This window comes from Nicotiana sylvestris, chromosome 7, assembly GCF_000393655.2.
Source record: "Nicotiana sylvestris chromosome 7, ASM39365v2, whole genome shotgun sequence".
Taxonomy (NCBI): domain Eukaryota; kingdom Viridiplantae; phylum Streptophyta; class Magnoliopsida; order Solanales; family Solanaceae; genus Nicotiana; species Nicotiana sylvestris.
In genome coordinates this window covers 90,984,813-91,056,901 of record NC_091063.1, presented here as the reverse complement: position 1 = coordinate 91,056,901, position 72,089 = coordinate 90,984,813, and the positions used below count along the sequence as shown (strand labels likewise).

The window sequence follows — 72,089 nt, the reverse complement described above, 5'->3', positions numbered from 1 at the left end:
AAGGGTTGTCTTTCGTATCTAGCATTCATGAGGGAGGTCGGTGTTGAGACTCCCAGTATTGATTCTGTTCTAGTTATGAGGGATTTTCCCAATATGTTTCCTATATACCTGTCGGGCATGCCACCGGACACAGATATTGATTTTGGTATTGACTTGGTGCCAGGCAGTCAGCCCATTTCTATTCCGCCGTATCGTATGGCACCAGCGGAGTTGAAGGAACTAAAAAAGAAGCTTCAGGAGCTTCTCGATAAGGGGTTCATTCGGCCTAGTGTGTCATCTTGGGGTGCGCCAGTTCTATTTGTGAAGAAGAAGAAGGATGGCACTATAAGGATGTACATTGATTATAGGCAATTGAACAAAGTAACAATTAAGAACAAGTATCATTTGCCTCGCATTGATGATTTATTCAACCAGCTTTAGGGAGCGAGAGTGTTCTCCAAGATTGATCTCCGTTCAGGTTATCACCAGTTGAAGATCAGGGACTCTGATATTCTTAAGACAGCTTTCAGGACCCGATATGGTCATTATGAGTTCTTAGTGATGTTTGTTGGGCTTACCAATGCCCCAGCAGCGTTCATGCATTTGATGAACAGTGTATTCCGGCCTTATCTTGACTCGTTTTTCATAGTCTTCATTGATGATATTCTAGTATATTCGCATAGTCAGGAGGAGCACGCGGAGCATTTGAGATTTGTGTTGCAGAGATTGGGAAAGGAGAAACTTTATGCAAAATTCTCCAAGTGTGAGTTTTGGCTCAGTTTAGTGGCTTTCTTGGGGCACATGGTGTCCAGTGAGGGTATTCAGGTTGATCCGAAGAAGATAAAGGCGGTTCAGAGTTGGCCTAGACCGTCCTCAGCCACAGAGATTTGCAACTTTCTTGCTTTGGCAGGTTATTATCGTTGTTTTGTTTAGGGATTCTCATCTATTGCATCGCCCTTGACCAAGTTGACTCACAAGGGTGCCTCATTTTTATGGTCGAACGAGTATGAGGAGAGCTTTCGGAAACTCAAGACAGCTTTGGCCACAGCTCCAGTGTTAGTTTTGCCATCAGCTTCAGGTTCATATACCATTTATTGTGATGCTTCGAGAGTTGTCATTGGTTGTGTTTTGATGCGAAAGGGTAGAGTTATTACTTATACTTCTCATCAGTTGAAGCCCCATGAGAAGAACTACCCCGTTCATGATTTGGAGTTGGTTGCCATAGTTCACTGTTGAAGATTTGGAGGCATTACTTGTATGGTGTGTTTTGTGAGGTGTTTACTGATCATCGTAGCCTCCAGCACTTGTTCAAAGAGAAGGATCTCAATTTGAGGCAGCGAAGGTGGTTGGAGTTACTTAAGGATTATGATATTACTATATTGTACCATCCGGGAAAGGCCAATGTAGTGGCCGATGCCTTGAGCCAAAAGGTGGTGAGTATGGGGAGTTTGGCATATATTGCAATTAGGGATAGACCTCTTGCAGTTGATATTCAGGCCTTGGCCAATCAATTTGTGAGGTTAGATATTTCGAAGCCCAATCGGGTATCGGCTTATGTGGTTTCTCAGTCTTTCTTATATGATCGCATCAGAGAGCGCCAGTATCATGATCCGCATTTGCTTGTCCTTAAGGATAGAGTTCAGTATGATGATGCTAGAGATGTTATCATTGGTGATGATGGGGTGTTGAGGATGCAGAGCCGAATTTGTGTGCCCAATGTGGATGGGCTTCGGGAGTTGATTCTGGAGGAGGCCCATAGCTCGCGGTATTCCATTCATCCGGGTGTCGCGAAGATGTATCAGGATTTGAGGCAGCATTATTGGTGGAGAAGAATGAAGAAAGATATTGTGGGATTTGTAGCTCGGTGTCTCAATTGTCAGCAGGTGAAATATGAGCATCAGAAACCGAGCGGCTTGCTTCAGTAGATGGATATTCCCGAGTGGAAGTGGGAGAGGATCACTATGGGTGATTGTGGATCGGCTGACCAAGTCCGCGCATTTCATTCCTGTGTGTACTACCTATTTTTTAGAGCAGTTGGCAGAGATCTATATCTGGGAGATTATTCGTTTGCATGGTGTCACCGTTTCTATCATTTCAGATAGGGACACTCAGTTTACATTGCAGTTTTGGAGGTCTGTGCAGCGAGAGTTGGGTACTCAGGTTGAGTTGAGCACAACTTTTCACCCTCAGAAAGATGGCAGTCCGATCGCACTATTTAGATATTGGAGGACATGTTGCGTGCTTGTGTCATTGATTTCGGGGGGTCATGGGATCAGTTTCTACCGCTTATAGAGTTTGCTTATAACAACAGCTACCAGTCGAGTATTCAGATGGCTCCATATGAGGCTTTGTATGGGAGGCGGTGTAGATCTCCAGTTGGTTGGTTCGAGCCCGGCGAGGCTAGGCTATTGGGGACATACTTGGTGCAGGATGCTTTAGAAAAGGTGAAGGTGATTCAGGAAAGGCTTCGTATAGCGCAATCGAGGCAAAAGAGTTATTCTGACAGGAAGGTTCGAGATGTGTCCTACATGGTTGGAAAGAAGGTTTTGTTAAAGGTTTCGCCCATGAAGGGTTATGAGATTCGGGAAGAAAGGGAAGTTGAGTCCTCGATTCATTGGGCCTTTTGAGGTGCTTTGGAGGATTGGGGAGGTGGCTTATGAGCTTGCTTTGCCACCCAGCTTATCGAGTGTGCATCCGGTATTTCATGTTTCTATACTCCGGAAGTATATTGAGGATCCGTCTCATGTTCTGAATTTTATCACGGTTCAGTTGGATGATGATTTGACCTATGATGTGGAGCCAGTAGCTATTTTGTGTCATCAGGTTCGAAAGTTAAGGTCAAAGGATATAGCTTCAATGAAAGTGCAGTGGAGAGGTCGGCCTGTGGAGGAGGCTACCTGGGAGACCAAGCGGGAGATGCGGAGCAGATATGCTCACATGTTTGAGGCTTCAAGTATGTTTCTTAATTCGTTCGCGGATGAATGTTTGTTTATGTTGGGGAGGATGTGACGACCTGGCCAGTTGTCTCATGAGTTACCGCTCTGTTTCCCCCATTCTGCTTCTTTATACTTTGTTATCAGTGTTTTGTGGTATCGGGTTGGTCGGATCGAATCCAGAATGATTTTGGTAAGGTTTGAGACACTTAGTCTCTTTGAAGAAAGCTTAAGTTGGAAAAGTCAATCGGATGTTGACTTATGTGTTAGAGGGCTCAGATGTGAGTTCCGATGGTTCGGTTAGCTTCGTGAGGTGATTTATGACTTAGGAGCGTGATCGGAATGAGTTTTTGGAGGTTCGGAGTAGATTTAGGTTTGAATTGGTGAAGTTGATATTTTTGGCGATTTCCGGTTGGTAGGCGAGATTTTGATATAGGAGTCGGAATGGAATTCTGAGAGTTGTAGTAGTTCCGTTGTGTCATTTGGGATGTGTGTGCAAATTTCATGTCATTCGAAAGTGGTTTGGTCGGGTTTTTCATCAAAAGCGGAATTCCGAATATTTTAGAAAGTTTGGCTTGAATCCGATGTGTTTTGGTTGATTTGTTGTTGTTTGAGGTGCTTTAAGATTGGTACAAGTTTGAATAAGGTATTAGGATATGTTTGTGCTTTTGGTTGAGGTCCCGGGGGCCTCGGGGTGATTTCGGATGGTTGACGGAAAGGTTTGAGATTTTGTTGCAGCTGCTGAACCTTACTGCTTCTGGTATTTCTGCACCTGCGGATTGGGGACCGCAGGTGCGACGCCGCACGTGCGAGAGATCAGCCGCAGAAGCGAAAAAGGGCTTGAGGAGCAGGAACCGCAGAAGCGGCTAAGAGGACCGCATCTGCGAAGTTGCAGATGCGGGTATGGGATCGCAGGTGCAGTAATAGGGCGTTAAGTGATTTCCGCATAAGCAGAGGAAGAACCGCATATGCGGTACCGCAGAAGCGAGTATGGGACCCCAGATACAAAAAGGTCCGGGCAAAAGGTATAAATTGTGGCCTTCGCGAATTTTAGCTATTTCACCATTCTTGACTTCGACTTTGGAGCTTTTTGGACGATTTGAAAGAGGGATTTCAAGGGAACTTCATTGAGGTAAAGAATTTGGACCTAAAACTCGTTCCTATGCTATTATTTCACGGATTAGAGCTAGAAATTATGGAAATTAAGGGTGAAAATTGGGGAAACTAGGGCTTGGAAACTTAGACTTTTGCTTGAGGATTTGAAGGGTCATTTGAGGTCGGATTTCAGAATTTTTGATATGTACGAACTTGTGGAGAGATAAGGAATCTATTGATGTAAAAATTGTTGAATTCCGAGACGTGGGCTCGGGGGTCGAGTTATGGTAATTTCGGGATTTGTGCCGTATTTTGATTATTTTCGCTTGGGCTTCGTTCCCTTAGCATATTTTTACGTCCTCGTTCTGACTGTTGGATAGATTTGATGCGAGTGTAGGCCGATTCGAGGAGCAAGGGCGTCGCGAGCTAGAGATTTGACCTGTTCGAGGTGAGTAATGATTGTAAATGATGTTCTGAGGGTATGAATCCCCAGACTTGCACATCGTTGCGCTATATTGAGGTGACGCACATACTTGATGACGAGCATGGGGTCGTGCACTATTAGGGATTATGACTTGGTCAGTCCCGAATGACTATTTTACCGCGTATCTTACCGAAATCTATTTGTCATCATCATGATTTGGGTTGAATGCTATATTTGGGCCTTGTGCCAACTATTTGAACCTTTCGGGGATATTTACTGGTATTTCCTCACTGTTTTGACTTTATACTTGAACTCAGTCATGTTATAATTCACTGTTTTTCGTACTCAGCCATTTTTACTCTATTTTAACACTTACATAATCTTTTAAATGATATTTTGGGCTGAGAAACATGTTTTACTACTACCCGAGTGGCTTGTTAGGATTTTTGACTGAGTAAGGCCGAGGGCCTATATTGTGAGGAAACATTTGATACTGATTATGAGGCCGAGGGCCTGAGATATGTACGCTATGAGGTGGCTTGATTGATATGATGTCGAGGGTCTAGTGATGATGCCACGAGGTGGCTTGATATTGCGCTTGGGCCGTAAGGGGGCCCTCCAGGAGTCTGTACACCCCCAGTGAGCGCGGGTAACCATTGTGATACGAGATTGAGCCCGAGGGACTGGTATTGTTCAGAGATGTTGCCCGAGGGGCAGGTACTATTCTGAGATGTTGCCCGAGGGGCGGATTTGTTGATATTGTGCCCGAGGAGCGAACTTTTATGTGTTTATTTTTCATGATTGACTGTCAATTACCTGCTTAATTGTTGAAGAAGGCTTTTCAGGAAGTTAAAATTGAGTTAAAGGATTTTTACCTATCTTTCACTTGTTTATTGTTTTAATGGCTTTACTGCTTCATTATAGCATGCTTTTGTGCCTTACGTGATTTCCTGCTTTCAGTCTTTATTTACATTTGTTACTCACTAAGTTGAAGTACTCACTTTACTCCCTGCACCCTATGTGCAGATTCAAGCGTTGCGGATCCTGCCAGTACGAGTTGAGAGCTCCCGGCAGATATCGGAGTCCACGAGGTAGCTGCTTGATGTCCGCAGTCTCGTGTTTCTCCTTATTTATCATTTCCATCTCTTATCAGACATTTGTAATAGTTTATCGACTTATCGGACTTGTAGTAGGATTTATAGATGCTCGTGACTAGTGATACCCCGGTATCGGGCTGTGTTCGGGCTGTATTCCGCATATTATACTATCGCATGCTTAAACTTTGGTTCATTCATTCATGTTTAGACTGTCTCTTAATGCTTAATTGTTTATAATTAAAAAAGGGGAAGTGTCGGTTGACCTTGTCTTCACGAGAGACGTCATCATGACCGGGTTCGAGTTTAGAATCGTGACAATAATACTTTTAATGCAAATTGTAATGCTGGAATATTCCACGCGGAATGTCACTGGTACTTGCATAGTAAAAATAATGTAGCTTGTAAGGCATCTATTCTCAAACGTTGGAGCAAAATATGCTTATACAAATATTACCAACTAAATATTAACAAAAAGTTCATGAAAATCTAGCCTAGAAGTCGTTGTAGATAAAAGTTGATATATAGGCCACCATATTTAATGATTGTATTAGTTGGGCAGAAACTTTTGACCAAAAAATTTGTCAGTACAAGTACTAGAAATTCAAGATTTGGAGGAGGGACTCATCATCCAAACATTAATTGCAGGGCAGTAAAAACAAAAAGGAACAAGATTTAAATATTAGAATTACATTTAATCACAACGAACTAACACTATTTCATAAAACAAATAAAACTAATGACTATTACTCATATAAAGAACTATGATTACATGATGTTTATTCACTAACTACTACGAATAGGCAAAAATAAAATTTAAACTACTCAATCATCTTTAATCACGGATCCATCGCCGATCAAGTGGTCTATTTTTCCATCATGGTGCTCAAAGAAGTCTGCCATATCCAAGTAGGTGATGTCAAAATCATTGTCACAGACAAATTAGCTTCAAGGCCTTTATTCTTTAGAGATGCTTGATAAAGCTCAACCAAATATCTTGGTACATGACAAATATTTGCCCAATGTCCTTTTCCACCGCAACGATAACATTCAGTTTCTGAACCATTTGCCTTTGGCTTCTCATCTTTCCCTTTCCACTTTTGGTGGTTATTTTTCTTTGGGAGGTGATAACACTAGGAAAATTTCTTCCTTGTCCACGACCACGACATGTCTACGACCACAAATAGGGACACGGCCTTTTCCATACTTGGCATAATGAAAATACACCTCATCCACTTTAGGCAATGGTGTAGACCCAGTGGGTAAATTTTCGTAATTTCTCATGAGCAAGTCATTGTTTCGTTCATCCACAAGGAGAAGAGAAATCAACTCGGAGTACTTCTTGAAACCTTTCTCTCTGTACTGCTGTTGCAGGACCATATTGGAGGCATGAAACGTTGTAAACGTTTTTTCAAGCATATCATAGTCAGTGATAGTATCTCCACAGAGTTTCAATTTAGAAGTAATTCTGAACATCGCAGAATTATATTTAGAAACAGACTTAAAGTCTTGGAGCTTCAGATGAGCCCAATCATATTGTGCTTGTGGAAGAGTAACCAACTTTAAGTTGTCATATCTTTCCTTTAAGCCATTCCACAAAACAAGTGAATTTTTGACTGTGAGATATTTTATTTTCAACCCTTCATCAAGGTGATAGCGCAAGAAAATCAAGGCCTTAGCACAGTCTTGGGTGGATGTTTTAGTTTTGTTTTTAATGGCGTCTCCAAGACTCATTGCAACTAAATGGATTTTAGCATCCAACACCCATGTCATATAGTTCTTGCCCGCAAATTTCAAGGGCAACGAACTTTCTTTTCATAATGTCAGTCATAATTAAAAAGAGGAAAAATTATACCTTAATCTTCTCAAAGAGCATTTTGAGATGGTAGTCTCGTGCTGATAATGTGCAATAAAATAATAAAAGTAGAAGAACAATATTGCAGAGAAAGAGAGCGTAATTCTTATTGAATTTTGGGATGATCTATAATGGGGTAAGACCCCTCTATTTATAGGGAAAAAATGACTTAGCCACAAAGTAAAACTCTCTACAAGATAGACATTCACTCTAATTACAATTCTATTCATAACACTATTGATTATTGAACAAAGTTTTAAGCAAAACTAGCATGGTATAAAGGTGGCAAACGGGCCAGGCCCGGTCCTAAACGGGCATCGTGGGTCGGTCCTATATAGGCCCGAGCTTCATGGGTGGGCTTAAACGGTCCCAAGCTTCGTAGGCTTTTGGAGGTAACCGGCACAGGACCGGAACCACGAACTAATGGTCTCGGGCTAAGCGGGTTGGCCTCGGGCCTATGTGGGCCTGGCCTATTTTAAAAAAAAAAATTGTCTAAGGCAATTTCTTGTAAATTATATAGTTTATATATATTATATATATTATATTTATATCTATAATATACATATACATACATATATATATATACATATATATGTGGGGGGGGGGGTAAGTGTGTCTGGCTTATTTTTTAAATTTTTTTTTATCTAAGGCAATTTCTTATAAATTATATAGCTTATATATTATATATACTATATATGTGGGGGGGCCTGTCACGACCCTAAACGGACCCGGTCGTGATGGCACCTATCATGAAACTAGGACAGCCTATGCAAACCCCAAACCGACCAAAACAAGTGTAATAAGCTATTTAAAAGTCATTAATAAGCTAAAAATTCCAAAATATAGAGTAGAATAGAACCGTGCAGAAACAAATACAGCCCGACATCGGGGTGTCACCAGTCATGAGCATCTACAACTCGTCTAGGAATATGAAAAGACAATATAGTCTGATACAAAGCTAGTACAAAGTGAAATAAAGATAGGAAGGAGAAGTACTGGGATGCGAACGCCGAGCAGCTACCTAGTCAACTTCGAACAAGCCTGCTAGAAGGCAAATCAACACTCGCTAGCGTAACCCGAGACTCCTGGATCTGCACACAAGGTGCAAGGAGTAATATGAGTATGTTAACTCAGTAAGTAATAAAAGTAAAGGTAGCTGAGCAGTAAGAAAAACACGCAAAACACAGCATAATGCTACAACAAAACAGTATAAATCCAGAACAATGCAGTAAAATAGTAGAACTCGTGAAAACATCTCAGTTCAGTTTAAACCTTTTTAAAACATGTTTCAGTAGTTCAAACGAGTGAAGAAAAACAGTGAGGAAAAAGGGTAGTAACATAAATCAGCCCCTCGGGCAAAACAAGTACCATAATCGCCCATCGGGCAAAATACTAACAGAACCAGCCCCTCGGGCTACCTCACAATCACTCGTATTAGCCCCTCGGGCAATAACATGAAACAACAACAGTCCCTCGGGTAATATCATATCTCACACTGGGTACCTACGCTCACTGGGGGTGTGCAGACTCCGGAGGGGCTCCTACAGCCCAAGCGCTATATCAAGCCATCTCGTGGCATAATCAAACTAGCCCAAGACCTCATAACAAGCCACCTCGTGGCGTAACAAATCAGGCCATCAGCCTTATAATCATGAATCAGTAATAACTTGCTACGGCGCGCAGCCCGATCCCATAATATCCTCACAACACAGGCCCTTGATCTCACTCAGTCAGAAATCTCTCAAGCCACTCGGGCAACAGTAAAACATGATGCTCCGCCCAAAATGTTATTTAAAATATCAAAACGGAGTAAATACAGCTGAGTTATAAAAATAACATGACTGAGTACAAATATGAAGTCAAAACAGTAAGGAATAGTAGTAAAAATCCCCTAACGGTCCAAAACAGTTGGCACGATGCCCAAATATGGCATTCAGCCCAAAACATGATAATACTTTCCAAAACACAATGATAGCAAACAGTTTTCAATCAAATATGCGGTTTAACAGTCATACGGGATGGACTAAGTCACAATCCCCAATTGTGCACGACCTCACGCTCATTATCTAGCGTGTGTGTCACCTCAAAGTAGCACAACGATGTATAATTCGGGGTTTCATACCCTCAGGACAACTTTTACAATCATTACTTACCTCTATCCGGTCCAAACTCTAGCCCGCGATACCTTTGCCTCTCGAATCAGCCTCCGAATGCTCCAAATCTAACCAAAAACACATTTATACCATCAAAATATGCTAAGGAAATAAAGCTCACTCGAAAATAACCAATTTACATCAAAATCCCGAAATTGGCCAAACCTGTAATGACCCGGCCGGTCATTTCATGAGTTACCATTCCGTTTTCCCATTTCTACTTCTTATTACCTTGTTCAGTTATATCTTATGTTATCGGGTTAATTGGCTCGGGTTCGGAGAGGCTTTGGTAAGGTTTGAGACACTTAGTCTCTTTTGAGTAAGCTTAAGTTAGAAAAGTTAACCGGATGTTGACTTATGTGTCAAAGAGCTAGGATGTGAGTTTAGATGGTTCAAATAGCTTCGGGAGGTGATTTGGGACTTAGGAGCGTGATCGGAATGTGTTTTGGAGGTCCGAAGTAGATTTAGGCTTGAATTGGCGAAATTGGAACTTCGGCGTTTTCCGGTTGATAGGTGAAATATTTATATAGCGGTCAGAATGGAATTCTGGAAGTTGTAGTAGGTCTGTTATGTCATTTAGGATGTGTGTGCCAAATTTCAGGTCATTCGTACGTGGTTTGATATACTTTTTGATCGAAAGCGGAAGTTGGAAGATTTTGGAATTCTTAGGCTTGAATCCGATGCAAATTTGATGTTTTGATGTTGTTTTGAGTGTTTTGAAGGTTGGAACAAGTTTTAATAATGTTATGGGATATGTTGGCATGTTTGGTTGAGGTCCTGAGGGCCTCGGGTGAGTTTTGGGTGGTTAAACGAGTGAAAATGCATAGTTGAGGAGTTGCAGATTTTTTGGCTTCAACTATTGCATGTTTTCCTTCTTCGAGATCGCGTAGGGAGTCTCGCAATTGCGTAGGGCTTTGATGGGGGCAGTTCAGGTTGTGTTTCGCAATCGTGTAGCTTGAGTTGCGATCGCGTGAGTTGGGCAAGTTATGAATCGCGAATGCGTGGCTCAATTCGTGTTCGCCTAGGTGTAAGGTCCTGTGCATCGCTTTCGTGTGGGTCTATCCGCGTTCGCATAGAGTAAATTTGGAGGCTGGTAAGCTTGTGCTTCATGATCTCAATGAGGGTCCCGCGATCGCGATTAACGAAATTTAAAAAAGATGGGTAGTGTTTTAATAGCCCAATCCGCGACCCTTCTCCATTTTTCCTCCATTCTTGAGTGGAATTGAAGCTTTTGAGAGAGATTTTTGAGGAAACCAAAGAAGAATCATTTGGAGGTAATATTCTTTACTTCATAACTCGTTGATATGTAATTAAAGGTCTGATTAGTGGTGAGAATTTGGAGAAATCGGTGCAATAATGGGTAATTAGGGCTTGAGATTAAGAGACCTTAAAATGGGAATTTGAGGGGTCATTTGGACTTCGATTTCAGTGTTCTTGGTATGTATGAACTCGTGGGAGGATAAGGATTCCTTTGATGTGACTTTTATTGAATTTTGAGACGTGGGCCCGGGGGTTGGGTTGGACCAATTTCGGGATTTTTGGTATAATTTAATTATTTTCGCTTGGGCTTCGATCCCTTAGTATATTCTAATGTTATAATTCTGATTTTGGGTAGATTCGGCACGAGTTGAGGCCTAGGCGAGAGGCAAAGGCGTTGTGGAGTAGTAATTCATCGGGTTTGAGGTAAGTAACCATTGTAAATCTGGAACTAAGGGTACAAAACCCCGGTATTTCGAATTGTATTGATAAATGAGGAGACGCACATGCTAGGTGACGAGTGTGTGGGCGTGCACCGGTAAGGATTGTGACTTGGTCCATCCCGTAGCGACTATTAAGCCGCGTACTTGATTTGAAATCTTATGATATCCTGTATTTTAGAAATTTATACTGCATTATGGGTTGTATGCCATGTTTGGGGCCTTGTGCTGACCTGTTGAGACTCTTAGGGGCATTTTTACTATTTTCCTCACTCTATTTGTTTGAAAGCATATCCTCAGTCATGTTTTACTTGTTTATTGTTTAAAACTGGTTTTATCACTCTACTTCTTAAAAGGTGAGAACTGTTTTGGACTGAGTTCCCTAATTTCCACTGTTATGCCCGAGTGGCTGTGAGGTTAATGACTGAGAAAGGTTGAGGACCTAGTGGTGAGGATTATAAATATTATGGATCGGGTTGCACGCCACAGCAATATTATACATATATATTATGGATCGGATTGCACCACGCAGTGATATTTATATGGATCAGGATGCGTGTCGCAGCTATATATATATTCGATCGGGCGGCGCGCCACAGTGATATGACGTTTGGGCTGTAGGAGCCCTTCAGGAGTCTGTACACCCTCAGTGAGCGTAGTCGACTATAAACTGTGGATCGGGCTATACGTCGCAACTGTTGTTATGATTATTACTATTCTGAGGTATTATTGAGCCTGAGTGCTGAGTGTGAGTACTGAGTGACGAGAGCTGAGTCACGAGTAACTGAGAGGCTTGCCCGAGAGGCTATATTGATGAGTGATACCTTGCCCAAGGGGCCCATTTATGATATTTTTGCTGATTTCACTCTCCTTTTATAATGAGCCTCTGTTGAAAACTGCTAAGTAAATAATTTCAAAATATTTCAATTGAAACTGAAGCTTTATGAAGAAACTGGTTTTGAAATTGTTGAGTTTGACTTGATATTCTATTGTTTACTCTCTTATACAATTTTTAACTGTTCGTCACTGCTTTCAGGCCTTATTTACTTTAGTTACTTACTGAGTTGGCATACTCACGTAACTCCCCACACCTTGTGTGTAGATCCAGGTGCCTGAGAGGTAGAGTGAGGGTCCTCAGCATTGTTAGAGTTTGCCGGAGACTACAAGGTAGCTGTATGGCATTCGCAGCCCTGCTTTCTTCCTTCCTATCCTTGTTTTTCCCGCATTTTAGACTTGTTATGTATTAGACAGTCGGATTTGTATATTTAGAGGCTCTAGAATCGTGACACCAGATGTTTGGGTTGTGTTGTTTTAATGTTTTACTGATTTCCACACATTTTAGCTATTTTATACATTTCTTATGAGAATTTGAGATTTAATCAGTGTTAGAAAATTGTTTTATAAAAGAAATTTATTGTGGTTGATGGTTTGGGTTGGCTTGCCTAGTATTGTGATAGGCGCCATCACGACCAGACATTTGGGGTCGTGACAAGTTGGTATCAGAGCCTAGGTTACATAGGTCTCGCGAGTAATGAGCCAGTTTAGTAGAGTCTCGCGTATCGGTACGGAGACGTCTGTACTTATCCTCGGGAGGCTACAGAACCTTTAGGAAAAACCTTATATTCTTGAAATTCTTGTCGTGCAAATCTGTTGATCAGAGTACTAAACTTCTGTTATTCCATTCTCTCACAGATGGTGAGGACACGTGCTATCGGTTAGGATGGACGATCACCAGTACCACTAGTTAGAGCCACTAGAGGTCGTGGCAGGAGTAGGGGTGTAGCCCGCACAGCAGCTAGGGCAGCACCTGCAGATCCACCAGTTGCCCCAGTTCAGGATCAGGTCCCAGTTGTGGATGCTCCACCAGCACCATCTCAAGCACCAGCTGTGCCTATTGTGATTTCAGGCCTTTAGGAGGCTTTAGCTCAGATTCTATCAGTGTGTACCGGTTTGGCTCAGGCGGTCTCAGTTACTACGACCGCAGCTACTTCTCAGGCCGGGGGAGGCGCTAAGACTCCCGTTGCTCACACACCTGAGCAGGTTGTGCAGGGACTTCAAACACCGGGGGTACCTTCAGTCCAGCCGGTTGCACCAGCTCAGGAGTATGTGGTACCAGTTATGCCTGACGACGAGCAGCATCGATTGGAGAGGTTTGGTAGACTTTAGCCTCCGACTTTCAGTAGTACTGAGGGCGAGGATGCCCAGGGTTTCTTGGACAAGTGTCAGAGGATTCTTCGTACGATGGGTATTCCAGAGACCAGTGGTGTAGCATTTACTACCTTTCAGTTTTCTGTAGATGCCTTTACTTGGTGGGAGGCTTATGAGAGGCGTAGGCCTGTTGGTGCAGCGCCCCTTACCTGGCAGCAGTTCTCTGGTCTCTTTCTGGAGAAGTATGTGCCACAGTCTCATTGAGAGGAGCTGCGCAGACAGTTCGAGCAGTTGCGTCAAGGTGATATGACTGTGACACAGTATAAGATGAGGTTTTCTGAGTTAGCTCGCCATGCGGTCTGGTTGGTTCCCACAGATTGAGAGAGGATCAGGAGGTTCGTTGATGGCCTCACATATTAGCTTCGGATTCTCCTGACTAGGGAAAGGGTGCCAGGTGCTACGTTTGAGGAGGTTGTTGACATCGCCCGCAAGATTGAGTCAGTTCGTCGCTAGGAGCGAGAGGAGAGGGAGGCCAAGAGGCCTCGGAGATCTGGTAGTTTTGGTAGCGCTTCTTCGAGGGGTCAGTTTCAGCACGGTCGTCCATATAGGCAGGCTTAGTCAGCTTTCCCAGGTTATCGTGGGGCATCATCGGGTCATGGTTCTCACAGTTCTCATCAGGGCCATTCATCACTCAGTGCCCTTCCAACCCAGAGTTCGTCCCGTGCTTCATCAGTTCAAGGTTCTTCCATGCCAGGTCCTTCTACTGGTCATTTTGGTGTCAGGGGTTCCCTTCAGTCCTCATCTCCAGCACCGAGGAGTTGTTATGAGTGTGGAGAGTTTGGGCATATGAGAAGGTAGTGTCCTCGTCTTCTTGAGGGTTCGTCTCAGCAGAGGCGTCAGCCCTCGACTTCAGCTCCAGTCACTTCACCACCCGTTCAGGCAGCTAGGGGTGGGGGTCAGTCAGCTAGGGGTCGCCCTAGAGGGGAAGGTCGATCAGGTGTCGGTCAGGCCCATTTCTATGCACTTCCAGCTAGACCCGATGCTATTGCTTCCGATGTTGTCATTACAGGTATTGTCTCAATCTGCCACAGAGATGCCTCTGTGTTATTTGATCCCGGTTCCACCTTTTCTTATGTGTCATCATACTTTACTCGTTATTTAGATACGCCACGTGAGTCTCTTATTTCACCTGTTCGTGTATCTACTTTGGTGGGCGATACTATTATTGTAGACAGTGTGTACCGGCCCTGTGTGGTGACTATTGGGGGTCTAGAAACCTAAGTGGATCTATTGTTATTATGTATGATAGACTTTGATGTTATATTGGGCATGGATTGGCTATCTCTGTGTCGTGCTATTTTGGATTGTCATGCTAAAACAGTGACGTTGGCTATGCAGGGTGTGTCACGAATTGAGTGGCAAGGTTCTACTGATTTTGTCCCCAGTAGGGTGATTTCATTTCTGAAGGCCCAATGTATGGTTGGGAAGGGTTGTCTCTCGTATTTAGCCTTTGTGAGGCATGTCAGTGCAGAGACTCCCAGTATTGATTCTGTTCCAGTTATGAGGGATTTTCCCCATGTGTTTCCTGCAGACCTTGGTATGCCACCGGATAGGGATATTATTTTGGTACTGATCTGGTGCCGGTCACTCAGCCCATTTCTATTCCACTGTATCGTATGGCACCAATGGAGTTGAACTAGTTAAAGGAGCAGCTTTAGGAACTCCATGATAAGGGGTTCATTCAGCCTAGTATCTCACCTTGGGGTGCACCGGTTCTATTTGTGAAGAAGAAGAAAGATAGCACTATAAGGATGTGCATTGATTACAGGCAGTTGAACATGGTTATAATTAAGAACAAGTATCCCCTGCCTCGCATTGATGATTTGTTTGACCAGCTTCAGGGAGCGAGAGTGTTCTCCAAGATTGATCTCCGTTCAAGTTATCACCAACTGAAGATCGGGGACTCGGATATTCTTAAGATGGCTTTCAGGACCCGATATGGTCATTATGAGTTCTTAGTAATGTCTTTTGGGCTGACCAATGCCCTAGAAGCATTCATGCATTTGATGAACAGCGTGTTCCGGCCTTATCTCGACTCGTTTGTCATAGTTTTCATTGATCATATTATGGTGTATTCGCGTAGTTAGGAGGAGCACATGGAGCATTTGAGAGTTGTGTTGCAGAGATCGAGGGAGGAGAAGCTTTATGCAAAGTTCTCCAAGTGTGAGTTTTGGCTCATTTTAGTGTCTTTCTTGGGGCACGTGGTGTCCAACAAGGGTATTCAGGTTGATCCGAAGAAGATAGAGGCGGCTCAGAGTTGGCTGAGACCGTCCTCAGCCACATAGATTCACAGCTTTCTTGGTTTGGCGGGCTATTATCGCTGTTTTGTTCAGGGATTCTCATCTATCCCATCGCCCTTGACCAAGTTGACTCAGAAGGGTGCCTCATTTGTATGGTCAGACTAGTGTGAGGAGAGCTTTCAGAAGCTCTAGACAGCTTTGACCACAACTCCACTGTTAGTTTTGCCATCAGCTTCAGGTTCATATACCGTGTATTGTAATACTTCGAGAGTTGGCATTGGTTGTGTTTTGATGCAGGAAGGTAGAGTTATTACTTATGCTTCTCGTTAGTTGAAGCCCCATGAAAAGAACTACACTGTTCATGATTTGGAGATGGTTGCCATTGTTCACGCGTTAAAGATTTGGAGGCATTATTTGTATGGTGTGTCTTATGAGATGTTTACTGATCATCGTAGCCTCCAACACTTGTTCAAATAGAAGGATCTCAATTTGAGGCAGTGGAGATGGTTGGAGTTGCTAAAGGATTATGATATTACTATTTTGTACCATCCAGGAAAGGCCAATGTAGTGGCCGGTGCTTTGAGCGGGAAGGCGGTGAGCATGGGGAGTTTGGCATATATTCCAGTTGGGGAGAGACCTCTTGCAGTTGATGCTCACGCTTTGGCCAATCGATTTGTAAGGTTAGATATTTCAGAGCCCAATCGGGTATTGGCTTGTGTGATTTCTCGGTCTTCCTTATATGATCGCATCAGAGAGCGCCAGTATGATGATCCTCATTTGCTTGTCCTTAAGGACAGAGTTCAGCACAATGATGCCAGATATGTGACTATTGGTGACAATGGGGTGTTGAGGATGCAGGGCTGGATATGTGTGCCTAATGTGGATGGGCTTCGGGAGTCGATTCTAGAGGAGACCCATAGCTCGCGGTATTTCATTCATCCTGGTGTCGCGAAGATGTACCAAGATCTGAGGCAGCATTATTGGTGGAGGAGAATGAAGAAAGACATTGTGGGATTTGAGGCTCGGTGTCTCAATTGTCAGCAGGTGAAATATGAGCATCAAAGACCGGGTGGCTTACTTCAGCGGATGGATATTCTAGAGTGAAAGTTGGAGCGGATCACTATGGACTTTGTAGTTGGGCTCCCATGGACTTTGAAGAAGTTAGATGTTATTTGGGTGATTGTGGATCGGCTGACCAAGTCCGCACACTTCATTCCTGTGTGTACTACCTATTCTATAGAGCGGTTGGCAGAGATCTATATCCGGGAGATTGTTCGTTTGCATGGTGTCCCATTTTCCATCATTTCAGATAGGGGCACTCAATTTACTTCATAGTTTTGGAGGTCTGTGTAGCGAGAGTTGGGTACTCAGGTTGAGTTGAGCATAGTTTTCACCCTCAGACGGACGGGCAGTTCGAGTGCACTATTCAGATATTAGAGGACATGTTGTGCGCTTGTGTCATTGATTTCGGAGGGCCATGGGATCAGTTTCTACCGCTCGCAGAGTTTGCTTATAATAACAGCTACCAGACGAGTGTTCAGATGGATCCATATGAGGCTTTGTATGTGAGGCGGTGTAGATCTCCAGTTGGTTGGTTTGAGCCAGGTGAGGCTAGGCTATTGGATACAGACTTGGTGCAGGATACTTTAGACAAGGTAAAGGTGATTCAGGAGAGGTTTCGTACAGCGCAGTCGAGACAAAAGAGTTATGCTGACAGGAAGGTTTGGGATGTGTCCTTCATGGTTGGTGAGAAGGTTCTGTTGAAGGTTTCACCCATGAAGGGTTTTATGAGATTTGGGAAGGAAGGTAAATTGAGTCCTCGATTCATTGGGCCTTTTGAGGTGCTTCGGAGGATTGAGGAGGTGGCTTATGAGCTTGCTTTGCCGCCCAGTTTATCGAGTGTGCATTCGGTATTTCATGTTTCTATGCTCCGGAAGTATATTGGTGATCCGTCTCATGTTTTGGATTTCAGCACGGTTCAGTTGGATGATGATTTGACCTATGATGTGGAGCCAGTAGCCATTTTGGAGCATCAGGTTCGAAAGTTGAGGTCAAAGGATATAGCTTCAGTGAAAGTGCAATGGAGAGGTCGGCCCGTGGAGGAGGCCACCTGGGAGACCGAGAGGGAGATGCGGAGCAGATATCCTCACCTATTTGAGGCTTCAGGTATGTTTCTTGACTCGTTCGAGGATGAACGTTTGTTTAAGAGGGGGAGGATGTAACGACCCGGCCGGTCTTTTCATGAGTTACCGCTCTGTTTTCCCCATTTTTGCTTCTTATTCCTTGTTCAATTGTATCTTATGTTATCGGTTTGGTTGGCTCGGGTTTGGAGAGGTTTCGGTAAGGTTTGAGACACTTAGTCTCTTTTGAGTAAGCTTAAGTTGGAAAAGTCAACCGGGTGTTGACTTATGTGTTAAAGGGATCGGATGTGAGTTCTGATGGTTCGGATAGCTTCGGTAGGTGATTTTGGAATTAGAAGCGTGATTGGAATGTGTTTTGGAGGTCCGGAGTAGATTTAGGCTTGAATTAGCAAAATTAGAACTTTGGCGTTTTCCGGTTGATAGGTGAGATTTTGATATAGGGTATGGAATGAAATTCCGGAAGTTGCAGTAGGTCTGTTGTGTCATTTGGGATGTGTGTGGAAAATTTCAGGTCATTCGGACGTGGTTTGATAGAGTTTTTGATTGAAAGCGGAAGTTGGAAGATTTTGGAATTCTTCGGCTTGAATCCGATGCACATTTGATGTTTTGATGTTGTTTTGAGCATTCCGAAGGTTGGAACAAGTTTGAATGATGTTATGGGATATGTTGGCATGTTTGTTTGAGGTCCCAAAGGCCTCGGGTGAGTTTTGGGTGGTTAAACGGGTGAAAATGCATAGTTAAGGAGTTGCAGATTTTTTGGCTTCAACTGTTGCAGGTTTTCCTTCTTCGCGATTGCGTAGGGCTTTGATGGGGGCAGTTCAGGTTGTGCTTCACGATCGCGTAACTTGAGTCGTGATCGCGTGAGTTGGGAAAGTTATGAATCGCGAACGCGTGGCTCTATTCGCGTTCGCGTAGGTGTAAGGTCATGTGCATCGCATTCGCGTGGGTCTATCCGCGTTCGCGTGGGTCTATCCGCGTTCGCGTAGAGTAAATTTGGAGGCTAGTAAGCTTGTGCTCCACGATCGCGATGAGGGTCCCGCGATCGCGATTAAGGAAATTTAAAAAAGATGGGCAGGTTTTTAATAGCTCAATCTGCGATCCTTCTCCATTTTTCCACCATTCTTGAGCGGGATTGAAGCTTTTGAGAGAGATTTTTGAGGAAACTAAAGGGGAATCATTTGGAGGTAATATTCTTGACTTTATATGACTTTAACTCATTTATATGTGATTAAAGGTCTAATTAGTGGTGAGAATTTGGAGAAATCAGTGCAATAATGGGTAATTAAGGTTTGATATTAAGAGACCTTAAAATGGGAATTTGAGAGGTCATTTGGACTCCGATTTCAGTGTTCTTGGTATGTATGAACTCGTGGGAGGATAAGGATTCCGTTGATGTAAATTTTAACAAATTTTGAGATGTGGGCCCAGGGGTCGGGTTGGACCAATTTCGGGATTTTTTATATAATTTGATTATTTTCGCTTGGGCTTCGATCCCCTAGCATATTCTAATGTTATGATTCTGATTTTTGGTATATTCGGCACGAGTTGAGGCCGAGGAGAGAGGAAAAGGCATTGCGGAGTAGTAATTCATCCGGTTTGAGGTAAGTAACCATTGTAAATCTGGAACTGAGGGTACAAAACCCCGATATTTCGAATTGTATTGATAAATGAGGCGACGCACATGATAGGTGATGAGTGTGTGGGCGTGCACCGGTAGGTATTGTGACTTGGTCCGTCCCGTAGCGACTATTAAGCCGCGTACTTGATTTAAAATCTTATGATATCCCGTATTTTAGAAATTTATACTGCATTATGGGTTGTATGTCATGTTTGGGGCCTTGTGCCGACCTGTTGAGACCCTTAGGGGCATTTTTACTGTTTTCCTCACTCTATTTGTTTGAAAGCATATCCTCAGTCATGTTTTACCTGTTTATTATTTAAAGCAGGTTTTATCACTCTACTTCTTAAAATGTAAGAACTGTTTTGTACTGGGTTCCCTAATTTTCACTGTTATGCCCGAGTGGCTGTGAGGTTAATGATTGAGAGAGGTTGAGGACCTAGTGGTGAGGATTATAAATATTATAGATCGAGCTGCACGCCGCAGCAATATTATATATATATATTATGGATCGGGCTGCACGCCGCAATGATATGACGGTTGGGCTGTAGGAGCCCCTCTATAGTCTGTACATCCCCAGTGAGCGTAATCGACTATAAACTATGGATCGGGTTGCACGCCGCAGTAGTTATTATGATTATTACTATTATGAGGTGTTATTGAGCCTGAGTGATGAGTGTGAGTACTGAGGGACGAGAGCTGAGTCACGAGTGACTGAGAGGCTTGCATGATAGGCTATATTTATGAGTGATACCTTGCCCGAGGGGCCCATTTATGATATTTTTGTTGATTTTACTCTCCTTTTATAATGAGCCTTTGTTGAAAACTACTAAGTAAATGATTTCAAAGTATTTCAACTGAAACTGAAGCTTTATGAAGAAACTGGTTTTGAAACTGTTGAGTTTGACTTGATATTCTGTTGTTTACTTTCTTATACGATTTTTAACTGCTCATCACTGCTTTCAGGCCTTATTTACTTTAGTTACTTACTGAGTTGGCATACTCACGTTACTCTCTGCACCTTGTGTGCAGATCCAGGTGCCCGAGAAGTAGAGTGAGGGCCCTCAGCATTGTCAAAGTTTGTCGGAGACTGCAAGGTAGCTAGCATGGCATCCGTAGCCCTGCTTTCTTCCTTCCTATCCTTATTTTTCCCAAATTTTAGACTTGTTATGTATTAGACAGTCGGATTTGTATATTTAGAGGCTCTAGACTCGTGACACCAGATGTTTGGGTTGTGTTGGTTTAATGTTTTACTGATTTCCGCACATTTTAGTTGTTTTATGTATTTCTTATTAGAATTTGATATTTAATCAGTGTTAGAAAATGGTTTTATAAAAGAAATTTATTGTGGTTGATGGTTTGGATTGGCTTGCCTAGTATTGTGATAGGCGTCATCACGATCGAGCATTTGGGATCGTGACAAAACCCAACCCCCGGGCCCACATCTCGGATTCCGACAAAAATCACAAAACTAGAATCCTTACACTCTCACGAGTTCATACATATTAAATACATCAAAATCCGACTACAAATGACTCCTCAAATCCTCAAATCAAAGTCTCAAATTCCAAGCCCAAACTCTCTAATTTTAGGCTTTAGATTCCACAAATTTTCATGTTTAATTAGGTAGAAATTACAATAGGATCGAGTATTAAGTCCATAAATCTTACCTCCAAGTGTTTCCCTTTGATTTCCTCTTCAATTCTTCTCAAAAAGCTCCAAAATCGCTCAAAAATGGTGAAAGTTGGACCCAAAATCGCGGACAATGGCTATTTAAACATTCTGCCCAGGTGTCCCCTTCCTTCTTCGCGAACGCAGTCAACGTTTTGCGTTCGCGAAGCACAAAATCCGTTGACCACTTAAATCCTTCATCGCGAACGCAACATCCTGAACGCGAACGCGAAGCTTCAGCTCCTCAACCCATCACGAACGCGACCCCTAGCTCGCGAACATGAAGCAGAATGAACCTGGACCCATCTGCTCCCATTTACTCTACGCGAACGAGGGAAACTCATCGCGTTCGTGATGACCACTGCACCTAACCCTTCGCGAATGCGAGACATCTATCGCGAACATGAAGTCCAAATTTCCTGCCTCACACCCTAACCCTTCGCGAACGCGAGAGCCCACTCGCGAACGCGAAGTAGTGCTGTATTCTGGGCCGGGCCCGGGCCTTCGTGGGCCAAACGGGCCGGGCTTTGTGGGCCTGGGCTCTGGCGGTCCCAGGACTGGCGGTCCCGGGCTTCGTGGGCTCAACGGGTGGAACCGGCCCGTGACGGGCCTAAGCCCACATGGTCCTGGGCTTAACGGGCCGGGCTCGTGGGCTTCGCGGGCCTAGCGGGTTTTTTTTTAAGGCAATTTCCTGTAGTATCATGGGTATATTAAAAATATATATGTAGTATATATGTAGATCTAATTATTAAAGTGTTTGACGAAAAAGAAAAATAACAAAACAATAGTAAAACACTAAATTGTCATGCATAATATATTGTCTTGTAGTATATATATTGTATCTTATGTATATATATTATAACTTATTACTTATATATTTTCTTGTAGTATATATTGTATGTTATGTATATATATTCTCTTATATATTTTTTTGTAGTATATATTGTATCTTATGTATATATATTCTCTTATATATTTTCTTGTAGTATATATATTGTATCTTATGTATATATATTCTCTTATATATTTTCTTGTAGTATATATATTGTATCTTATGTATATATATTCTCTTATATATTTTCTTGTAGTATATATTGTATCTTATGTATATATATTCTCTTATATATTTTCTTGTAGTATATATATTGTATCTTATGTATATATATTCTCTTATATATTGTCTTGTAGTATATATATTGTATCTTATGTATATATATTATAACTTATTACTTATATATTTTCTTGTAGTATATATTGTATGTTATGTATATATATTCTCTTATATATTTTTTTGTAGTATATATTGTATCTTATGTATATATATTCTCTTATATATTTTCTTGTAGTATATATATTGTATCTTATGTATATATATTCTCTTATATATTTTCTTGTAGTATATATATTGTATCTTATGTATATATATTCTCTTATATATTTTCTTGTAGTATATATATTGTATCTTATGTATATATATTCTCTTGTAGTATATATTGTATCTTATGTATATATATTCTCTTATATATTTTCTTGTAGTATATATTGTATGTTATGTATATATTGTAGCTTATAAATAATTCTAAGTAAAGACAAAGAAATATTGCGAAAAGATATTCAAGGGTAGAAGCAATAAATTTTATTACCAAAAATGGCATATCTTTCTTAGTCATCCTTCCCCCAATGGAATGAGCACAACAAGGTACTAATACCACCATTAGAAGGAAAAAAAACTAAGGAAGATGTGCCAAAATACAAGTTACATATTAGTCTATGTATTATCTCTAACAAATCTCATAAATCCTTCAAGGTTCGGAGGAGGTTGCGTTGGTGGTGGTGGAAAAGAAGCTTGTTCATCACCACTTCCGGGCGAAGCCGAATCCTCCGCAAGTTCCGCTATCATTTCTTCATAAGCTTCATCTATCGCCGGTTGTGCTTCTGCAATTCCAAAGTTTCTTCTTTCCGAGCGGATCCAATCTCTAAACAGTACTGATTTTTCCAAGCTATCCCTCATAGACGCTCTATGATCACCTATTTGCAGTCTTGCTTGACTGAAAGCGCTCTCTGATGCAACAGTTGAAGCTTGAATTGATAAAATATCCCGAGCCATCCTTGCAAGAACAGGAAAATGTTTTTCCCTTGCCTTCCACCATTCCAAAAGATCAAAAGAGCCGTCTGGATTCTCCTTTTCAAGTCCCTGAGACAAATAAACTTGAAGCTCATTTAGATGTGAAGTTTCATCATAATTATCACCTTGAGAACCCCTGAACTCCGTCCAAGATTTAAGAGCTTTTAAGCCCGCAGCTCTTTTAGACGATTGTGAGCTAGACGAAGTAGGGGTTGGAATAGTTGGCCTAGCATGCTCTAAGGCAAGTTGATAAGCATTATAAACTGTTTGAGCATTAATTTTAATTGAGGCTTTTGCATCTGCAAGTGTAGCAACTTCCTCATTTGAAAGATCTAAAGCCTTATAAATATTTGAATACCAAAAATGAGGACCTCCCAATTTCATTGTAGGATTTAACATTGCAGCAACACCATAAATAGGAGGGATAGGAAAAAAATATTTTTTAAACTTTTGTTTCATTTCATTTATAGCAAGTTCATAAATGTCCCCACCCTCACCAAATTCAACAAACAAATCAGATAGTGCTGCAATATAAACTAAACAGTTTGAAATAGTAGGATAATATTGCCCAGAAAATGCATTTGTAGCAATTTGAAAATGTTCTAAAAAATCTAAAAGAATTTTAACATTCGTCCAATCTTGAGTAGTAAGCATTTCATCATCATCCTCACCACCTACCCGAGAATTAAACGTTGCATTAATTGGGTTTCTATATTCATATGCAACTACTAAACTTTCGTACATACAATTCCATCTAGTCGGGCAAGGTTTAGGAACCTTTCTTTCTCTAAGGCCATATTCATCACATTTTTTAAAATACTCTCTAAGTCTACTTCTACGGTTTGAATAAAAAAGCCAATTAAGAGCCATTCTAACCTTTTCAATTTCTATGTTTAAAATTCGCATACCATCACCGACAATTAAATGATAAATATGACAAATACATCTAACATGGAAAATATTAGTAAATGCAGGATTTAGTGTTGTTGTAAGCATGCCTATAGCACTAGTGTTACTAGAAGCATTATCCATAGAAATTGCCATTATTTTATCGCTAAAGCAAAAATATCTACAAATATCTGCAACAGTGTTAGCTATAAACTTACCTGTGTGACGCGAATTAATTATTCTATATGCAATTATGCGTTTTTGCATTATCCATTCCTCATCTATCCAATGACTTGTAACAGTTAGATAATCACAATCATTACCACTTCTACCAATATCAGTAGTAATAGAAATCCGATTAGGTATATGAGTAAATAAATACCGCAAATATTGTTCATATTCATGTTTGAATTTATAAATATCACTCTTAACTGTTGCGCGAGGCCAACCTTTATAAGTAGGATTAAAAACTCTTCTAATATAATGAACCCAATTAGGATTAGAAGCAAAAGTATAAGGTAAGCACATAACAGTAATCATCTTTGCTAATTCTTCACGATCTCTATTTGGATCGTAATATAAAATACCTCCGGTGACAGTGTTAATTCCTGGTTGAACTAGATTTGAACCTGTACTAGGGTTAACCGCAGAATCTACACTTGTCCCCTCTAGCTGCGCTTTCATTTGAAAAAATCTAGCCTTATCTCTAGGGTGTGTTTTTATGTGCCTAGTCAAACTACCTGTGCCGCTACGGTCTCCAGTATATTTATGCACCATTAATTTCCCACAAGTTTTACACTTAGCCTTATTTTGTTCTCTTACTTGAGTAAAAAAATTCCAAACTAATGATGTTTCTAGGCGTTTAGCAGGTTCTCTATTAAAAGTAGGAGTTTCTACAGGTGGGTCGACCGGTGCATCAGTTGGGTTATTAAGAGGACTAGTAGGTGTATCATCTAAATCCGGTGCTTGGGTTTCATCATCATCCTCATTTTCCTCATTATTTTCTAAGATAGTTTCATTAGGATAAAGAGCATTCATAATTTCATCATCTAATCTTTCACCTGGTGCAACATTATGGTAAAATTCACTATCGGTAAATTGAAAACAAGGGTGATCACTATCAAGAATTAAAGAAGGAGGAGGACGTCTAGGTTGACGACTAGTTTCAACTTGTTTATCTTTTCTAGGTCGGGGAGTTGGGGGAAGGGTAGTTGGTTGGCCACTACTTTCACCGGTTTTATCTTTTCTTTTACCAAACATTTTTTTCAGAGAAAATGCCATATTAATTATAATTATGCAATCTAAACCACACAAAAATATATTCTTAAAACGTAAGAGTTGAAACGAGTTTACCGGATTGCCGAACAACTTCTTGAAAATTGAAAATCGTTGAACACTTGAAAACTTCAATTCAACAACTTCACAATTTTTCACGAAATTTCAACAATAGATTAAGTAATTGTAGTAGAGAGATTGAGAGATATTGATGAATTGGTGAATAAAAATGAAAGAATGAGGGGGTATTTATAGTTGAGAAATGGGAAAAAGTGTAATTATATAAAGTTTGGGGTTAAAATAAAGTTTGGGGGCCAAATGGCCATTTTCTAAACTACCAAACGGTCAAAAAAAGCCCCAAACGGCTACTTTTTAAATATGGCCGTTGGGCTTTTTTTTTTAATAAAAAAAAAATAAAATTATAGTCGTTAGGCCCGCTAGGCCCGCTGGGCCCGGACCAGGCCCGCCAGCCGGTCCCGGGCTAAACGGTCCCGGGCTCGTGGGCTTACCAAAGAAGACCGGCCCGCCTTGGGCTTTAAGAGACCACCAGGACCGGCCCACCAGGCCCGTTAAGACAGCGGGCCCGGTCCGGTCCGGTTCGGGACCGGCCCACAGTGCAGCATTAACGCGAAGGCCAAATGTCTGCAACACCAACATCAGATTTTCTGCAACTTTTCCAACATGAATTTGATCCGTTCAACTACCCGAAACTCATCCGAGGCCCTCAGGACCTCAACCAAACATGCCAACATATCCCATAACCTCATTCAAACTTGTTCCAACCTTCGAAACGCTCAAAACAATATCAAAACACCAAATTGACATCGGATTCAAGCCTAAGAATTCCAAAAACTTTCAAATTCCGCTTTCGATCAAAAACTCTATCAAACCTCGTCCGAATGAACTGAAATTTTGCACACACATCACAAATAACACAACGGATCTACTCCAACTTTCAGAATTCCATTCCGACTCCTATATCAAAATCTCACCTATTAACCGGAAAACGCCAAAATTTCATTTTGCCAATTCAAGCCTAAATCTACTCCGGACCTCCAAAACCCATTTCGATCATGCTCCTAAGTACCAAATAACCTCCTGAAGCTATCTGAACCATCGAAATTCACATCCGAGCCCTTTTTCACATAAGTCAACATCCTATTGACTTTTCCAACCTAAGTTTACTCAAAAGAGACTAAGTGTCTCATTCCTTTCCAAAACTCCTCCAAACCCGAACCAACCAATCTGATATCACATAATACAGATGAACAAGACAATACAACAACAACAACAACCCAGTATAATCCCACAAGTGGGGTCTGGGGAGGGTAATATGTATGCAGACCTTACCCCTACCCCGAAGGGTAGAGAGGCTGTTTCCAGGAGACCCTCGGCTCAAAAAGCAACAGAAGCCGATATATTAGAACCATAAAAATGCATAATAAAATAACAGTAATACAATACAATAGATATGAAGTACCGAATATGAAATACGAAAAAGATGGCTGGTATAGTAAAAACTAGCAGGTAAAGCCCCGCATCACTAGACGACCAATGGCATTCTTATTCTAACTCCTAACTGGCTAGTCTCACTCTATTGTGCTGTAGAAATATTCACAACTCTCCCCTAACCTACAACCTTAATACAGATGAACAAGACAATAAGAAGTAGAAATGGGAAAACGGAGCGATAACTCATGAAACGACCGGTCGGGTCGTTACAGGGCCTAAGTGTGCCTGGCTTTTTTTTTTTAAAAATATTTATCTAAGGTAATTTCTTGTAAATTATATAGCTTATATATATATATATATGTGTGTATGTATGTATGTATATGTATATATATATATACATATAAGCAATTTATATAGTATATATGTATATTATAAATATAGATATAGTCTATAGAAAATATATATTATAGATATAGATATAGTCTATATACATATATACTATATATATATATATATATATATATATATATATATATATATATATATATATATATATATATATATATGTAGGCCTGGCTTTTTTTTAATTTTTTTTTATTTAAGGCAATTTATTGTAAATTATATAGCTTAATCTAATACTTCAACATAATACTTCAAATTAATTTAACAAACTAAAACATTAAGCATAATACGTCTAATAATTTTAAAATAACACAAATTGTCTCAAATCAACTTAAAATCTTAAATACGAATATCTGGAGAACGCGCAAGACAACTCTTTATATGCCTCCATAAACAGTCGGTGCCCTCCAACTTTGGACGATGAGTGTAGACTCGACCAGAGTTCTTGCACTTTATTATGTAAACTTCTTCATTTTCTTCTACCACATTAAAGTGTTCCAAAATAAATGGGCGCAATCTAGAATCACCGGGCATGATTTAACTTGAATTAAGAATTTGAGTTTGAGAAATGAGAGATGAGCGAAGACTTGAATACTTCAATTTGATTTTGAGAAATGAGAGAGATTGATGATTTTGTGAGAAAAATAAAAGAATGAGGGGGTATTTATAGTTGAAAATAGGAAAAAAAGTGTAATTATAAAATGTTTGGGGTTAAAACAAAGTTGGGGTGTTAAATGGCTATTTTAAAAAGCCCAAACAGCTATTTTTCCAGGCCAACGACCATTTTTTAGATGTTGCAACGGCTAAAAAAAATTGGATTTTTTTTTAAAAAAAGTAGTTGTTGGGCCTGTTTGAGCCCGTTTAGGACCGGTTGAACCGGCCCACTTAGGACCCGGTTCCGGGTCCAAATGGTCCCGGTCCTAACAGGCTTCTTCAATGAACCAACCCACTTGGGCCTGCATCTCCCCTGATCCCGGGCTTAAACGGTTAGGCCCGTTTAGGCCCACTGCCCATATGGACTCGCGGGCCCGGGCTGGGCTTCTTCAATGAACCGACCCACTTAGGCCTGCACCTCCCCTGGTCCTGGGCTTAAACGATTAGGCCCACTACCCATATGGACTCGCAGACCCGGGCCTTACCGGCCCACATGCGAGCCTTAGCTAATTAGCTTGGTACAAAAACAGCTTTTATTATAGTTTGAGGACAATTTTTGCAAATTTATTCGTACATTCTGTGACTTCTGAAGGGGCAAAACGATAATTGGCAGCTACTACAGCCTGCTAGAGTACTAGTGTCAACTCTAAACTCGAAGATCGAGCTCGGGTCTGTAGTTCGGATCTTTTTCAGATCCTGCCGGCCGGTAGCGATGAGTTTGTCTCTCATACAAGGCTACTCCTCGGCGGAGGAGGAAGAAGAACAAGAAGAACCTCAGTACCAGAAATCATCCTCCGACGAGGAAAACGACGACGTTATTCCACAAAAAAATCGTTACAAACCCATTTTTGACCCTAACCCTGCTTCATCTTCTTCGCTTCCTTCAGCTCTTGCTGCCTTTTCCGAAGTAAAATTTCCTTAAATTCCTTTTATTAGTATTATCTTTTTTATGTTATTTTGTTGTAATGTGAAGTGCGGTGTGAAACATTTATGTTTGGAAATTATTGGAGATTTCAGGGCCGCCGCAGTTTTTGAACAACAGTGTTGAAGAAGCTGGAAAGGAAGTGGAGGGGCAGCGACACGGTCGCCGTAAGTACAGCAGAAACAAGAATGATTTACCAGCTGGTACTTTTCTAGCTCCTGACACTTCTTTTTATTGTATATATGATGGTATTTACGGTGTTGTAATTATACAATGTCCCTTGAACAATTTATCATTTAACATCAGCTATTAGTATGGCCTGGTAACCAAGGGTGTAGCCTAGTGATCAATGAGGTGGGTGAAAACCTGGAAAATCGGGGTTCACATTCCAGCAGAGATAAGAAACCCTAGGTGATTTCTTTCCATCTAGCTAAGCCTTGTCGGGGAGAGTTATCCGGTAGTCATAACATAGGTAACCCAAAGTGAATGCAACTTAAATAGCTTATAGAAATAGAGTCTGCAGTCCAATGTTTCTACTTTTTCATGAACACGGTGTTTAATAATCTAAGATAGAGAACCCATCTCTAAAGGGGTTCAACTCAATATGTTTATCCTTTGGCCACCAATATAGCCTTCAAGTCGTCAAATGCTCCATCAACTTTTTGTTGACTTTATAGACCCACTTGTAGCCCATTATTGATTTCCCTCGAGGCAAGAAAAGCTCTATTTCTCTGACAGTGATATGCTGACAATCTTTTCTTTAAAATGGGGCATGTCAATTTTTTGCTCTAGGAAGTATCTTTAATTGAATAATTTTGTCGACTACCATCACGCTTTTTGTTCCTATTCTTTTGTTTAGTCATCTTTGTGACAATAAAGGAGAATCGCTAATGGTCACAGACGGTTTGTACATTTTCCTTTTCTATCTTTCACCCTTATAGGTGCTGTAGTGGAGTCAAAGGCTCAGTTAGTAGGGATACATGAGAGGGTCAGAAGTGATGTCGATGGGAGCATCCCAAGGACAGCCACTGGTCAAGCAAGTGTTTCTGTTGGCACTTTACAAGGAGGCAAACCTGTGCCAAGTGCGAGCTATCCTGGTGCAGAAGATGCAGCAGAGCTTCTGAGGTATGGATTATCATTTCAATTGAGGGGTCCATTATCTGAATCTCAACTTTGTGATTTGGATTAATATCAGTATAATTGTAAACGGAATGCTAGAATTAGTTATATATGTTTGGTTTTTTAAATTTTCCATAACTTGTGCGGTTCACTTTAGTGAAGTATGGACTTCACCTCTCGTTTTACACTTCAAACTCCATGGACCTTGTCATTTTTGTGTTTTTCACTTCTAAAAACACTGGATGAGACAATTTATTTTTCAGAATGTCGTTAATATTCGAAATACTTGTACGACTAGATACTTTTGATAGTTGACACACTACTAGAGGTTTTAATATTTCATACACCTTTCACTATCTCGAGATTTCAGATGCATTTAACGCTTAAGTTTGAGCTACAATGTGATGTGTTAGTCCTTTCCTAACCATATAATCAAGCTCCAGTACTTAATTTAACATTTTTATACTATTATTAACACAATGTATAAGTCAAACTAAGTTATTAAGCTGTGCGATGGTGAAAATTGAAGACATAAAAAGCGGATGGAGGGGGTTTACTAAATAAGATAAACAATCCTACCATAGACACCAGATTTATAGCTGCTGTATCCATTTGAATCATAAGTAAACAGAAGATGCTTTTTACAAAGGTGCAGCTGTTGGATCCAGTGAAGAGCGTAATTTGTTTTTGGTTGGTTTATTGCTGTGAGCTTTTTGAGGTAGATGCAGTATATATTGAACATAACAGTTTGGTGAAGATTTAGAGACTTCACCTTTTATTACCTTGACTGTTTGAGAAGGTTGAACATAAAAATCAGTGGACTGAAAAAAAAATAGCATCCTTGTAAGACTTCCTGCGTGCACTTTCATGTGTAGTATGTGGTTGCAGAAGTGTTTAGTATTTTGTTATCCTTTGAATCTCAGTTTTGTTAATCAAGCTATTAAAAACTCTTACCTATGTTTTTCCTGTGGGTGACCCTGCCTGCCTAGAAGGAAGGGCAGGGAGGCGACTGAGATTGATTGCATTCAAGCTCTAAGTCCAGACAATTTTTTGCTGTCTGGAATAATCACTTTGCACTAAGTTAATCATTTGCTTTGTTAATTGTACTGAATTTACAATTTGCTTTAACGCTTAGACACTGTGACGAGACTAATTTATGGTGCAGTTTCTGTTATCAATTAAAGAGAAAATCACTGCTATTTATAATATTTTTCTTGATTCAGCTTTTAATGTATCTCTCCTTTTATTAAGTGGTGATGACTTGTGAGATTTTATCTTTCTGTTCTTAAGCTGAAAACTTCCCAAATTGTTTTCAATTTGGACTCTTAGCACCAAGAGAAATCGTAAAAAGGAAAAAGAAAAAGGATCATGCTTGATGGTTGGACTGGATCTATTAAACCAATACTCAGTTCATTTGTGTAATTCTATAGTTGTTGATAAGTTTGGAACCAAATTTAGGTTGACAACTTATAGAGGAGCAGCTACTGATTCTGCAAGAAGTGTTTTTTGTTTGTTTTCATCTGTGGTGTATATAAGATTATCGATAGCTGGCATGCGGAGTGCTCAGAAAAACATAAATACATAACCATTGGATACATAATACCTATTCTAGCATGATTTTATCCTGCAAGTAAGTTTTTTTTTTTTTTGGAGATAGGTTATCGTGCACATAAGATTTTGCTTTTCAACACTTCATATTTATCTTGAACTCTCTGAGAGGTGATAGATTTTAGTGATTTACTGTGGCTATTCCTATGTGTGGTACCTGCAATTCAAGTGTCACGAGTTCACGCTGCCCATCTTGGCTACCGTACTTGTGTTTCCCTAACCAAAAATGGCAGAGGAAATATGTCAAGTGGTGGACTCATACTTTTCTCATCCTGGTTCACCCTTTGTTGTGTTGGACTAGTGATGAATTTGGCCGTAGACGACTAGATGCATTAGCTCAAATTTTTCTAAAAGTGTTCATTGCTGTGAACCCCATTACAATTTTTGTTCCCTCCGGGGTAGGGCAGTCCTGCAAAGTAACAACCGTTCCTCTATTTCACCTAGTATGTATTAGTTCTTTTTCTACAGACTGCTGAAGGAATTCTTTTTCTCTTTCTGTTGGATGAAGTATATGTTGCATAGGATGTGATTAGGATTATACATCATTATATGACAATGTGACTATGTGTGCTAGTTCTTTTAGTGAGAGTATTGATTGCAGTTTTCTTCATAAAAAATAAAAAAAAAAAGTATTGATTGCAATTTCATTTATATACTATCTTTTGATGAAATGCATCTTGTATTAGGATGTGCTTGATGTGTGGAATTCCCAAAACATACACGCACGCAAGAGGGATGGTGTGCCCAGCGTGCAGTGATCGCCCTGTAGACGCTGACGAAGAGCCAGTCAAGAAGAAGGGCTCTACCATTAAAGACAAGGAGAAGAATAAGAGGATGAAGGGGCAGTCGTCCCATGCATCATGGAAAAGCGAGACAGAAATGCATCTCCGCCAGCAATTTGACTAGTCAAGTCTAGAACAAGTTGGTCCAGTTATATGTAAGGTCCTCCAGTGGCGTAATCAATGAACTTTGTACTTTTAGCAGATATACTCGGCTGAAGTGAATCTAGGAATTGTGCAGTAATCTGTTTAAAGTGCATAACCTGTGATGTAGATTCTGGTTGGCGTTAAAGCTAAAGTGCCACCACTTTGTTCTGTTGCCTCTTTGTTCGTTTTCCTCAAGATGTATCACATTTCAACAGAAATTGGGTTTTAGATACTTTTTGTTTGGAAGAAGTCGTGCAGTCAACAAGTGCTTCAGATAGAAAGGATTGCTTCTGTTAATGATCACTTGTTTTAGTTTCGTTATAGCTAATGATTGTTTGGCCTTTTCTTCCATCATATCCAACGTACGCATTAGTGCCTAAGCATACAACAGTGCCAGTGGTTTCTTGACAATGTTAAAATGGTGAGCCAAGTTAAACGAAAAACTGTTTAATTTTATCCAAGGTAACTCATGATATGATGAGTTGACATTCCTCTGTTCTACAGTTATCAAGAAAAAGCAGCTGCTTAGAAAAGACACTTTCTTTCAATAATACATCTAAGTAGGCCAGTTTCTTTCCGAGGGATTAATTTAGAAATCCAGATATCTTACGATTAAATGCAAATAGTTCATTGAGCAAAAAAATAGAGTAGGTGATGCTTCCATCCGCCTAAGCCTTGGTGGGCAGAGTTACTGTATTTTGTATTGGTAAGAGGTAGCCATGCTCGATGGAATTGTAGAAGTGCATTCAAGCTAAAGGGGTAAAAATGGTTTCTGAGAGGAGTGGTCGAAGCCAAGTATGGACTTGAGGAGGAATTTTGATGCACAAAAATTAAAGAAGATTTTCTTCTTTAATTTTAATGATGAGACACTCATTTAGAGAGTTCGAATTTTTTTTTGGTCCTACTGTTGACTTCATCATACATCACGTAGATCAATTTCTCGACTTAACGAGGTTTGTTTTATCATCATAGGACATTGTTGCCACAACAACAACGACCCAGTATAATCCCACAAGTGGGGTTTGGGGAGGGTAATATGTACGCAGACCTTATCCCTACCCCGAAGGGTAGAGAGGCTGTTTCCAGGAGACCCTCGGCTCAAAAAGCAACAGGAGCCGATATATTAGTACCATAAATATGCATAATAAAATAACAGCAATACAAGAGATATGAAATACAGAATACGAAATACGAAAAAGATGGCTGGTATAGTAAAACTAGCAGGTAAAGCCCTGCAACAATAGACGACCAATGACATTCTTAGTCTAACTCCTAACTGGCTAGTCTCACTCTATTGTGCTGTAGAAATACTCACAACTCTCCCCTAACCTACAACCTTAATACTTGACCTCCATAATTCCCTGTCAAGGGTCATGTCCTCAGTAATCCTAAGTCGCGTCATGTCCTGTCTGATCACCTCTCCCCAATACTTCTTAGGTCGTCCTCTACCTCTCTGCGTGCTCACTACATCCAGTCACTCACACCTCCTCACCGGTGCATCAGTGCTCCTCCTCTGAATGTGCCCGAACCATCTGAGTCTTACTTCCCGCATCTTGTCCTCCATGGGGGCCACACCCACCTTCTCTCGAATATCTTCATTCCTAATCTAATCCATCCTTGTATGCCCGCGCATCCACCTCAACATCCTCATCTCTGCTACTTTCATCTTCTGGATATGTGAGTTCTTTACCAGCCAACATTCAGTTCCATATAACATGGCAGGCCTAACCACTGCTCTATAAAACTTACCTTTTAGTAACGGTGGCACTTTCTTGTCACACAAGACTCCCGACGCTAACCTCTACTTCATCCACCCCACCCCTATACGGTGTGTGACATCCTCGTCAATCTCCCTGATCCCCTGAATAACCGATCCAAGGTACTTGAAACTACCCCTCTTGGGAATGACTTGAGAGTTAAGCCTCACTTCAACTCCCGCTTCCGTCGGCTCAACTCCAAATTTGCACTCGAGGTATTCCGTCTTCGTCCTGCTCAACTTGAAACCTTTAGACTCAAGAGCATGTCTCCAAATCTCTAGCCTCTCGTTGACGCCGCCTCGTGTCTCGTCAATTAGAATAATGTCATCAGCAAATAGCATGCACCATGGCACCTCCCCTTGAATATGATGAGTCAGTGCATCCATCACCAGGGCAAATAGGAATGGGCTGAGCGCAGACCCTTGGTGCAACCCCGTAATAACTGGAAAGTGTTCAGAGTCGCCTCCTACTGTCCTAACCCGAGTCTTAGCTCCAGCATACATGTCTTTAATCACCCTAATATAGTCAACCGGGACCCCTTTATCCTCTAAGCAGCTCCATAAGACCTCCCTAGGAACCCTATCGTACGCTTTCTCCAGATCAATAAACACCATGTGGAGATCCTTCTTCCTATCCCTGTACTGTTCCACCATCCTCCTAATAAGGTGGATAGCTTCTGTGGTAGATCGCCCCGGCATGAACCCGAACTGGTTGTCTGAAATAGACACCGTCCTTCGCACTCTCATTTCTACCACTCTCTCCCAAACTTTCATGGTATGACTTAGTAATTTGATGCCCCTATAGTTGTTACAGCTCTGGACATCACCTTTGTTCTTATACAACAGGACCATTGTACTCCACCTCCACTCTTCAGGCATCCTATTAGTCTTGAATATAACACTAAACAATGCAGTAAGTCATTCCAAGCCTGCTCTACCCGCACACCTCCACAGTTCAACCGGAATTTCGTCTGGCCCGGTAGCTCTGCCCCTTCTCATCTTACGCATTGCCTTCATGACTTCATCGATCTCAATGTCCCTATAATTACTTAATTCATGGTGACGGTCGGCATTCCTCGATTCCCCAAGTCTAATATCTTGATTCCCTTCTTCACTTAGAAGTTTATGAAAGTAGGTCTGCCACCTCCTCTTAATCTAGTCATCTCCCATCAAAACTTTGCCGTCGTCATCTTTTATGCACCTCACTTGGTCCAGATCTCGAGTTGTCCTCTCTCTCGCCTTAGCGAGTCGGAATAACTTCTTCTCCCCGCCTTTGTTCCTTAGTTCCTCATACAGACGAGCAAAAGCTGTCGTCTTAGCCTCCGTCACTGCCATCTTTGCCTCCTTCCTAGCTACCTTATACCTTTGACTGTTCTCTCTCTTCTCCTCCTCGTCAGTGCTCCCTACTAACCGCAGGTAAGCCGCCTTCTTTGCTTCCACTTTACCTTGGACAACTGCATTCCACCACCAATCTCCTTTGTGGCCACCATTGTGGCCCGTAGATATCCCTAACACCTCTCTCGCCGCCTTTCTTATACAGTCCGCCGTCGTCGACCACATTGTGTTTGCGTCCCCACTACTTCTCCAAGCTCCCATTGCCGATAACCTTCCTTCCAACTCCTTAGCTTTATCCTTAGTTAAGGCGCCCCACCTAATCCTGGGGCGTCCTTGTACTGACCTCTTCTTCCTCCTTATCCTAATACAAATGTCCATCACCAAAAGCCTATGCTGCGTTGAGAGGGTCTCACCTGGGATAACCTTGCAGTCCTCGCACAACCTTCTGTCGCATCTCCTGAGGAGGAGATAGTCAATCTGAGTCTTCGCCACCGAACTTTGGTAAGTAACCAAATGTTCATCCCGCTTCGTAAAACTCGAGTTCGCAATGACTAGATCGAAAGCCTTGGCAAAGTCCAACAGCGCAATTCCCCTTTCGTTCCGCTCTCCGAAACCAAAGCCGCCATGCACCTCAGTGTACCCACCTGCAGATGACCCAATATGATCATTGAAATCTCCTCCTATGAATAACCTCTCAGAAGGCGGTATACTACGAACAATCTCATCCAACCCCTCCCAAAAGCGCCTCTTAATATCCTCATCCAAGCCTGTTTGCGGTGCGTACGCGCTAACGATATTTAAAGTACCCTCACCCACCACCAACTTAATAGTCATTAGTCTATCATTCACCCGCCTGACCTCTACCACGGACTCTCTAAGATGGCTATTTACCAGGATACCCACTCCATTCTTACCCCTCAGGACACCAGAGTACCACAACTTATACCCATCCACGTTTTTCGCCCTCGATCCGACCCACCTAGTCTCCTGGACACACGCTATATAAATCTTCCTCTTCTGCAGGATTTTCGCCAACTCTATGGATTTACTCGTTAGTGAACCTATGTTCCATGACCCAATTCTCAACCTATAGGCTCCCTTGCCCCCTCTACCTCCCCTGCTACCCGACCCACCCCCTAAATGGGATATATAGAAATGGGATATAAAAGATACGACTGGAAAATGGAGAGAGTCAACCAATGCCTCGTAAGATTGTCTAATATTTACCGCTGTTCTTTGACGGAACCTGATTCACTGGCTGGAAAACTAATAAGAAATGAGTGTTATGCAGAAGTCTTATTGTAATTCACGAACGGTCATCAAATTTTTTGTTTACTGCACCAAAATCACTAAACTTTTTTGTCACTTAAAAATTAATAAACTTTTTTTACACTGCTCAGAAAATCAAAATGCTAGAAAAACACATCAACCGACATAAAAAACCAAATAGACAATGCCAAAATACCAAGCTAACTATGCGATGCTAGCCGTGCGAATTTCAATTAGTCCCTAAACTTAGGATTTAATGCAGTATACTCATAAAATTCCGTAAATTATTTTTTCATTGTAAAAAGTTACCGCATCCCCTATCTATCCGATAAATTTCTAGTGAAAACATTTTATCGAGTAAGTTTTGCTAGATAAATATTACATTACAAAAATGTATCTCATATGATGGCATGGCATAGACACATCAATTAAAAACAATTGTAAATGATAATAGGTAAAAAGAATTTACATATCACATAAATTCTTTTACATGTTACAACAATGTTTCTCTTTCTCATATAATGACAAAACATAGCCATATACACAAAATAAAAATTACCGTGTAAGTTATATAGGCAAATGTATTGATAATATCATTTTACACTAACAATGTTTCTCATAGGCCAATTATAACCCCCAAGATCCCAACACTAGACTGTTCGAGAGGGAGAGGGAGAGAGAGAGAGCTAAGGCGCAATAGTCTGTGCATCAACATAGTATACTCTAAGCCATCAATTGAGTGGAATTTACAAATTGTTTGAGTCGCGGTTGGCAAGTATATTCAACCCTTTATTTCTCCACGTAGAACCAATGTTTAGGTAGACTCCACTATGCTGTCACTCTTTGATATGTTGGCAATTGTCCTTTGTACATTCATACGCTCTTCATACTCTTCTTCACTGCAGAAAGAAAAAAAAACCTTCATCTTTAGGATGACACATTCACCTATTAGAACCAATAAAGCATGTTCAGCAGCTTCCCCAGCTACATTATCTTCTTCCTGAATCCTGATTAAACAGCTACTGAGCTCACTATCTACGTGGAAATTAATATAAGCCCACCAATAGAAGAGGAAGGATAAAAACAAGCAACCTTGGATTTGGCTTGCAGGTTGCAATATGTGTCAATTCAAATACTTCAACAATTTTCAGCAAACAATGTCTAAATCTGTTTGTTGTTTTCATGTAAGCAAAATCACGTCCCCAATTTAAAGAAAGAAAAAGAAAAGAGGAACCATTTATATAAATGCACTGCCTACACACCAGAAAAAGGAAAAGGCATGTAATGAACTAATTCAAGGCTTGAAGATATCAGAATTATAGAAAATGCTCAGTTCTCAGATGGAATTAGGTGTTCAAAATCTGCATACAGAAGAATGGATTATTGTGCATGGATCCTGTGAGTTAAAGTGGTAGTCACAAAGATGGATTGCAAAGTGAAGATAAAAAGAAACTGATTGTGAAAGCTCATTCAAAGAGATGCAACAAAATGGACTGGAAACATCTCCAATAAAACATCAAAAAACATGTAAAATACCTTGTAAAATGTTGATAGGCCCTATACATGGCCAGCATAATGATTGAATGCAGACACCACCATCGGTCTTGAAGCTTTTTTAAGTATTTAAGGTCAGTTATCGGCAACTTTTTGCTCTCGTTAGCTGCATTTCTCCACGACAAATCAAGTTCTCAGACATCACCAGCTGGCAACTCAGAGAACCATGGATCTGTTCATTGATTTATCATGATAAGGTTTGATCCACCAGAATGTCAAACACGAAAGTTGTTTAATATTAGAAGAGCTTACCGTGGAAGAGGACCTCAAGCCAAGGAATCAGGGGCAGGTGTTACAGATGAGCCTGAAGACCTGAGGAAGAGCAAATGTGCAATAGATCGATCTAAAGAATTGGTGTCTCTTTCCATGTCCATATACCCTTGCCACCTGCAATACAAGCCATTACAATCTAGGAAAAATTATGCGAATAGAATAGAATCTAGGAAAAATTACGCGACACAACAAACATATACACTGTATTTGTCATTCGTAGCTTTACTTTCAGAAAATTACCAATTAGCTATATTTGAATTTTATAACAAATACAGGTAGATCAATCGTTTTGAACTGAAACAAGAGTACAACAAGCTCTCGTAGCTCAATTGGTTAGAGCACCTGTTTAGTAAGCGGAGGTCTTGAGTTCGACTCTCTACAAGAGCATTCTATTTTTCTGTATTTTTGTATTTCGCCTTGGTTATAGTCGTTTGTGCGAATTAATACAGTCGATACATATTGTATTCTTTATATACACCAATGTATTTCGATGAAGTAATGAGTTTTATAGAAAAAGGCATCAAGAAGATGCAAGAAGTACCCATGTATTTCGCCTTGGTTGCATTCGTTGCGCGAACAAATACAGTTGATACAAGTTACATTCGAACAAATACAATTGACACATGTTGTATTCGTTGAGCGTCTGAATACAAGTGATACAAGCCGGTAACAATTGAACAGTAGCTAAGAACGGTAATTAGACAAACTATAATTACGTATGGTAATTATGTAATGCTTTATGAAAATTTCACCTATGATGTCCGCCAACTGACCCTCAACCTCCCCACTTCCCCCTCCCCCCACCCAGCCAAACAGAAAAAATGAAGATCCCCTAACTTGTTGGCTTAGTTTTTCACTAACTTGACTACCTACCTCTCCCTTTTCTTTCTGAAACCCAAAACAAAGAAAAAGAGGAATGTCTAATTTCCGCAATCGTCACTAACATGAACTAACAGTCCTATTCCTTCACCTGGTAAGATTGAGCATAAAACTATGATTTGGTCAACCAAACAAGCACAAATGAGATCTACCAACATTATTTGGCAGAAAAAAACATGCTCCTACAGTACCATCCTGTCCATTGAGATACCTTGCTAAACTTGTGAACATGAGGTTTCTTAAGATACCAGAAACGAGAAAAGGGGGGGAACAAAAAAGATCAGGAACTGCATTCTAAGGATTTAGAAAGACACTCGAGTTACCTCGAGAGAAATGAAAAATGATCAAATTTTGAAAAAAAATGATGGAAGATTAGAGATATATTGGAAACTTGATAATTTGACAAATACAAGACATACCTATTAAAGGTGTCAAGCACTATAAACGTGATATTTTTCCAATATACAGCAGTATCTTAATAAAAACTTAACAATTCTAGACTCGTAATTACAACGACGTGTATATTAATTTCAACAATCGATAAGCTTTCGATTTTCTAACCGTCTATCCTTTTCTTTTTCCCAAGCAATAACTTCTTGAACAGAAAACCCTGCTTCAGTCATTTTAGGCTGGGGAGGGGTAGTGGAGACTTGAGAGCACTGTCTACTAATCAACCATAGGGTGCAATCTTTGGAAACTAGAAACGGTAATTTAAAATCCACCCTTCCTGCTTATTTCTCTAAATTTTTGTGCACAGTTTAATGTTTATAATAGAACCTGAACAGTTCTACTCTGTACTATCGGGCTCCTTAATCACAAAACTTAGTACTGTACATACTGCCTATTGTCCTGAAGAAGCCCAGGAGTGACCAGCCAATGGCAAACCTGGTACAAACTCTGTTTTCTAGCAAAATGCATAAATGATCAACGAGAAACCCTAATGGATAAAAAGGAATTGAGCAGAGTTCTGAACTTACACTACTAAACAGATGCCACTTTAAATTCGGGATACTATTCAGGTATTCACACAAAAGACCTCGCATCTGTGAGGTAAGCTAAATTAAGCTCAAACTTGATGCCAAAATACACATTTAACTGGCTGCTCACAGAAAGCTTGTAGTACTTAATGCATTAGAACTTGTGCAATGCAAGAGCCAAGATCACGCGCTATCCTGAGAAAATATTATGCATGCACATTAAAACAATTGTAATACGAGAGTCAAGATTATGAGATGTTTTGAGAAGAATGGCCCTTAGCGCTCAAGAAATACTCATACTTGTTTGTCCTTTTGCAAGTCAATGCTTGGCTTGTATCTCTATCATCTCCAGAGTCATTAATGACATTAGCATCTCTATGCCTTTGTTCAGCACTCCGAGCCAACCGGTACAAGCTATCCCTTATGCAGAGCTTTGTCCTTATATCCAACTAAACCAACAAAGTAAAACATAATTAGCTTTATAAAAATGAAAATACCGCGAATCAGTCAATTTTTCAGCAGGACTGCTAACTGCTACACCGCAGCCAGAGGGGAGAGGATTCAGATTGGGATAATTCAAGCAAACAAAAAACAAAATTTCAAAAAAATAAAACAAAAGCTTTTGAGGTGATACCCCATAAAGAAGCAACATACGTGTGCAACTAGATGATGAGAAATGAAACAGTTTAGCTTTAGTAGATCTCCAACCGTAACATGCCCAAAAAGACCACCCTGATGTATAAGTGTGTATAAGTCTGCAAGCCTATAATATACTATATCCATAACCACAGCAAGATGTAAAATATTTCTAGCACATAATATGATCCTAGAACAATAAATATATTTGCTTCAGATTCGAACCATCAAATCTAAGGTCGGTTGGACATGTAAGGTTAAATAAAATATTCCAGCTTAAAGTAATGAACTCGCATCAAACAAGTTTGAACACATGCTACTTCCGTAGAGGGACACTCGGACCAACAAAATAAGACTTGTTTGACATGTAACTTTAAATTATTTTTCCAACTCAATTAATAAATTCATCACCAAACAAGACTGAAACACATGTGAATTTTGTAGAGATCCCGCTTACCCGTTCTGTGACATGTTGAAGCTGATGAAATCCAGCAGTTTCTTCTGCTACTTCATCCAACCCAGAACTAATGGAAGTGCTCTCTGCTATAATTGAGGAACCTAATTCTGGTGGAATTCTCGTGCTAATGCCTTCAGGATCACTGCTATTTTCAAACTTAATTCCAGAATGATGAAGTAGCTTCTCCTCCACCTTTTCACTTGTTGTGATAGTACCCATCTGAAAAGAAGGATCAGGAGAGCTCTGCCTACACTGCAGATGATTTGGTGAAAGGGACATGGAACCATCATTTCCAGATTTGGTAATCGATGAAGTTGGGTGATGGACAATTTGATCTGAACGACTGTAATCAGACATGTAAGAAACGCCACTATGTAAGTAACCAGTCTCATGTTCATGAGCTTCATTTTGCTGAGGAATACCCGATGATATCAAATTGCCTTTAGGTCCAGTGGCCTCAGTAGAATGTCTTCTCTCTTCTGAAAGGCCATCAATGTTACGCAAGGCAACATCATTTTCTATATAAACACATTTTCTCTTTCCTTCCGATTGGTTCTGGTGATTTGCGTGCTTCTTATTTATATTATTCTGTGGAGAACCACACAAGCAAAATTAATAAAAAGAGGGGGAATCATGGTTGACTATCTTTATGCAACAGCAGTCAAGATGAATGCACCCAATTCTTTTTGATAAGACGACTCAACAATCAACCTAATATACAATTAGAAAGTCCACGTATCAGAAATTAAGTAATGAAGAATGATATAAATTTTCAAAACAAGTTACCACACCCTAGGAAGAAGAATTTAAATTAATACTGGTACCGCACTTTCAGGATGAATTGAGCCCATGCTAAGGTTATGAGATCTCATTTTACATAAACGCGCGCACGCAGAGAAAGATCATGTAACATGGAACTACCATCACTTTCAAAATTTACCATTACACTACCGCTGATCCTCAGTTAACTGTTAGTCAACATCTCAACTTGGAGTCTATCAGAAAATTCTACTTTCTCCAAACGCCCACCTCAGAAGTAACTCAACACAGAACTCAAAGTAAGAGAGAAGAATTTGAAGTACACCAAGACAGAATTATACTTACTTTCTTTAGAGGTACTAGTTTGCAATCTGAATTACTTGATCCATTCACAAAAGACAGATGGCTCAGATTGGCCAATTCATCTTTCTGTGAGGGCCACAAATTTCCATTATAGCTAACTGGTTGACTTTTAATGCCAGAATCACTAATTGAACTGCCCATTTCCTCCGTTCTTGAAACTTCAAGACTGCCGTTTTTTTTCAGTGCACTGGATGTTGAGTTTTGACACTGAATATCTGACCTCAATCGATCTCCAGATCCTTCAATAGTATCTGATGATGCAAACCAACCAAGGTCATCCTCATTGCTGGCTCCAAGTCCAAATGTCGAATCACAACTGCGGGAGAACATCACAATAGTGAGTACTAGTTTGAATAGAATTCCTCCTTTTAAACATGAAAAAAAACATAGGACAATTGAAAGCTTCACCTCATTGAATATGAAGAAAACAATTACCTGAACATCATGTCAATATCCTCAAAGTTCCCCATCTCAGACCAGTTATAATACAAGAGATCATTAGTGTTTTTATCCACCCGGTTGTTGTCAAAACAACTCAGATCATCATCTACCAGAGAAATGGGACCAAGTGGAAAGCTACAAGAGTTTTCCCCAATGGCAGCTTTCTTGTTGTCCAAAATGGGGCCATTTTGGCAGAAGTCACTGTCAATGGAGTCTACGTTTTTACGTTTGAAGCAATGATGCAATGTCCCAACATTCAATGAGCTTTTGCCACAGGTATTAGGCAACACAAAATCACGTGCGTCCGCCCATAAGTCCTCTTCTAACATCATGCTGCTGCTACTATTTAGTGGAGGAACTTCTTCTTGCTCCTATCACTGATTACAATATTTAACTGTAGATTAATTTCCCACAGTACTTGATTAAACCACCTCCTTGCACAGTTATCACTCTTGGAAGGAATTCACAAACACATCCACAATAGGATATTGCACTATATGATTATCACTATCGCAAAACTTGTCCCCATCTTTAGCTTCTAGCTGTAATACCAGAATTTTAGCTGTAGTAACTGCAGAGAATATTTGTCAAAATGTGTTCATCAAGAGTAGAAATTAATAAATTAATAAAGTTAAATTTGAAAAATGAAAAAGCCAGATGAAAGTAGAATGATGATCGATGCCAATCTAGAAAATACTAAAAGTCTAGCCTGTAAGTCCTGAGAGATTATGAGTAGTCACGGCTACTGAAAGACAACTTTACGGTATATTAACCTATTCTTAAAAAAAAAGAAAAAAAGTAAAAAAAAATTACAGTATATTAACTAGGCCTCCATACCAATTTGGCAAAGACAATTTACTGTATTGAGAGAAAATCAAGAAGATTCTAGACACAACAACCCAGTATAGTCCCACAAGTGGTGTCTGAGGAGGGTAGATAGAACGCAGACCTTGCCCCTACCGTGAATGTAGAGAGGTTGTTTCTAGTAGACCCTCGGCACAAGGAAAAATGTGAAAATAGCAGTAGCAACAAGCAATAACGAGAACAAAACAAAAGAAACAAGGCAAAAGGAATAACATGAAGATAGAAATCTACAATATTAGAATACAAGACTGCCACTAATAATGAGATTCTAGACACAATGGTCTGTTTTTCTCATTTGGTCTCTCTTTTGGCAGGAGGGAAAAGAATAAATGTGAGTTTCACAGTATCTATTATCTTAAAAACACGCAGACATAATATAAAAGACGGTTGAACAAGCAGAAAAATGAGCAAATATCAGCTTAACAAGAAAAAGAGGAAACGGTGTTCATAAATCACTGGTATTTGCTAACTCAATTAACGAGTAGTAACGGGGCGTGGATATGAAGGTGGTAACGCTACCGTTTTTTATTTATTAATTAGAGGAACGCCTCTTTATTATGGACAAAAAACCTAGCTAAATTATTACAATAAGACTAACAAAAGAATCTAGTATACAGTAATTAGTCGTTTATTATCTTCATAAAAATTATCATTTCTTTTACACTGTGAACTTGTTATACGAGCCAAATTTCCTTTTACACTAACAATACTAAAATTATCATTTCTCAATCAAGTGCTAAATCGAGTTCAACTAAGTGAAATCATCAGTTAAAGAGGTATCACATAGAAACATTCAAAACAATAATTTCCAGATTAAAACTTTTCCTACTCTTTTCAGCAACAAATCAATTCACAAGCTGGAAACACTGAAAATACAGGAAAATTAAAAAACTAAGATAATTTTACTGTCGGAAAGCTCACCGGAAAACCAATAAATATCGAGAACGAACTTTGCCGGAAAATCAATACTGTAATTCCAAAAACCCTAGTTTGATTCTCAGGAAACACAGATCTATGTAGGGAGAGAGGAAAGAAGCTTTTTGTTTGCTTTGAAATTATCTCGAAGATATATAATGTATTTTTAAATATTAATAAGTACGTGGAAAGCCAAGTGTGCAATGAGATCAAATTTGTGGCCTAAAAACTTCTAGGGGTTTTCGGGGTATCAAAATTCGTGGACGAGAGGAGAGGGTTAAGAAACGATCTGTTTTCGGTAGTTCATTGGTCCACGTAAGAAGAAACCGACACGTGTCAGCTGCTTGCCATTCTGAACAGTTGAAACAACGTGCCGGCGCCTATATTTCGGTCAATATAAAGTTGATGTTATAAATATATTATATTATGGATGTTCATTTAGTATTCCGTTGTAAATAAGCTTCCTGAAAAAGTTTATCCATATGGGACTCTATCGTAAATATATTTATCTATTTAGTACTATATTGGAAATAAGCTTCCTGAAGAAGCTTATCACTTCGGTACCCGGTTATGGATAAACATTACCCCCAGTAGAAGTTTATCCATACCGGGTATAATAGGCTTATCTTTTCAGTACCCAGTTATGGATAAACATTACCCCCGGTAGAAGATTATCCATACCGGGTATAATAAGCTTATCCATTCAGTACTCCGTTATGGATAAATATTGCTCTCAGTAGAAGATTATCCATATCTGGTACAGCAGCAGCTTACACAGCAGCTTGTAGCAGCTTACACAGCAGCTTGTAGTAGCAGCTTACACAGCAGCTTATAGTAGCTTACACTGCAGCTTGTAGTAGCAGCTTACACAGCAGCTTGTAGTAGCAGCTTACAGAGCAGCTTCCTTTCTTCTATAAATAGAAGAGATTTCAGTTCATTATGTACATCAGTTTGAATTCGAATAATATATCAGTTTCTCTATATACTTGTCTTTACTTTATAGTCTTTATTTTATAACACGTTATCAGCACGAAGCTCTACCATCTCGAGCAAATATTTTGAAAGTATCTGAGGTAAGAACTTTCTTTTCCTAAATAATGTCAAATCTTTCTAAACTTGAATTTGTAGCCCTGGATATATCGGGCAAAAGCTACATGTCTTGGGTACTTGATGCTGAAATTCATCTTGATGCGATGGGTCTGGCAGACACCATCAAGGATAAAAACCAGGCATCAAACCAAGACCGTGCCAAAGCAATGATATTCCTACGCCATCACCTTGATGAGGGCCTGAAAATGGAATATCTCACTATTAAAGATCCAGTCATACTGTGGAATAATTTGAAAGATAGATATGACCACCTGAAGATGGTCGTTCTTCCACAGGCACGTTATGATTGGACTCATCTAAGGCTACAAGATTTTAAATCTATCAGTGAGTATAATTCTGCTATGTTCAGAATTATTTCCCAATTAAAATTATGTGGTGATAATATTACTGATCATGATATGTTGGAGAAAACTTTCACCACTTTTCATGCCTCGAATATGCTCCTGCAGCAGCAATATCGAGAGATGGGATTTAAAAAGTATTCTGAACTTATCTCACATCTTCTTATAGCAGAGCAACATAATGGGCTATTAATGAAAAATCATGAAAGTCGACCTATTGGTTCTTGTCCATTCCCTGAAGTGAATGAGACGAACTTCCACCAAGCTAAACGTGGAAGAGGTCGTGGCCCCAGTCGTGGTCATGGCCGTGGTCGGGGAAGAAACCCCAATCATGGTAATAATAATGCACCAAAGAAGCCTCCTCACCACCAGCAGTGGAAAAGGAAGGAACAAAAGCATGAAGCGGTGCAAGCGCCAAATGTAGAAAATGCATGCTATAGATGTGGAGGAAAAGGGCACTGGTCACGTACTTGTTGTGCTTTGGCATGGCCGTTTGGGCCATCCCGGATCAATAATGATGAGACGAATTACTGAAAATTCGAGTGGGCATCCATTAAAGAACTTGAAGATTCTTACAAATGACGAATTTTCTTGTGATGCTTGTTATCAAGGAAAAATGATCACTAGACCATCACCGATGAAGGTTGGTATTGAATCCCCTGCCTTTTTAGAGCGTATACATGGGGATATATGTGGACCTATTCACCCACCAAGTGGGTTGTTTAGATATTTTATGGTCCTAATAGATGCATCTTCAAGATGGTCTCATGTGTGCCTACTATCATCTCGCAACCTGGCGTTTGCAAAGCTATTAGCCCAAATAATTCGATTAAGGGCAAAATTCCCAGATTATCCTATAAAGGCCATTCGCCTTGATAATGCTGGAGAATTCTCATCTCAAGCTTTTGATGATTATTGTCTATCAGTTGGGATAAAAGTTGAACATCCTGTAGCTTATGTTCATACTCAAAATGGCCTTGCAGAGTCATTTATTAAACGCCTGCAATTGATAGCAAGACCACTACTTATGAAAACAAAATTGCCCACTACTGTTTGGGGCCATGCTATCTTGCATGCAACATCACTTATCCATCTCAGACCGACACATTATAATAAATATTCTCCGTCACAATTAGTTTTTGGTCATGAACCAAATATTGTCCATCTACGAATTTTCGGATGTGCTGTATATGTGCCAGTAGCACCACCACAACGTAGTAAGATGGGACCACAGAGAAGGATATGAATATATGTTGGGTTTGAATCACCCTCTATTATTCGCTATCTTGAACCATTGACAGGAGATTTATTTACTGCTCGATTTGCAGATTGTCGGTTTGATGAAACAAATTTCCCACAATTAGGGGGAGAGAAAAAGGAAATCAAAAGAGAAATTGTGTGGAAAGTTTCATCATTATCTCACTTTGATCCCCGTACCCCTATATGTAATCAGGAGGTCCAGAAGATCATCCATTTACAGAATATAGCAAATCAAATGCCAGACGCATTTACTGATTTGAAAAGGATAACTAAGTCACATATCCCAGCAGAGAATGTGCCTATCCGAATTGATGTCCCAGTAGGACCATCTACTAGCATGAGAGCTAGTGAACCTAAAGCACGCCTGAAGCGTGGTAGGCCTTTGGGTTCTAAGGATCGAAATCCTCGAAAAAGAAAATCGACAAATGATCAAAACGATACTATGAAGGGATCTCCTGAAGAGACCCAAAATCTGATTAGTTCTGAGATTCCTGAAGAAATCAATGAACCCGAAGCTCATGTGAGTGAGGAACTTTTAATAAGTTCGAACGGTGATGGGATTAATTTAAATCGATTTGAAATAGTGGTGGATAATATTTTTGCATATAATGTTGCACTTAATATTATGCAAGATAGTGAGGATCTTGAACCTCGATCTATCGAAGAATGTCGACAAAGATCTGATTGGCCAAAATGGCAAGAGGCAATTCAATCGGAATTGAAGTCACTTGCTAAAAGAGAGGTCTTTGGACCAGTAGTCCAAACACCTGCTGGTATAAAACCAGTTGGTCATAAATGGGTTTTTGTGCGAAAAAGGAATGATAAAAATGAAGTTGAAAGATACAAAGCTCGCCTTGTTGCACAAGGATTCTCACAACGACCTGGAGTCGATTTTGATGAAACATATTCACCTGTTATGGATGCCATAACATTTCGATATCTCATCAGTTTAGCACTACATGAAAAGCTTGAAATACATCTAATGGATGTAGTTACAGCTTATCTGTACGGTTCACTTGATAATGAAATTTATATGAAAATTCCTGAAGGATTTAAAATGCCTGAAGCAAAATCTCAGGAAATGTATTCAATCAGATTACAAAGATCTTTGTACGGTTTAAAGCAATCTGGGCGCATGTGGTATAATCGCCTTAGTGAATATTTGCTGAAAGAAGGTTACATAAATGATGTTATTTGTCCATGTATTTTTATAAAGAAAATGGCATCAGAATTTGTTATACTTGCTGTTTATGTTGATGACATAAATCTTGTTGGAACTCCAGAAGAGCTCCAAAAGGCAATTGAATATCTTAAGAAAGAATTTGAGATGAAAGATCTTGGAAAGACAAAACTTTGTCTTGGTCTGCAAATTGAACATTTAGCAGACGGGATCTTTATCCATCAATCTGCCTATACAGAAAGGGTCTTAAAACGCTTTTACATGGACAAAGCGCACCCATTGAGTACACCAATGGTTGTTCGATCACTTGAAGTGAATAAGGATTTGTTCCGACCTCCAGAAGAGGACGAGGAACTCCTTGGTCCCGAAGTACCCTATCTCAGTGCAATTGGTGCACTAATGTATCTTGCTAATGCTACAAGGCCTGACATAGCATTTTCTGTTAATTTACTAGCAAGATATAGTTCTTCTCCTACACGGAGACATTGGAACGGGATTAAGCATATATTGCGATATTTAAAGGGAACTCTTGATATGGGTTTGTTTTATGCTAACAAAGATAGTGCAGACCTTGTTGGTTATGCAGATGCAGGTTATTTATCTGATCCCCATAAAGCTCGATCTCAAACCGGCTACGTATTTACATATGGAGGTACTATCATATCATGGCGCTCCACAAAGCAATCTATTGTTGCTACTTCTTCAAATCACGCTGAGATAATAGCTATTCATGAAGCAAGTAGGGAATGCGTATGGTTGAGATCAATAATTCATTTTATTCGAGAAAAATGTGGTTTGGAATGTGAGAAAAGACCCACAATTTTATACGAAGACAATGCTGCATGCATAGCCCAATTGAAGGGAGGATTTATAAAAGGAGATAGAACGAAGCACATTTCACCAAAATTATTCTACACACACGATCTTCAGAAAAATGGTGACATTGATGTGCAACAAATCCGTTCAAGTGATAATCCAGCAGATTTATTCACTAAATCTTTGCCAACTTCAACTTTTGAGAAGATGGTATACAAGATTGGAATGCGGAGACTCAAATATTTGAAACAAGGTTTTCATCAGGGGGAGTAAAATACGCGATGCACTCTTTTTCCCTTACTAAGGTTTTTTCCCATGGGGTTTTCCTTATAAGGTTTTTAATGAGGCACCTAACAATGCGTATTACTAAATATGTGTACTCTTTTTCCTTCACTAGAATTTTTTTCCCACGTGGTTTTTCCTAGTGAGGTTTTAATGAGACACATTATCTTTTAATGAACATCCAAGGGGGAGTGTTATAAATATATTATATTATGGATGTTCATTTAGTACTCCGTTGTAAATAAGCTTCCTGAAGAAGCTTATCCATATGGGACTCCACCGTAAATATGTTTATCTATTTAGTACTATATTGGAAATAAGCTTCCTGAAGAAGCTTATCACTTCGGTACCCGGTTATGGATAAACATTACCCCCAGTAGAAGTTTATCCATACCGGGTATAATAGGCTTATCTTTTCAGTACCCAGTTATGGATAAACATTACCCCCGGTAGAAGATTATCCATACCGGGTATAATAAGTTTATCCATTCAGTACTCCATTATGGATAAATATTGCTCTCAGTAGAAGATTATCCATATCTGGTACAGCAGCTTACACAGCAGCTTGTAGTAGCAGCTTACACAGCAGCTTATAGTAGCTTACACTGCAGCTTGTAGTAGCAGCTTACACAGCAGCTTATAGTAGCAGCTTACAGAGCAGCTTCCTTTCTTCTATAAATAGAAGAGATTTCAGTTCATTATGTACATCAGTTTGAGTTCGAATAATATATCAGTTTCTCCCTATACTTGTCTTTACTTTACAGTCTTTATTTTATAACACTTGATTTCTTTTTTACATTTATTCTAGGGAAAAGGTCCATATACTCGTGTACTATTAAAAATTATCCATATTTGTCCTCCGTTGTACTATTAGGAGTCGTTTGGTAGGGTGCATAAGAATAATGCTGAATAGGGTGTATTAGTAATGCTGGTATTAGTTATGCTGACATATTTCTTATCTATTGTTTGGTTTGATGTATTAAAGTATTGCACAATTTCTAAAAGAATTGCTTGTTTACAAAAATGCCCTCAAAAACAGTCCATCACTCTAACTTTTTAAAATAAACATATGTTGAGAAATATTTTTATATGAAAAAGTTTAAAAAAAGTATTTGATTGTTTACCTATATTGTAATATATAACTAAAATTTATTTATAAAAAAAAATATATGCCAAGTATTTATTTATTTAGTAGAGATATAATTTTATTTCTCACTATTTGGATTATTTTAAACCTGCATTACTATAGTAACTAGCATATTTTAATCAAGCATAATTTTGAAGGATAATTTTATCTTTAACTAAGCTAATGCATGCATTAAAACCCATTGCATTGCTAATACCATGATTTTCTATGCATTAGTTATGCATATGATAATACCAAATAGGATGTATAACTAATGCTTGTATAACTAATGCATAGGTTCAAAATGTCTATCAAACAAGGTATTATTAATACACACATCTAATGCATGCATTATTTTAGCTAGTCATCCTACCAAACGACCCCTTCGTCTAAATTTATCCCTTCCGTTAGCAAAGAAATAAAAAATACTCTTATTTCTACCGGTGCTCCACCATGACAATCCAAATCCTACATGATCTGACATTTGGGTGAGGTGGATGCTACGTGGCATGCCACCTCACTATCTCCTTCCCTTTCCATTTCTTCTTTCCCCCTCATACCTTGAAACGGAGGTTCCAAATATTTTTCTTTTAAATCTTGACAAAATTACTGTTAATCTCTGAATCTAATACGGATAAATAATTTTCAAAAGACTTAAAAGAATAAATCACAAAACCCCATTATATTGAGGTATTGCTAATATCAAAAAATTTCTCATATGCTATTTTTTGTGAGAATGTAGTGGCCAAGTAGTTAGAAAACATTGAATCTTTAGCTATAGAAATCCACGCCACATTGCATTACTTTTATTTAATCAAATACATATGAACATATATTTCTCTAAACAAACAAAACCGACATCAGAGATCTTTGTTGTTCATCGTTAATGAACGAAGTAAAACGGGTCAGTAATGACTATATATCCATTTACATTTCATAGTGGTGAAGAATAATCTTTATTTACTTAAGATTTGATTTTTTTCCAGAATGACAAAGAATTATCTTAAATACATTGCTCATTTTTTTTTGGAATAAAATGGGCTAAACTTTTGTTTGCTACTTTCTCAATGGCTGTTATTTAATCTACAAATATGTACTTCAAGGGAGGATTATTAACCTCTTTCATCGCTTTGGTTAAGGTCGGAATAACCCCACAAAGCCGGGGTTCTCCAAGTTCGTAAATTCAAGGTATGAGGGGGGAAGAAGAAATGGAAGGGGAAGAAGATGGTGAGGTTATTTTGGATTTGGATTGCCATGGTGGAGCACCCTTAGAAATAAGGATATTTTTTATTAATTTATTAACGGGAGGGGTAAATTTAAACCGATAGTATAACAGAGGATATATGTGGACAATTTTTAATAGTACATAGATATATCTGGCCATTTTCCCTTTATTCTATCTACTAGTTATGTTTGGCCCGTGATGTGCCCGGACCCAATTATTGCACTGAATTTTTTGTTGTTATAGACAAATTAGTTAATGTACAAGTTCAAATTTTAGCCAAAATCATTTTTCCTGCGTAATGATTTATTGCACTCAGTGCAAAAAAAATCTGTAGTCATTATTAGTTAAGCAAATTGTAGTGTCTTTGAAGATTCTTGGGAAAATGCATAAGTACCCCCCTAACTTATACCCGGATTTCCAATTACATACTTTTTCTTTACGGGAATCCTATTATCCCCCTAAGCTTATTTTAAATATAATTATTTGCACCCTTAACGCTGACAACCACATTCTTGGCAAGTGGTGAGTTACACGCGCCCCACATGTATTTTTAGTACTTTTTTTTATTCTTTCTTCTTTTTCTTATCCTTTTTTCTTATTTCTTATTATTCTCATTTTTATTATTATTTCATTCTCTTTCTTTTTATTTTGGTCACCGGCGACATAAAATGGTGGTCGTCGGAATTTCACAAACACTATTTTTCCGACGAATTATTTTTTCCGGCGATAGATTTTTATCCCAATCTAAGATTGTTTTGTTTTATATATATATAAATTTTTCTTGAAAGTGTAATTTATATGTGGGAGGAAGAGCAAAAGAAATAAAAGCGAATATGAGCTGAGAAAACTTTTTCCAGTTAAAATTTCAATACATCATTTTTTTCCGACATGAGAAGGTTTTCCGATGATGAATTTTTCCCCCCAAATTTGAGTGTATTTTGCTTTGCTTACGAATAGATATTTTTTGAGAGTTTAATTTGTGTGTGAAAAGAAAAAATGAAAGAAAAACGGTTAGACAAAGTCGTCGGTGAATGAATATCCGCCGGAATTAGAGAAGAAACGGAAAAAAAAAGTAAAAGAAAAAATACAAAGAAAAAGGAAAAGGAAAATGAAAAAAAGTAAGAAAAATGGTAAAAAAGAATAAAAAATAATCTGAAAATCATTTTTTCTTGCTTCTCACTCTCCTTTGGGAGAGTAAAATACACACATTTTGTCATGTCAGCATTAAGGGTGCAAATAATTACATTTAAAATAAGTTTAGGAGGGTAATAGAATTCCCGCAAAGAAAAAGTGTGTAGTTGGGAATCCGAGTATATGTTAGGGGATACTTATGCATTTTCCCAAGATTCTTTTATGAATTCACTTATTTTTCCTTTTGTTATAAAATAAAGACTATAAAGTAAAGACAAGTATAGAGAGAAACTGATATATTATTCGAATTCAAACTGATGTACATAATGAACTGAAATCTCTTCTATTTATAGAAGAAAGGAAGTTGTTGTGTAAGCTGCTACTATACCAGATATGGATAATCTTCTATTGAGAGCAATGTTTATCCATAACGGAGTACTGAAAGGATAAACTTATTATACCCGATATGGATAATCTTCTACCGGGGGTAATGTTTATCCATAACTGGGTACTGAAAGGATAAGCTTATTATACCCGGTATGGATAATCTTCTACCGGGGGTAATATTTATCCATAACTGAGTACTGAAGTGATAAGCTTCTTCAGGAAGCTTATTTCCAATAGAGTATTAAATAGATAAACATATTTACGGTGGAGTCCCATATTTACAACGGAGTACTAAATGAACATCCATAATATAATATATTTATAACACTCCCCCTTTGATGTTCATTAAAAGATAATGTGCCTCATTAAAATCGTACTAGGAAAAACCACGTGGGAAAAAAACCAATGAAGGAAAAAGAGTACACATATTTAGTAAGACGCATTGCTAGTTGCCTCATTAAAAACCTTATAAGGAAAACCCCATGGGAAAAAAATTTAGTAAGGGAAAAAGAGTGCATCGCGTATTTTACTCCCCCTGATGAAAACCTTGTTTCAAATATTTGAGTTTCCGCATTCCAATCTTGTATACCATCTTCTCAAAAGTTGAAGTTGGCAAGGATTTAGTGAATAAATCTGCTGGATTATCACTTGAACGGATTTGTTGCACATCAATGTCACCACTTTTCTGAAGATCGTGTGTGTAGAATAATTTTGGTGAAATGTGCTTCGTTCTATCTCCTTTTATAAATCCTCCCTTCAATTGGGCTATGCATGCAGCATTGTCTTCGTATAAAATTGTGGGTCTTTTCTCACATTCCAAACCACATTTTTCTCGAATAAAATGAATTATTGATCTCAACCATACGCATTCCCTACTTGCTTCATGAATAGCTATTATCTCAGCGTGATTTGAAGAAGTAGCAACAATAGATTGCTTTGTGGAGCGCCATGATATGATAGTACCTCCATATGTAAATACGTAGCCGGTTTGAGATCGAGCTTTATGGGGATCAGATAAATAACCTGCATCTGCATAACCAACAAGGTCTGCACTATCTTTGTTAGCATAAAACAAACCCATATCAAGAGTTCCCTTTAAATATCGCAATATATGCTTAATCCCGTTCCAATGTCTCCGTGTAGGAGAAGAACTATATCTTGCTAGTAAATTAACAGAAAATGCTATGTCAGGCCTTGTAGCATTAGCAAGATACATTAGTGCACCAATTGCACTGAGATAGGGTACTTCGGGACCAAGGAGTTCCTCGTCCTCTTCTGGAGGTCGGAACAAATCCTTATTCACTTCAAGTGATCGAACAACCATTGGTGTACTCAATGGGTGCGCTTTGTCCATGTAAAAGCGTTTTAAGACCCTTTCTGTATAGGCAGATTGATGGATAAAGATCCCGTCTGCTAAATGTTCAATTTGCAGACCAAGACAAAGTTTTGTCTTTCCAAGATCTTTCATCTCAAATTCTTTCTTAAGATATTCAATTGCCTTTTGGAGCTCTTCTGGAGTTCCAACAAGATTTATGTCATCAACATAAACAGCAAGTATAACAAATTCTGATGCCATTTTCTTTATAAAAATACATGGACAAATAACATCATTTATGTAACCTTCTTTCAGCAAATATTCACTAAGGCGATTATACCACATGCGCCCAGATTGCTTTAAACCGTACAAAGATCTTTGTAATCTGATTGAATACATTTCCTGAGATTTTGCTTCAGGCATTTTAAATCCTTCAGGGATTTTCATATAAATTTCATTATCAAGTGAACCGTACAGATAAGCTGTAACTACATCCATTAGATGTATTTCAAGCTTTTCATGTAGTGCTAAACTGATGAGATATCGAAATGTTATGGCATCCATAACAGGTGAATATGTTTCATCAAAATCGACTCCAGGTCGTTGTGAGAATCCTTGTGCAACAAGGCGAGCTTTGTATCTTTCAACTTCATTTTTATCATTCCTTTTTCGCACAAAAACCCATTTATGACCAACTGGTTTTATACCAGCAGGTGTTTGGACTACTGGTCCAAAGACCTCTCTTTTAGCAAGTGACTTCAATTCCGATTGAATTGCCTCTTGCCATTTTGGCCAATCAGATCTTTGTCGACATTCTTCGACAGATCGAGGTTCAAGATCCTCACTATCTTGCATAATATTAAGTGCAACATTATATGCAAAAATATTATCCACCACTATTTCAGATCAATTTAAATTAATCCCATCACCGATCGAACTTATTAAAAGTTCCTCACTCACATGAGCTTCGGGTTCATTGATTTCTTCAGGAATCTCAGAACTAATCAGATTTTGGGTCTCTTTAGGAGATCCCTTCATAGTATCGTTTTGATCATTTGTCGATTTTCTTTTTTGAGGATTTCGATCCTTAGAACCCAAAGGCCTACCACTCTTCAGGCGTGCTTTAGGTTCACTATTTCTTATGCTAGTAGATGGTCCTACTGAGACATCAATTCGGATAGGCACATTCTCTGCTGGGATATGTGACTTAGTTATCCTTTTCAAACAGTAAATGCGTCTGGCATTTGATTTGCTATATTCTGTAAATGGATGATCTTCTGGACCTCCTGATTACATATAGGGGTACGAGGATCAAAGTGAGATAATGATGAAATTTTCCACACAATTTCTCTTTTGATTTCCTTTTTCTCTCCCCCTAATTGTGGAAAATTTGTTTCATCAAACCGACAATCTGCAAATCGAGCAGTAAATAAATCTCCTGTCAATGGTTCAAGATAGCGAATAATAGAGGGTGATTCAAACCCAACATATATTCCTATCCTTCTTTGTGGTCTCATCTTACTACATTGTGGTGGTGCTACTGACACATATATAGCACATCCGAAAATTCGTAGCTGGGCAATATTTGGTTCATGACCAAAAACTAATTGTGACGGAGAATATTTATTATAATGTATCGGTCTGAGACAGATAAGTGATGCTGCATGCAAGATAGCATGGCCCCAAGCAGTAGTGGGCAATTTTATTTTCATAAGTAGTGGTCTTGCTATCAATTGCAGGCGTTTAATAAATGACTCTGCAAGACCATTTTGAGTATGAACATAAGCTACAGGATGTTCAACTTTTATCCCAACGGATAGACAATAATCATCAAAAGCTTGAGATGAGAATTCTCCAGCATTATCAAGGCGAATAGCCTTTATAGGATAATCTGGGAATTGTGCCCTTAATCGAATTATTTGGGCTAATAGCTTTGCAAACGCCAGGTTGCGAGATGATAGTAGACACACATGAGACCATCTTGAAGATGCATCTATTAGGACCATAAAATATCTAAACAACCCACTTGGAGGGTGAATAGGTCCACATATATCCTCATGTATACGCTCTAAAAAGGCAGAGGATTCAATACCAACCTTCATTGGTGATGGTCTAGTGATCATTTTTCCTTGATAACAAGCATCACAAGAAAATTCGTCATTTGTAAGAATCTTCAAGTTCTTTAATGGATGCCCACTCGAATTTTCAGTAATTCGTCTCATCATTATTGATCCGGGATGGCCCAAACGGCCATGCCAAAGCACAAAAGTATTTGAATCCGTAAACTTCTGGTTTACGATAGAGTGTGCTTCAATTGTACTAATTTTTGAATAGTATAAGCCAGAAGATAAAGTTGGTAACTTTTCTACAATGCATTTCTGGCCAGAAATATTCTTTGTAATACAAAGATATTCCCTGTTCATTTCATCTATTGTCTCAACATGATACCCATTTCGGCGGATATCTATAAAACTCAACAAGTTTCTTCGGGACTTGGAGGAGAACAATGCATTGTCTATAATAAGTTTTGTTCCCTTAGACAGAAATATTATGGCTCTTCCGGAGCCTTCAATCAAACTTATATTACCAGAAATTGTTGAAACATTTGCTTTTTCCTTATGCAAATAAGAAAAGTATTTCTGATCGTTGAATATGGCATGAGTTGTTCCACTATCAATAACACAAATATCTTCATGATTTGTCTTTGATCCAAACATAATTTGAGGGTTATCCATATTCTTCAAAATAACATAAATAAAATATATTATAGTAAACATCATTATCAAAGCATAACTTTTATTTATGTACAACAATTACATAACCATACTATCTATTACAAACAACAAAAATTAAAATATTTACATTTCTACAGATTCACTACCGATTACATGACTTGTTTCTCCTTCTGGGAGTGCAAAGTAATCAGCTACATCCAAATGCATGAAGTCTAAATTATCTTCAGAAATAAAATTTGCTTCAGCATTTTTCTCTGTCTTCTTCAGGGAGGCTTGATAAAGCTCAACCAGGTGCTTTGGCGTACGACAAGTACGTGACCAGTGCCCTTTTCCTCCACATCTATAGCATGCATTTTCTGCATTTGGCGCTTGCACCGCTTCATGCTTTTGTTCCTTCCTTTTCCACTGCTGGTGGTGAGGAGGCTTCTTTGGTGCATTATTATTACCATGATTGGGGTTTCTTCCCCGACCACGGCCATGACCACGACTGGGGCCACGACCTCTTCCACGTTTAGCTTGGTGGAAGTTCGTCTCATTCACTTCAGGGAATGGACAAGAACCAATAGGTCGGCTTTCATGATTTTTCATTAATAGCCCATTATGTTGCTCTGCTATAAGAAGATGTGAGATAAGTTCAGAATACTTTTTAAATCCCATCTCTCGATATTGCTGCTGCAGGAGCATATTCGAGGCATGAAAAGTGGTGAAAGTTTTCTCCAACATATCATGATCAGTAATATTATCACCACATAATTTCAATTGGGAAATAATTCTGAACATAGCAGAATTATACTCACTGATAGATTTAAAATCTTGTAGCCTTAGATGAGTCCAATCATAACGTGCCTGTGGAAGAACGACCATCTTCAGGTGGTCATATCTATCTTTCAAATTATTCCACAGTATGACTGGATCTTTAATAGTGAGATATTCCATTTTCAGGCCCTCATCAAGGTGATGGCGTAGGAATATCATTGCTTTGGCACGGTCTTGGTTTGATGCCTGATTTTTATCCTTGATGGTGTCTGCCAGACCCATCGCATCAAGATGAATTTCAGCATCAAGCACCCAAGACATGTAGCTTTTGCCCGATATATCCAGGGCTACAAATTCAAGTTTAGAAAGATTTGACATTATTTAGGAAAAGAAAGTTCTTACCTCTAATACTTTCAAAGTATTTGCTCGAGATGTCAGAGTCTCGTGCTGATAACGTGTTATAAAATAAAGACTGTAAAGTAAAGACAAGTATAGAGAGAAACTGATATATTATTCGAATTCAAACTGATATACATAATGAACTGAAATCTCTTCTATTTATAGAAGAAAGGAAGTTGTTGTGTAAGCTGCTACTATACCAGATATGGATAATCTTCTACTGAGAGCAATGTTTATCCATAACGGAGTACTGAAAGGATAAGCTTATTATACCCGATATGGATAATCTTCTACCGGGGGTAATGTTTATCCATAACTGGGTACTGAAAGGATAAACTTATTATACCCGGTATGGATAATCTTCTACCGGGGGTAATGTTTATCCATAACTGAGTATTGAAGTGATAAGCTTCTTCAGGAAGCTTATTTCCAATAGAGTACTAAATAGATAAACATATTTACGGTGGAGTCCCATATAGATAAGCTTCTTCAAGAAGCTTATTTACAACGGAGTACTAAATGAACATCCATAATATAATATATTTATAACACCTTTTAAATTATAGAGTAGGTTTATAGAGTTGTCGACATAATGTGATAAATGAGTTGGAACTGACGAATATAAGATATTTTTCTAATAAGTAAGTGTAACTAATTTCCTTTTGTAATTTTTTATTGAATTTTTTTTCATATTAAACCAGATTGAAGACAATCCGGAACCTAAATATTAATCTTTTTTGGACTCAAATTACCTTAACAGGTGTTTTAAAAAAAAAATATTTCTATATATAGCGTGCAAAAACAAGACGCTATATATTAACAGTAACGTCTGCCGTTAAGGTATAGCGTCTTTTATTCATACGCTATACATATAACTCCCAAAAATAAACGATATACCCTGAATATGGACCCACCAATAAGTGAACTGACAAATACAATAATTTAAATGTGTATAACATATATTTAAAGAACGCTATACGGCAAAAAATTTCCATATCTCGGGCTAGCCATTTCCTATATAAAGTGGTTAGGATTTTAGAAAAATTCGTTCACATAAAATTCTAACTCCCGTTCAAATTTTTCTTGTTGTTAAATTCTGACGCATTTTTTTCGTAATGTCTGAAGAGCGTAGAATAAGAGTTTCATTATATTGGGGGGGGGGGGGGGGGAGATTGTGATGGAGAATAACTCTGTGAGGTATAGTTTATCTCCACGGGGTCATGTTAAATTACTACTTACAATAGAGTACGACAAATTGATATCGTTGTTATGCAAAAAAATGGGTGTGAGGAAACGTTCAGTGATACTTAAAGTAACCGAAATATATCCGTATTCCGTCACTCTGCAAGGGGCTGCTTTTTACTCGGAGTTAAACATCTATGATGATGAAACTTTGAGGGATTTTCTGAGGACTTCGGATGAATACCGGAAATATTTTGTAATAAATATGTTGGATATGTACGTCAAGGTCGAAGACGTTCCAAACAATGAGGTTGGCGGACAGGTTCCGGATAACCCCCAGTCATCGAGTGGCTATTCTGGAGGAGTTTTTGCCAGACAGGGTCCGGATGAAAGAGTTTTCCTTGATTTAAACTTATCCCCGCTTGCTTTACATAATTTACAAGACGAGTGGTAAGCTTTAATTTTCCTTTGTGTTACGATGTACATTTTTGTTGTATTGAATTTGTATTAACGCTCATATATTTAACAGGGGGTACATGCCGGATATAAATTTTACAAATTTTGAACCCAAGCATAGTTTTGGTGTGTTGGATCATGGTGGTCCATCCGGGATCCATCACCGAAATGAAAATGTCTATCATGGAATTTCATCACATTACGACTTGTAAGTGAAGTGATACGGCTATATGGAAAGTATTTATTAAATTCAGCATCTTATTATTTTGTTGATTGTGCAGTGAAAACGAGCAAGTTGAACCAAATGTACTCACTCAATTGCCCGAAGACGACGTATTAAATCGGGATCTGGCAGATGCACAAAGTGAGGAAGAGAACAGTGATTACGACAACAATGCTGATGAATCTGGAGACGAGACACTCTTTCTTCGTGAGAATGGTGATGAGGAGGATGAGAAGGAAGGACATGATTTGACGAGAGAGTATGCTCCACCCTCCTAGACGAAGAGTGTACGAGTCCCAAGTATCGTTTCATTCAAGGGAGATTCCTTACCTTGATAACTTGCCAAGCATACCGGATATGGAAGCTCTCACAAGGGATTTTGATGAAATTCGGACAGCAATGTGGGATGAGTCTAGACCAACGGTGCTGGCAAAGGGCATGCTTTTTCCTGTTAAAGCGCGCCTAAGCAGGGCTTGTAAAATGCATAACGTAAAAGAGTGTCGTAAGATGACGATATGGGAGTCAAGTTCGGTTGTATACAAGGTTATTTGTCGCAGGTGGTTTTGGCCATGTCATTGGATGTTGCGTGCGAGCAAGAAGAAGACAGGTCTGTGGAAAGTGGGTAAATACATTCCCACCCACACATGCGAAATGGACACATTCAACGGGAATTACTTTAACTTGGATATTGACTTGATTTCTCTTCTTCTTATTCCACACATCGAAGCGTCCATAAGGTATAAAATCAAATAGTGCATTACAGCAGTCCACCAGGAACATGACCATACCATTACTAAAAGAAAGGCATATCTCGGGCGCAAACGAGCGTTTGAAATAGTCTATAGTAACTGGGATAAGTCATTTGCAGATATGCCTAGGTACATAGCTGCACTGCAGCAGTTTAACCCCGGGATGGTTGTTGAATGGAAGCTTGAGTAGATTCCAGGTAAACCAGAATATACATTCAATTACATGTTCTGGGCGTTTAAACCAACAATTGATGGTTTTTCGTATTGTCGGCCCGTAATATCCATAGACGACACTCATGTCTATGGAAAGTATGATATCAAGTTGTTGATAGCCATGGAAGTAGATGCTAATGGATAGATATTTCCTCTAGCTTTTGCTATTTGTGCCAATGAAAGCCAAGAGACGTGGACGTTGTTTTTGAACCACTTGAAAGAGCACGTTGTCAAACAGCGTTCTGGTATTTGTCTAATATCTGATCGGCACGGTGGTATCTTAAGTTCTGTGGAGAACCTGCCTACATGGCAAGAACCTTATGCCTACCATCGTTACTGTGTTAGGCACCTTAAAGCCAATTTCCAGAAGGCACATCCCAACAAGGATCTGCATGATTTGATGTGGATGGTTGCAACAGACCACCAACAACATATTTCGGAGGCACATGAAATATATCAGGCAAGAAGACGAGGCAGACTATCGTTGGTTAATGCGACATAACCCTGAAAGTGGACTTTACATGCGGATGGTGGTAGATAATGGGGAACTCTGACTACAAATGTGTTACAGTCTTTCAACGAGTTATTAAAGTCCGCAAGAGGATTGCTTGTCACAGCCATGGTGCGGATGTCGTTCAACCAGATGGCGGAGAGGTTTGTTGAAAGGCCTGTAGCTGCAACGTCATTGATGGAAAGAGGTGTTGAATTTATGCCAGTGTCGATGCAGAGATTTGAGAAATATAGACGACGAGCGCATTGGCATTTATTTTTGCAGTATGATAACAAAAGAAATATTTTTGAAGTTCGCACCGTTATCTATGAAAATTGGGGTAATAATGTGTATACTGTAAATGAATCTACAAGGTTATGCTCTTGTGGGAAATGGTCCATCTACCACATGCCTTGCTCACATGCCATCAAGTGCTTTCAACAAGTTGGTTTAGGTGTAACCAACTATGTTGATCAACAATATAGTGTTGCGAAGTACCTAAACACATATAGTGGGCAGTTACAGTTAGTGGGTGCAGAACATTATTGGCCACCTGAACTATTTAAAATGGTGTGTAGCAAGTCCTATTTGTGTCGAATACAGGTGAAGAAGAGAACGCGTATACGGAACCAAATGGATATTAGTGATACCATTTATGCGCGCAGATGTGGTATATGCTCGCAAACAGGACACGACCGACGAAAATGTCCTTTGGGTAGCAACAATAATCAAGCTCGGGGTGGATGTTTTTCTATTGTGCCTAACTATCAATGAGTTTGTGTTGTAACATTTAGTTGTTTTGTTTATGTTTCAAGATTTATAAAATAAAATTATGTTTGTTAATTATGAGTTGAATTTATCCATTTTAGTTTTTCAATGATAATAAAAAAATATATATTCGGAAGAACTGGAAACAACATTGAACTTTCATAAATCTGATTAATTTATGAATATGTGTTGTCTTGTCGATCTGAAAAAGCTGCCCAACTGACATAAAGTTGTTTCTTACCCGTTAGAACATTTAACACGCAAAGCATAGCGCGAGTAAATACTACGTTATGTCTATATATAGCACGGTTAAATACTACGTTATGTGTGTGTTGTCTTGTCGATCTGGCATAAAGCTGTTTCGTACCCGTCAGAACATTTAACACGCAAGGCATAGCGTGGTTAAATATTACGTTATGTCTATATATAGCGCAGTTAAATACTACGTTATGTGTGTTGTCTTGCCTATAAATGACAAGCTCATTCTACATATTTTCTTCGCTAAAAAATAACTAATAGCAAATCTTCCTTGAAAAGCAAGTTTTTTTAACAGAAAAATGTCTCAGCGTATTTATGTCCCAAGGTGCAAGTGCGGAAAAAAATGTCAGATGCAAAGTTGTTGGGATAATGGTGCACTGGACGCCGCTTCTGGGAATGTTTGAACAAGTATTTTAAGGTTCCCGGCGAACCTATTTGCGATTTTGAGGTATAGATTGATGAACCTTGTCATCAGGAATACTACAAAGGATTGTTGAACGATCTTAATGATTTGTGTTTAAAACAGTGAGAACGTGAAAAACAACTTAAAAAAGAGGTTGTGGAGTTGAAAGCGAAACTTAAAGAGGTAGAAGAAGAAAAAAATAAGCTGTTAGAACAATCTAAGTGGTTGGGGCAGAATAATGGGCGGTAGTGACTAAATGTATGTGTTTAGTGTATCAATTTATCTTTATGTGTGTTGTCGTGCATTTTTATTAAGCTAAAGTAGTTGTAATGAACTTTATTTTCTGTCATTGTAATGGAATTTTACTTCTTTACGACTTGTGTTTGTGTTGTAGTATGAAACTAGCTAATTAACGGAGAAATAAAAAAGTAATGCACATATTATATAAAAGTTGTTGTTAATGTATATACAAAAATATTATTTACATATAATACAAAAAAAAGAATAAAATCAATGTATCCCGCATCCAATGTGCTTCAATGCAGCTGTTGGCCTGAGGCGCATCGCATCCCGCCTGGGTACGCTATCGGGATCGTCATCATCAAGTCGCCTCCTTATAGCCGGATGCGCCGCTGCATGATCATCAGTGGTGCTGACAGGATCGGAAGAAGGGGCTGTCAGTCCAGTAGAAACCTACATAAGAATAAAAAGCTCAGAATAAAAAAGTACATAATAAGTCACAACAATTTGAATTGTCGTATCACTATCTTGTCGGGCTCCTGAATGTAATCATCTGTCGCAGCCATGTCAACATCGCGTTCAGCCTTAAAAAGGAAATTAACAAAGTTATGGAAAATAAAGAAAAATTCTAATTAAATACTATGAAAACCATACCTGCAAACGTGATGATGAACCATAACTCAGCTGACACCCACTATGTAAATCTCGGGTCGGCCGCTCCTCAGCAACAGGAGACGGGCCTGGAAAGTATGTATCCCAATCCACTCCAGAAAGTTGCGTGCCCGTGATCAATAATTGACCCGACGGGGTCACCTGCGAAGTCCCTAGAGTGAGATCCATCCCAAGGCTTTATGACAGCATGTCCGTCTCATGTAGGCCACCCGGCAGATCGACAACAACATAATCAGTAGGGGCCTCAATGCCCCCTTGCTGGGGACCACCTCCTCTCCGCCCACCGCCACGTCGTCCGACACCCCGCCTCATCGGGCACCACCACTTCGTTGGGCACCTCCACCTCGTCGGCCACCACCACCTCGTGCCACACCAGAGCCTCGCTCATATTGCTCTGGCTCCACATAATCAGGCATGTGTGCCAAACGTTGATCCTCCCGGGCTCGCTGCAGTGTCCGGGAAGCCAACTCTACAAATCGACGGCTATAATCCTGCAAGGAGTCCGCAGGATCGCCGACATAATCATGTATCTGCAGTCCCATCTGATAGACTGTGGGTTCCAGGCTCGATATTTGAGGCCCAGTAGCACCAACTTATCATGATTATTTATGTGTGTCAAATTCATTTTTTTGATAATTTTGTGTGTGTTTGTTTTATAATTTTGAGTATTTACTTATATATAGACTGTGGGTTCCAGGCTCGATATTTGAGGCCTAGTAGCACCAAATTATCATGATTATTTATGTGTGTCAAATTCAATTTTTGATAATTTTGTGGGTGTTTATTTTATAATTTTGAGTATTTAATTGTACAAAGTATATATAACAATCTACCATTACAAGAAATACTTAAACTACAAGGATTCTACGCTAAAATACTATACAGTTTACTACGCTAACATACTAGTTTCGCAAATAAAACACAAAACGATATGGAAACACTAACATCTAAATTCGGATATTAACATAAAAAATTAAATCTCAATTTTACATTTTTTTAGAACACTAATATCTAAGTCCGGATAAATATAACACACTAGTTTCGCAAATAAAACACAAAACGACATGAAAAATCATTCAATAGCCAGTGATATACATTATTATACAAGTTTGGACATAAAATAAATCGAAATACCTCGATGTAGTGAGTGTTTTGTGTGAAAATTTGAAGACGAAGAAGTTAAACCACAACAATACAATGGTCTACTACGATGTGGGACCTACGTTCTTAACCTTTTGTGTGTCGGGAGGGGCCCACAATTTTTTTTTAATAACGGGCAGTGGGGGGGGGGGGGGGCAGAAAGGGTTTTAAAAAAAATGGAGGAAAGGGTGGTCGGGGAAGAAGACAAAGGACAATATTTAAATTGGGGTATAGCGTATGAAAAGAAAACGCTATATATAGCATACAATAACAAGACGTTATATGCGGCAGTCAAATCGTCAGACCATATAGCGTATGAATAAAAGACGCTATACCTTAATGGCAGACGTTACCGTTAATGTATAGGGTTTTGTTTTTGCACGCTATATATAGAAATGTATTTTTTTTTAAACACCTGTTAAGGTAATTTGAGTCCAAAAAAACAATATTTAGGTTCCGGACTCGTGTTATTATTAGTTCAACTATCTTTCACCGCTGTTTGTCTCTTTAAGTTATGTTCTAGAAGTGGACATTTATAATTAAGAATAGCTTTTAAGAGTGAAAACATTTCTGCGAAGTGTAAATATTTTTCCAAACATTTTCTAACTTTACACTTAGATTTAAACTATAGCATTAATCTGGTGTAAACACCATATGAAAGTATATTTTTGGAGCTACCCGTAGTTGCTAGTAACCCAATTAAAATTTCAAATTTAAAGGTCGAAACTTAGTATGCGCCGATAAACAATATCAAACAAAGCGTGAGTCACAAGGTGACTTATCACATTCATTGTTAGTCTTAGTTAATTGTATCCTACCATTCCAACTTCACTTTTATTTAGTGCAACTAATTTTTTTATGTAATTATTTATGGCATACGTTTTTATATTTGTCATGTAATAAAGATATGTCTTTATCAGCATATTAGAAAGTTGCTATTATACAGTATCTTCTAAAAAAATTTACCGTCTTCTCAACTTAATTTTGAATCTACCATACATTTATTCTTGCTTACATATAAGATAATTAAAAAAAAAAAATACAATTATGCAGAAAAAGTAAAAAAGAAAAAAATTGGGTTCTACAAAAAGTGTTTAAACTAAATCCTAAGAAAAAGTAAAAATTTTCTTTAAAACTTTCGAATGCAATTCTCAATTTATAATTGTTTAAACTTTTGTATGTAGTCCTAACTACAAGAAAAATGATGAAATTCTATCATGTTTATCCAATTAATTATGTGTTAGTTATTTATACATTGATGTCCAAATTGCAATTCAAGAAAAATAGTCAACTTCTTTTATGATTATTTAATTGCATGCACTCCTCTAGTAACGCTTTCAAGCTTAGCTTCACTTATACTGAAATGCCACTTATATTCTCAAATACTTCTGTTAATACAACCCCCCCCCCCCCCCCACACACAAAAAAAACCTTAACTATCCAAGTCAAATAAATAAATATTGGTTAAGATATCTTATTATTTTTGTTTTTTGGTTTATCTTAGTAGCACTATTAGAGCCCTTGGCAAAGGAACTATTATTAGTTATCTAATTAATTACGTGAAAATTCAAACGATAATATAAATACTCCCAAATAAAAAAGTTTTATTTTATTTGGATTTAAGCAATTCAAGTCGACTGCTTTGTGTGAAATGGAAATTCAAAGTGGACCCAGTATGATAAAAACCCTAGTATCTGTAGACTTAGCTTTTGAAAAAAGGCAACGCCAATCTATCTATCTATATATATATATATATATATATATATATATATATATATATATATATATATGAGAATTAAAAAAGTGACTTGACACCTCTATATGGCCAAGGATCCTATTTATCTTTTTTCTCTCTTTTTTTTTTTTTTTTTTTTGATATTTCCCTATTATGCTATTGTAAAAATTATAAGTTCAACAATTATTACTCCAAACGTTTCATAGGCACCTATTCATCAACTGATACTATTCCTATTTATTACTCCAAACGTTTCAAGATTACTAAAGCATAGATTCTATTCATGATCGAATTCTATTCATATTCCCCATTAATGACCCCTAACACTCTCATTTATGGCCAAAAAAAATAATAGTAAAGAGAGTCTTATAGCTTTGGGATTTCACCATGAATGAGAAAGTAACAGTTTAAAATGTTAAACATATGACTATTCCTCACTTTAGTTCCTTTTTTTAGTACTATATATATTAATTATAATCTTTTTTTCTTGTTAATTCATTTGTTGCTCTCCTATTTTTTCCGGCTACAAAATACATATACGTTATGTCACCCAAACGTAGAAAATGATCTGAATATGGCAATAGTTCCAAGAATAATGGAGAATAAAATTCGGTGCTTGAGGATCTGAATATGACAATAATTCCAGGCCATTGTATGTTTTTATCTACTTTTTCTTAAGCATGTCATTTGTTCTTATTTCTCTTTATTTTTTCTCTTTCCAGTAAATCTATAGCTTTATGCTTATTAGCATGTTAGTTCTACGTTTTATTATTTATAATTTAAAATCTCATTTTCTAGGTAGAAATAATTGCTTTAAGCCGAATGCGGGGTTTGATGTTAATACCTTCATTTTCATTTGGAGACACCAACAAGTAAGAGGTATGAAGAATATATCGTCGTACAGTTTTATCGTCACACCATCCCCTCTTTGTTCAATTTGCGAACTCTATCGTTTGGATAAGAATAACTTTCTAGGAATCCATATCGTTAAGCTCTTCAAGTTTTCTAAGTAATTTCCTTAAAACAAAGTCAAGTTCATCTCACAAATAAGGTTGAGTAACGACTTTACTATAGTAGTATATACAAGAACCAAATTAACACTTATTTATAATTATTTCTTTTTAAAAAATTAAAATCATTTAAGTCGTGATAATCATTTTATTCATAAAATAAATATATCGTCCGATTTAGATGAATGACAATGCAAAATATTGTTCATTTAATTACCTTATTTTCTTTCCATACATCATAAGTATCAAGTAATGAAAAACAATTATGTGCTGCAAATAGTTTTTTTGAAATTAGGTAACGCTTATTAATATAAATAATAAGTTATTGTGCTTGATATGTATAGAAAAATAGAGAAAACTGGCACTTGAATGTTTTAGAAAAAGCAATTAATCTCGAGAAGGCATTTCTAATATAAAGATTTATATTTTTGGTTTGTATGATTATAAAATTATGTGTCTATTTACAAAATTTATTTCATATTCATATACATAACTCTTTTAATCTCTTATATTTCAACCAAAATTATGAAAAAATAATTGTGTATTTATTTTTTATTTTTTTTACCGCGCGAAGCGCGGATATATTCTCTAGTGAAATAATATATAAGCAACAAAGCTGACACAACTTAGTCCAAAGTAGAAAAGCATAATAGTCAAGGCAAAAATATTGAGTAAGGAGCTATAGTAAAATTATCTGCTAACCAATTAAATTGTTCTATGTCATCCAAAGAGATCATAGTTTGCCCACACAGTACATGGTTCAGCATGCTCATGGCCCTTTTTTAGCCATGTAAAAATCCTCATATATCGCTATATTTACAGAAGAGTATTAGGATCAATTACGTGAAATCTAATTTTAAAGATGCTTTCTTCATTATCGTGGTGTGCTAATTAACATGAGTAAATCTTCGCCTCAACTTATAAGTACTTATGTAACAACCCGGCTAGTCGTTATGAGAGTAATAGCCTCGATCCCCTATTTACTGCTTTTCCCGTATCTTTTTCTGCTTATGTGACTTGTCAGGAGAGTTTGTTTGTAGTTTTAGAGTGATTTGGGACACTTAGTACCTAAAACGAAAGCTAAAGCCTTAGGATTTTGACCGTAGTTGGAAATATGTGAAGATGACTCCAGAATGGAGTTTCAACGGTTACGTTAGCTCCGTTGAGTGATTTTGGACTTAGGAGCGTGCCCGAATTGTGAATTGGAGGTCTGTAGCTGATTTAGGCTTGAAATGACGAAAGCCGAATTTTTGGAGATTTTGACTGGCAGTGGACTTTTTGATATCGGGGGCGAATTTTGAATCCGAAAGTTGGAGTAGGTCCGTAATGTTGAATATGACTTGTTTGCAAAATTTGAGGTTAATCGGACGTAGTTTGATAGGTTTTGGCATCGGTTATAGAAGTTTGAAGTTTCAAAGTTCATTAAATTTGAATTGGAGGGTGATTCGTATTTTTAGCGTTGTTTGATGTGATTTGAGGGCTCAACTAAGTCCATATGGTATTTTAGGAATTGTTGGTATGTTTAGTTGAGGCCCCAAGGGCCTCGGTTGAGTTTCGGATGCTTAACGGATCGAAAATTAGACTTGTGTTATTGCTGAAGTTTTTAGACTTCTAGTTTTTTCGTACCTGCGGTGGCGATACCGCAGGTGCGGGATCACATGTGCTTAAGGTCAAGCGCAGAAGTGGATTTGGCATGACCGCCACCGCAGGTGCGGGATCACATGTGCTTAAGGTCAAGCGCAGAAGCGGATTTGGCATGAGTGGTCAAGGGTCACAGGTGCGAGGGTAATGCCGCATCTGCGATGCCCGCAGATGCCCATATGGACCCGCAGGAGCAGAGAAGACCGCGGAAGCGGACCAATGTCCGCAGGCACGCATTCGCAGGTGCGGCCCTTTTATCGCAGAAGCGGACCTAGCCCTCTCAAGTCGTCTCCCCACCTGTGATGGAATTTCCACAGGTGCGGCGTCGCAGGTGGACTGGAAGCCCGCAGAAGCGAAATCGCTAGGCAGAAAAGAACCAAGTTCGAGGGTTTTATCCCATTTTTAATTTTGGGACTTTGAGAACTCGGATTTAGGCGATAATTTGAGAGAATTTTAGAGGAAGCTTTTGGGTAATGATTCTTAACCCATTTATGATTATATTCTACTAATCTATAGTTGATTTCATCATTCAATTAAGGAATTGGTTGAGAAATTTGGGGTAAAATGGGAGAAGTTCTTCAACTAAGTTTTTGAGTTTTGATTGCGATTTTTATATCGGATTTGGATAATTTTGGTACGAGTAGTGATTTTTACCCGATTCCGAGACGTGGGCCCGGGTCGACTTTTTGGGGTGATTTTCTAATTTCTTATTAAAGCCTTGATTTCATTAATTAGATTAGCTTCTTATAGTTATATTTATGGTATGTAATTGCTTTTGGCTATATTTGGGACATTCAGAGTCAGATATTCGTGGAAAAGGCATTGTTATCGATTGATTGAGCTTGGTTCGAGGTAAGTGGCTTGCCTAACCTTGTATGGGAAACTCCCCTTAGGATTTGGTACTGTTGTGATATGTGAGCAACGTGTACGTGAGACGACGAGTGCGTATATGAGCTATTTGTCGTAAAACCCAATTTTTACGGGATAATAACCTATTTCACCTTAATTGAGTTATACTAGCATGTGTAGTTATCCTGTTTAGCCTAGAATAGTATGTCTATGTGTCTTAAATACTTATCTGAATTCTGTGCAGCATGCTTAGTGGATTCCTGCTTCTTCCTTGACTTGTATTTAGTCTAAACTATAGGATTTCTTGCTGTAACTTTTTTCCATTATTTTGAGCTGCATAATTACTTTGGGACTACGGGACGGTATTCCGGGAGATCCCCCTGCATATTGACTTTGAGACTACGGGATGGTATCCCGGAAGATCCCCCTGCATATTTACTTTGGGACTACTGGACGGTATCCCGGGAGATCCCCCTGCATATTTACTTTGGGACTACGGGACGGTATCCCAGGAGATCCTCCTGCACATTTACTTTTGAGACTACGAGACGGTATCTCGGGAGATCCCCTGCTATTATTCCTGTGTAATATACTGCTATTCTTCTGTGATTTTCTCTTTGTTAAATTTCGATCTCTTATTACATTGCGATGTCTTTATTCTGTCTTATTTAATTTATATTTACCAGTAGGGCCCTGATCTGACTTCGTCACTACTCGACCGAGGTTAGGCTTGGCACTTACTTAATACCGTTATGGTATACTCATGCTACTCTTCCGCATATATTTTTCGTGTACAGATCCAGTTTCCTCCTACTAGCCTCGTTATTAGTTGCGTACTTAATGCTGCCCGGAGACTTCAAGGTACATCTGCCAGCGTCCGCAGACCTCGGATTCCCCCTTCTATTCTTTTTATGTTGTTCCTTCTTTACTTCTTCTAGTTATTGATGTATAGAAACAGTTAAATGAAAATCTTAGAAGCTTGTGACTTATGGTGTTCCGGGTCTTGGGAGAATTTTGTGTATATTTTGAGAGTTGGTTAT

The 72,089-nt window shown here is 38.8% G+C and overlaps 3 protein-coding genes across 4 annotated transcripts; 1 reads left to right on the top strand and 2 right to left on the bottom strand.

The window, feature by feature from the left end:
• Positions 1–6,632: 6,632 nt before the first annotated feature.
• LOC138873425 (uncharacterized) lies at positions 6,633–7,298 on the bottom strand. The gene has a single exon (XM_070151895.1). It carries the CDS (start codon positions 7,296–7,298, stop codon positions 6,633–6,635), a length of 666 nt encoding a protein of 221 aa, XP_070007996.1.
• Positions 7,299–28,479: 21,181 nt separating this feature from the next.
• On the top strand, positions 28,480–32,776 carry LOC104227992 (uncharacterized). The gene is made up of 4 exons (XM_009780372.2): positions 28,480–28,811; positions 28,915–29,029; positions 29,768–29,951; positions 32,240–32,776. The coding sequence occupies exons 1-4, from the start codon at positions 28,617–28,619 to the stop codon at positions 32,457–32,459; spliced, it is 714 nt and encodes a 237-aa protein (XP_009778674.1). The 5' UTR covers positions 28,480–28,616; the 3' UTR covers positions 32,460–32,776.
• Positions 32,777–37,284: 4,508 nt separating this feature from the next.
• Positions 37,285–45,118, bottom strand: LOC104227993 (protein LNK1). Of its 2 annotated transcripts, XM_009780375.2 has the most exons (8): positions 44,964–45,115; positions 43,173–43,749; positions 42,720–43,053; positions 41,616–42,203; positions 40,823–40,971; positions 38,646–38,780; positions 38,376–38,565; positions 37,285–37,738 (listed from the first exon to the last, which is right to left on the bottom strand). In XM_009780375.2, the coding sequence occupies exons 2-6, from the start codon at positions 43,508–43,510 to the stop codon at positions 38,660–38,662; spliced, it is 1,530 nt and encodes a 509-aa protein (XP_009778677.1). In that variant the 5' UTR covers positions 43,511–43,749; positions 44,964–45,115; the 3' UTR covers positions 37,285–37,738; positions 38,376–38,565; positions 38,646–38,659. The 2 variants fall into 2 exon arrangements, with proteins under 2 accessions (XP_009778677.1, XP_070006803.1); XM_070150702.1 differs by lacking the exons at positions 37,285–37,738; positions 38,376–38,565 and adding an exon at positions 40,523–40,717 and having other exon boundaries at positions 38,690–38,780; positions 44,964–45,118.
• Between the last annotated feature and the right edge of the window lie 26,971 nt (positions 45,119–72,089).

Bases quoted from the DNA above. Each gene is read 5' to 3' on its own strand.
- LOC138873425 (XM_070151895.1), bottom strand. From the start codon at position 7,298: ATGACATGGGTGTTGGATGCTAAAATCCATTTAGTTGCAATGAGTCTT.
- LOC104227992 (XM_009780372.2), top strand. From the start codon at position 28,617: ATGAGTTTGTCTCTCATACAAGGCTACTCCTCGGCGGAGGAGGAAGAA. The intron at 28,812-28,914 runs GTAAAATTTCCT...AAATTATTGGAG, and splicing joins CTCTTGCTGCCTTTTCCGAA to ATTTCAGGGCCGCCGCAGTT. The intron at 29,030-29,767 runs GTACTTTTCTAG...TCACCCTTATAG, and splicing joins CAAGAATGATTTACCAGCTG to GTGCTGTAGTGGAGTCAAAG.
- LOC104227993 (XM_009780375.2), bottom strand. From the start codon at position 43,510: ATGATGTTAGAAGAGGACTTATGGGCGGACGCACGTGATTTTGTGTTG. The intron at 43,054-43,172 runs GTAATTGTTTTC...GTTCTCCCGCAG, and splicing joins GATATTGACATGATGTTCAG to TTGTGATTCGACATTTGGAC. The intron at 42,204-42,719 runs GTAAGTATAATT...GGTTCTCCACAG, and splicing joins AACTAGTACCTCTAAAGAAA to AATAATATAAATAAGAAGCA.